At 37.0% G+C, this 72,089-nt stretch overlaps 1 protein-coding gene and 1 pseudogene across 1 annotated transcript; both read right to left on the bottom strand.

The window, feature by feature from the left end:
* Positions 1-35,429: 35,429 nt before the first annotated feature.
* Positions 35,430-38,405, bottom strand: LOC122021917 (annotated as a pseudogene).
* A 7,012-nt stretch (positions 38,406-45,417) lies between these two features.
* LOC122020458 lies at positions 45,418-47,020 on the bottom strand. Its single transcript, XM_042578396.1, has 2 exons — positions 45,873-47,020; positions 45,418-45,607 (listed from the first exon to the last, which is right to left on the bottom strand). Exon 1 carries the CDS (start codon positions 46,817-46,819, stop codon positions 45,905-45,907), a length of 915 nt encoding a protein of 304 aa, XP_042434330.1. The 5' UTR covers positions 46,820-47,020; the 3' UTR covers positions 45,418-45,607; positions 45,873-45,904.
* Positions 47,021-72,089: the final 25,069 nt, after the last annotated feature.

Here is a 72,089-nt window from a genome sequence, read left to right as displayed (position 1 = left end):
GGAATTTGGTTTCCCGTCACAGATTGTAGTGGTGTTTTGTTCCTTTTGGATTGCTTAGGAGAATACCTTTGGTTTTGCACGTTTTCTCATAACAGTGAATTCCGGGTTCTGGTTCTTGATGTCTTAGTTGATTGGTTGAAGCTCTGTTTCCTTCAAATGGCCATGGAGGTCGTGGTAGATTGTGATGGCTTTGTTTACCTATTGTAATGAAATATTGGACTGATGAGGTAGATAGGAGGTTGATTCGATGCTGTTCAATTTATAGAATTATCACAGTTTAGTATAGATTCGATTACTGTGATTCTGCCCACTGAATTACAGTGAACTTGGATTCTTTGTGGGAATTTCTTCGATGTTTTTAGTGCATTCCGTGGTGTTTTATTTCCTGTGAGTTCTGAAATTCTAAGTTGGTGTAGTTGTTTGGAGCTGAAAACCACTTCAGCAATACCCATCATTCAAGTTCATTGAAGTGTAGAACATTTATATGAAAAACCTATGGATTTGCACCACGGAGTGTTTATATGAAAAGCTACAGCAAGCATTTAGTTTTTAAGCTTTAAATAAGGTTTAAGTTTCAATCTTGTTCCATGTATCAATTAGCAAGTAGAACAATAAGTCACAATAGTATGAATCACAGTTAGCTAACATAAAGTATTTGTAAACTTCCTAAAGATGTTGACCATCATAGCCAAAAAAAGGAATGTGGAAGAGGTTAGATAGGGTTTTAATGTTTCCCTCTTGGAATGAAAAGGATTTAGAAGAATGCTATGTTTGGAGTTTTCATCTTTTTGTCCAACAACTATGTTGTTATGTATATGAGTAATTTCCTTTGCAGTGCAGTTTTATTTTAGATTAGGCTTAAAGAAATCAAATTCAGTATTTCTTGATTCATATCTATTGTAGCATGCTTAGAGAGCTCAGTTTGCTTCCTTTTGATTTATGTTTATTGTAGCATGTTTAAAGAAGTTTGATTTGTTTTATTTTGCTTGATTCTGTTGATACATTTTTAAAGAAACCTGTTGCTCTATAAAAACTCTAGAATCTACCTGTAGGTGGGAAGAATAAGAGTTTTAATAAATCCTTTAGGGATTTATAAGAAGTTATAAGAAAGAGAGACCAAGGTCTTAATAGGATCCCTAATTTTAATAATTGGGATCAGTAGCATATCAAGTGCTCAAAGAAATGCCAAAGCATTTTATTATAAGAGAATTGAAGAATAACAAGTATAAGGAAGTAATAGTTAAAAAGAAAATAAGTATTTTACTTTTTAATGGCATGTACCGGACACAAGGTCCATTGGGTGGGCTCCTAGATCGCCCCTAGGCACAAGATCGCCTAGAAGTACCTTAGTAGTTTTGGGATTAGCTACCTCGACTCTTATTAAGGATGCGCGTAAATTGGTACAATGTCGGGCCCAAAAGAAGTTTATTATTATTTTGAAGTATTAAAGTATAAGTTTTGAGACAAATGAAACAAGCTTCAAATATGTTTAGAATTAGAAAGTTTAGTTTCTTGTTGTTTGAAGCATTCAGTAGTAGTTTTATTTGTTTCTTGCTATTAGATTATTCAGCATGTTTAGTTTTATTTGCTTTCAGCATGCTGTTATAGTTTTATTCTTATGAGCATGTTTAGCTTTACATGTTTAGTAGTTTTACATGTTTAGTAGTTTTACATGTTTAGTAGCTTTACATGTTTAGTATGCTTCTCTTATTGGTTTATGAGCATATTTAGCTATACAATGATTAGCATTTCAGTTAGCATGATTTCCTTTGTTATATATGAGCATGAGTAGTTTTATATGTTAGCATTCAGTTTTAGCATGTTTTTATTTATTTACATGCATATCGAGTTTTTTTTTGTGAGTAGATAGCGCTCACTAAGCTTTATGCTTATAGACTACATTTCCTCCTACTGCAGATAAAGGGAAAGAAAAGATACAGTGAAGGAAGGCGACAAGGAGATGCAAGAGGAGTGTGTGATGTGTGGACTATGGAGGTCCTTGGGACTTAGCTAAAGAACTCATTTAGTTTAAGAATTTGTTTAGTTTAATTTCTTATTAAGTTGATAAGAAAATTATGCAGTAAGAGGTTATGTTTTCGGTTTTTCATTATCTGCATGATTTGAATTATTAAACTGCGTGGTTGTGGTTAGTTTTCATTTCTTATTAAACTGCGTGGTTGATTGAAATATATTTCCAGCCGCCTGTGGCTGAGTATATTATGCTTGTATTATGGAAAATGGTCATCGGTACAGGGGAGACTCTGCCGAAATTTTTCGGTAGGATTTTCCATGTGATTTTTAATAAACCGGTTAAGTAGAGTTAGTAGATAAGTAACGGTCACTCTTAGAGAGTAGTAGTAGTAGTAAGAAGGGTGGTCGTTACAGTTGGTATCATCTCACTTGGTTACCAGGATTCATAAACTCTAATACTTAAGCCTGGAGGTTTAGAGTTCGAATCCTGGGGGAGGCAAAAATCCACTGCCAGGGGTGGAAAGTCCTAGTGAGTAACGACACGGCCAAAGGTCGTCGGTCGACGACATGAGAGGTCGCCAAATGGGTCGACGACATGAGAGGTCGCCAAATGGGCCGCCAAATGGGCCAAGAGGGTCAGGTCGTTACAATATAAAAGGCGCCTTTTATTGTAACGACCCGGCCCTTTGGCCTCTTGGGTGACTCTTGCGGCGACCCAACTAGCGGCCCTTATGTCGTCGGCCCATTTGGCGACCTCTCATGTCCAGGCTTAAGTATTAGAGTTTATGAATCCTGGTAATCAAGTGAGATCATCTCACTTGATTACCAGGATTCATAAACTCTAATACTTAAGCCTGGAGGTTTAGAGTTCGAATCCTGGGGGAGGCAAAAATCCACTGCTAGGGGTGGAAAGTCCTAGTCAGTAACGGCACGGCCAAAAGGGTCGTCGGTCGACGACATGAGAGGTCGCCAAATGGGCCGACGACATAAGGGCCGCTAGTTGGGTCGCCGCAAGGGTCACCCAAGAGGCCAAAGGGCCGGGTCGTTACATCAACTTACTATTATCCCTATCTGATTGGAAGTCAGAATCTGTGTAACCCACAGGGAGCAAATCATCTGCCTAATAAACCAGCATATAATCTCTAGTCCTTCTCAGGTACTTTAATATATACTTTACGACAGTCCAATATCCCTGTCCTAGATAACTTTGATATCTGCTAACCATACGCACAACAAAATAGATATCTGATCTCGTACATAGCATTGCATACATTAGGCTCCCTACAGCCGAAGCATAAGGAACTACTTTCATGTCTTCTATCTCCCTTGATGTTTTAGGACACATCTCTTTAGATAAAGGTACTCCATGCCGAAAAGGTAGAAAATCTTTCTTAGAGTTTTGCATGCTAAAATGAGCTAAGATAGTATCAATGTATGAATCTTGGGATAAGCACAGCATTCTTTTCTTACGATCCCTTATTACTTTGATCCCAAGAATATGTCCACATTCTCCCAAGTTCTTCATATCAAACTGTTTGGACAACCATACCCTTACGTCTGACAACACTTTGACATTGTTGCCAATGAGCAAAATATCATCTACGTATAGTACAAGAAATACCACCACGTTTCTATCACTCTTCTTGTATATACAAGACTCATCCGGATACTGAATGAATCCATAAGACTGGATCACTTTATTAAACCGGATGTTCCAAGATCTCGAAACTTGCTTTAGTCCGTAAATAGACCGATTGAGTTTACATACAAGATTCTCTTTGCCCTTCGCAATGAATCCTTCTGGTTGCTTCATATGGATGTTTTCTTCAAGACTTCCATTAAGGAAAGTTGTCTTGACATCCATTTGCCAAATCTCATAATCCATATGAGCGGCAATAGATAAAAGAATCCGGATAGAGTTAAGCATGGCTACCGGTGAAAATATTTCCTCATAATCGATTCCCTCTTTCTGAGTATACCCTTTTACAACAAGCCTTGCTTTGAAAGTTCCACCTTCCCATCTATCCCTCTTTTTCTTTTGTAGACTCATTTACACCCAATGGCTTTTACACTATTTAGTGGTTTTACAAGCTCTCAGACCTGATTAGAATACATAGATTCTATTTCAGAGTTCATTGCACTTTGTCAAGATGCTGCATCTTTATCTTGAAGTGCTTCATCATATGTGCAAGGATCAGGTTCATGTTTACCAAGGATCAAGTCCGAAGACTCTCCCAAAAACATGAATCTATCAAGTTGTCGAACAACCCTCCCACTACGATGTGGCACTGCTTGTAATTGTGCATCATTTGTGACACGTGTTGTAGTTTCTTAAGGTATCTTATATTGTACCGTTGGTACTAAGGTAGACGTGTCTTCTCTTATTTCTTCAAGAATAATTTTACTCATGGGCTTATGGTTCATTACATAGTCCTCTTCTAAAAATCGGGCATTGGTGCTAACAATGACCTTCTGATCTTTAGGACTATAAAATAAACCGCCTTTCGTTCCTTTAGGATAACCCACAAACAAGCGAACTTCTGTACGTGATTCCAACTTATCAGTGTCTCCCTTCAGCATATGTGTTGGACTACTGTTACGATTCTGCAAGTGTACGGATTCGTCGTCAGTAATATAAAAGATTTGTCGAATCCATAGGGACTGTTGATTAAGCACTAGAGATATCGCAAAGTAAGTTATCTAGACAAACCTAAGATTGTTGAGAAAGGAGAGTAAGAGAGAGAGAAGAGGAAAATGAGAAGAGAGAGAATCGATCTTGGAGGGAATGAGCTTTGGGATAGGGATTCTAGGATTTCGGTTTCATTATAATACTAGGAAATACTACATTGATTGCTTAGTTTCTATCCTCTATGTCAATACTCTTGCAGGAAGTTAGATTGGCCAGTATCCCTAAGTATCACGTAGAGACGATCCCTGTGAAATTCTGTAACGGTTAACCCCCTGTCACGAGGGTGGCTCGGTAGATCACTGGGATACATATCTAGTAAAGAACAATAAGGATAAGGGTAGAGGTTCGATATGGTTACCTACTTCCTTATGGAGGAATTGCCTCTCCTTTCAAGAGAATGTCCTAGACGTCCGTGAACAGGTTACCCTTGTCACTAGGGCCCCTCGGGTATACGATCTAGAGCACTCTCTTTACGAGAGCAGTAGTTCCTAAGGGATTGTCTCTCCTTTTGAGGGAACGTCTTAGACGTCCGGAAAGGGTTACCCCTGTCACTAGGGTACCATGGTCAATACGCTCTAAGGTATCCCCTTGCGGGATAAACAATCCTCCACATCAATCAATCAAAGAATAGAAATATAAACATCTCACACAAGCATGAACAAGACATTAACAAGTCATCGTATAGAAACAAAGTGAATCTACATAGTTCTACATCTCCATCGCATTACAAATACTCCCTAATCCTAGAAGAGGACGTCTACTCCATTGTGGGGGAAGAACAATCCTAGAACATAAAGAAAAGCATACTTACAACCCTAGGTGTGAGAAGAAATGGAAGAAGAGATGCTTGCCGATGATTCCGATGTCTTGGGGATGCCTCCTTGCTCCGGAGATGGACGGATCGTGAAGGGACGACGGTAGATGAAGCTCTACGGCTTTCCCCGAGGGGAGGGACGAAGTCCCGAACCAAAAGATCCCCAAAAATAGAGTTCTTGACCCCTTTTATAAGCTAGGGTATGGGTGTCGCACGGCCGTGCAAGGTTGGCACGGCCACGCCCATCCTCTCTTCTGGCGAAACCGCACGGTCGTGCGAAGTCACACAGTCGTGTCTTCCTTCTGCACTGGTCCACTGGCATGGGTGTGTGATTCCGCACGACCATGCTCTTCCTCTGCATTGGTCAAGTGGCACGGCCATGCTCTTCCGCTGCTCTGGTTAAGTGGCACAGTCGTGCGATTCCGCACGGCCATGCTCTGCCGCTGCTCTGGTTATGTATCAAGGTTGTGCCTCTTCTTGTAAGACATTTTAGTGTCTCTTAGTGTGGTATTCTTGAGATGTGGTCTTCATAAGAGTTGTAGATCTTGAAGTTATCTACATTTTGATATTTGAAAAGGCTCATAACTCTAACCGAACAAAAAGTTATGATCATTTTACTTTTGGTCTGCAGTACTAGAAATTCCACACAGCCTCACACGCCCCCCACACGGCCTCCACATGGCCGTGTGGGTTCTACACGGCCAGAACATGAAGAAAACTTGGTCTTCGCCTGCCCGTGACACTCTGGAAGCTCTATACTTCATGTAGGCTTCATTTTTACTCTAAATCACGTCCTATCAATCAGAAAACACACAAAAGAGCAGATTTCTGAACAAAAGAGTATTTATGATGAATATGTACTAAAAGAGGTGAACATGCATAGAATATACGTGAATAAAGTGTTGGATCGTGAAACGTCGATAGAGGGGGGGGTGAATATCGATTCGAAAAACAACGAGTATAAACGCAGCGGAATAAGAAAATTGAACACAGTGGATTTACTTCGTTCGGAGCCTGTGACGACTCCTACTCGAAGGCCCGTACTCCGTGAGTACTTTCGTTGGGAAATTCACTAGCAATTCGAAATATAGATTACAAGTTAAGTACAATATTACTAATAAGGAAAAATTACCGACGATAAAAAGACTTAGAACAGAAAGGAAAAACTTGTCGGAGATCGCAGCGCAGCAAGAGCACAAGGAAGCAGATTCTTCGTTCTGAGAGTTGTGTTCTTGAAGCTTGCTCACCCCCTCCTTTTATAGCCCTTTGGAGGGGTCTCCAGAGCTTATCAGATCCCAAAAATTCGGATCATATGAGGAGAGTTCGAATCTGGCTGATCCGAGTCGTCTCCAACTACTTGTTTGACACAGTCATCTTCCGAAGGTCATAACTTTTGACTCCGAACTCGGAATCAAGCTCTGTCAGTTGCTACGCGTGAAAAATTTGAAGCTCTACATTTGTATCTACAAAATAGAGTTATAAAAATATATGTATAGACATTTTATATAGATTTATGAGTTAGGTCCTGTCTTCTCGAGACCAGAACCTAGTCAGGGTCTCACTTTAGGGATCTAAAATGGACTTAAACTGGACCGACGCCTACTGTCCCTTAACTGGGATGCATCCTCACAATCACTCTCCTCCAGTGACTTACCTTTACTTACCTGCCAGACGTTCGGTCAGCCCTTCGACCCGTCTGGACTTTGTGCCAACTATCCGGTCAGCCCGTCGACCTAGCTGGACTTCGTGCCAAGCGTCCAGTCAGCCCGTCGACCTGCTTGGATTTCATGCCAGCTATCTGGTCAGCCCGTCGACCTAGCTGGACTTCTCGCCAAGCGTCCGGTCAGCCCGTCGACCCGCTTGGACTTCGTGCCAGACATCCGGTCAGCCCGTCGACCTGTCTGGACTTAGCCTGCATACTCGATCAAAGCATTAGATAACGACAAACTTAACTTAACCTATTTGTCATTCCATCAAAACCTGGGTTAAATCGTTAGTGTTAACCGCACCAACAATCTCCCCCTTTTTGATGGAATGACAACCTGGTTAAGTTAGTGAAAACATATGCAAGAAAAAACAAATAACAACATGCATTTATGTGGTTTTTAAGTTAGTTTGTATTTTCAGTTTGGTTTAGCTAACTTAACCACCTAACCCTCCCCCTTTGGCATTCGTCAAAAGTAAGCATGGATTAAGTAAGCATAAATACAGACCTCAGATAAAGTAAGAAATAATGTCAAGTTAATCTGGGGGAGTTTAAAACATAGATTATTTTGCTTATATTTCTTAAATCTTTGAAAAAAAAAACTGTCTTGAAAGATAGCTGATTTATAACTTTGTAATTTTGAAAGATAGCTAATTTTTCAAGTATAGTTTTTAAGGTCAAAGTTAAAAATTCAAGTTTTCAAACATAAGTTTTCAAAATCAAAATTCCAAAACTAAGTTTGAAAAATCTATTTTTCAAAATTGATTGAAATTTATTTTTCAACACTAAGTTTGTAAAAGATTCAATTTTCAAAATTAAGGAAAATGATTTTGAGAAGCTTAGTTTATAAACTTAAGTTTTGAAAAATCTAATTTCCACAATTTTCAATAACAAAGCAATTTTTAAAACTAATTTTTGTAAAATTTAACTTTCAAATCAAATTGTCAAAATTAAGTAAAATCAAATTTTAAGAACTAGATTTTTAAATTCAATTTTCAAAACTAAGTAAAATCTAATTTTCAAAATCAATTTCCAATAAAAAGTAAAACCCAATTCTTAAAAACAACTTAGTTTTATAAGAGTTAGTTTTCAAAAATAGGTTTAAGAAATTTTTAAGAAAACATTTTTCAAACACAAATTTTAAAATATTTTAAATAAAGGGAAAATTTTAATTAATTCCTCCCCAACCTGACATAAAATTTTGAAAATATTTGCTAAAAATATTCAAAATAGAAGTTTTTTAAAAAAAAAATTTGAGGTAGAATTTTCTAGAGAGATTTAAAGAGAAGATTAAAAAATAACACTTAAGGAGATAATTAAAAAATAAACCTCCCCCTGAATTTGATACTCCTTTAATTTATTAATCCTCCTTATTTATTACTCCCCCTTAATATAATGCTAAGGTTTGAGTGTGTTAAATTTCAAGCCCTAACACATTTGTCTACCTAAGTGTTCTAGGGGATTTGGTAACACGTATATTATTTACATATTTATCTCTGTATCCTTGATATAATTGTTTATTTGAGTTTGATTAATCAATAATTAATATTAGATTCAGGCGCTTAAGCTTCAGTTTAAGGTTTAATAAGATAAACTTTATTAAATCAAAAACAGTTGGCCATTATCAATAATTTATTGATTAATTTTTACTTGATTTAATAATTTAATACATAATAAAATAATTTAAATTTCATATTAATTGATTGAGTTGGTCAATGAAAGTGTTAGTTATAATTATTTTTTTTTATTTACTTCCTTTTAAGTGGGATTAATTTAGTTTGAAGTTAGCATGAAGTTAAAATTATTAGACACAGTTAAGTAAGGTTTAATTCAAGTCAATTTTAGTTCTCAAATGAAGTCAAACTTAAACAGTTAAGTTCTACTTATTAATTATATAATTAAATTTAAAGTTAAAGTTAACGGAATTTAAGTTTTTAAGTTAGGTGTCTAAGTTTTAAATGAATTTAAAAGAATTATTATTATTATTATTTTTAAGGGATTTCTAACAGGATTTCTAAAACAGTGTGTAAAAGGATTTTAAAATGATTTTTATAATTATTTAATGGAAATTAACATACGTTCAATTCAGTTTTGATTTTAGATTTAAATTAATATCAGTGATTAATTTAGGTTTAAGTTTTAAGTTTAAGTTAAATTTTTAAATTTTAATTGTAATTTCAATATTAAGTTTTAATTTTCAGTTAGGTTAAATTAAGTTTAAAAATAATTTTAAGATTAAAATAATGTTTAAGGTAAAAAAAAGTTTAAAATCCAAATAATAATTTTTAAAGTCTAAACAATCAATAAGAATAATTTTTTTTTAAGTTAACAAAATTTTATTAAAGTGAAAAATAATATTAAGAAGAATTTTTCAAAATGATTTATAAAAGATTTAATTTTTAAAAGACATCTTTTTTTTTAAACTGATTTTTGAAAGAGTTTAAAAGTAATTTTTAAATAATTTTTAAAATGGTTTTTAAAAGAATTTTTAAATAGTTATTAATTGATTTTTAAAAGAGTTTTTAAAAAAAAATTAAAATAATTTTTAAAAGAGTTTTTTTTAATAATTTTTTAAAATAAGTTTTAAAATAATTTTTAAAATGATTTTTAAATAACTTTTAAAAGAATTTTTAAAATAATTTTTAAAAGAGTTTTAAAATAATTTTTAAAAAAATTTTAAAAAATTTTAAAAGAGTTTTTAAATAATTTTTAGAAACAATATTTAAAATAATTTTTAAAAGGATTTTTAAAAGAGTTTTTAAATAATTTTTAAAAGAATTTTTAAATAATTTTTAAGATGATTTTTAAAAGAGTTTTTAAATAATTTTTCAATAATTTCAAAAGAGTTTTTAAAATAATTTTTAAAAAAATTTTAAATAATTTTTAAAAATGATTTTAAAAGTGTTTTTTAAAATAATTTTTAAGAGTTTTTAAAATGATTTTTAAAAAAATTTATTTTTAAAATAATTTTTGAAAGGATTTTTAAAAGTATTTTTTAAAATAATTTTAAAAAGGATTTTTAAAATAGTTTTTTTTAAAATATTTTTAAAATAATTTTTAAATAGTTTTTGAAAGTATTTTTAAAAGGATTTTTAAAATAGTTTTTTTTTAAAGATTTTTAAAATAATTTTTAAAATAGTTTTTAAAAGTATTTTAAAAGGATTTTTAAAATATTTTTTTAAAAAAAAAATATTTTAAAAATAATTTTTTAAAATAGTTTTTAAAAGGATTTTTAAAATAGTTTTTTTTAAAAGATTTTTAAAATAATTTCAAAAATAGTTTTTAAAAGGATTTTTAAAATAGTTTTTTTTAAAAGATTTTTAAAATAATTTCAAAAATAGTTTTTAAAAGGATTTTTAAAAGCATTTTAAAATAATTTTAAAAAGGATTTTTAAAATAATTTTAAAAATAATTTTAAAATATTTTTTAAAATAATTTTTAAAAGGATTTTTAAAATAGTTTTTAAAAGGATTTTTTTTAAAAAAAATAGTTTTTAAAATAGTTTTTTTTCAAAAAGAATTTTTAAAAGATTTTTTAAAAAAAAAATAATTTTTAAAAGGATTTTTTAAATGATTTTTAAAATATTTTTTAAAAGGATTTTTAAAAGGTTTGTAAAATGATTTTTTTTAAAGAAAATAATTTCTTTTAAGTTAATTTTTTTTAAACTAATTTTTTATTAAAAATATTTTTAAAATAATTTTAAATTAATTTTAATTTTAATTTTAATTTTAATTTTAATTTTAATTTTAATTTTACTTTAATTTTAAATTAATTGTAATTTTAATTTAAATTTAATTTTCTCTAATTTTAAGTCCTTAGTCATCTCACCTGATCTAAATTATCAATCAGGGAATTCTATTATTTTGTGAGATGAATTAGATTCCATTTTAGGGTTTGGTTTAACTTTGTGTTAGATTCAGGTTTAGCTTTGGATCTAACAAATATGCATTCTTTGGATAAACTTCTGGACTATGGTGAGTCACTTGGACATCATTAGAGTAATCATTCCTTCGAGGTTTTCCAAATAGTCCTATCCATTGGACTTAGTACAAAACCTTGGTCTAACTGGTTAGGATCCATAAAGGGTAGCTTCGGTCAGTTCCACTTAGCCAAATGCACTAGGTCGAAGTCATATCTTCTTAGACATGCATAGACTAAGCTTCCCTAACGTACTATCATCCAAGACTTCACCAGTACCGTTGGTCAAGTTAAACTATTATCCCTTTTGAACTAGTCCTAATTACCCTGCCAGGTACATTAGTTATTTATTACTCTGTCGGGTAAGTTAGTTTTGGAGGTACCAGCTATTCTGGAGCCTCCCCCTAAATTATTGATTTTCCTTTTAAGATTTTTTTTTGTTTTAGTTTTAATTTGTAATTTAGATTTAAGTTTTTAATTTTGAATTAATTAAATTGGTCAAATTATCCTTCTTTAAGAGAGTGTATTTAATATTTAAATTTTCTTTCAATTTTAATTTTATTAAGTTAATTGAATTATCTTTATTTAATGGATTATATTGAGTTTTTATTAATTTTTAAATTTGAATTAATTAAATTATATTTCTTTAAAGGTTTATCTTTTAATCTTTTATTAACCGTTAATTTTAAATTTTTCAGATTATCTTTGTTTAATATGTTATCTTTAACATTTAATTTTAAATTTGTTAAATTTATTTTTGATTTTATCAGAGTGTTTGAGTTTATCCTTATATTTTCTTTACCTTTTAAGTTGATATAATTAGTGAAATTTATTAGATAAGTTTTATCTTTAATATTTAATTTTTTGTTAATTAGATTATCTCGAGTTTGAATAAGACTTTCTAGATTAATATTGTCTAGATTAAATAATTTATTAATTTTATCTAGATCAATATTGACCTTGTCATCTTTTTTGTTTGAATTTTCAAATTTTTTTAGGTTTAAATTCGAATTTTTAGATTTATTAATTATTTTCATATTTTCTGCATTTTATAAATTAATTATATTTGTTTTATCAGAAAATATCCTAGGGGTATTTTCTGTATTTTCTGAATTAATTATATTTGTTTTATCAGAAAATATCCTAGGGGTATTTTTGCAAGTATTGTCATGTACACTATTTTCACATATACTTTCAAACATATCCAAATTAACATGCACATATTTTAAACTACTACTAGCAAGGGTGTTTTGGTAAATATTACTAACGTTGAGCGCAACCCCTAATTCAGCAGGCTTCTCCGTTGGATCTGACTCGAGTTCGGATTCAATTTTGGCTTGATCGTCTGACTCCAACGGCTTCTCGTGAAGCTTGATCAACTAGGTCCAAAGTTCACACGCATTCTTGCACTTTTCTAGTCTGCATAAAACATTGTTAGGTAAAACACTACAAATAATTTTACTTACATTTTTGTTCAGTTCCGAGTCCTGAGAGGGTTTTCTCAATATTAGCACATAATCAAAATCTAAACTTCCTAAGAAGCATTCCATTAATCGCTTCCAGTAGTTGAAATCTTGATCGTATGGTGGTGGTTCGTGAGGGTTCCGTCCTTCTAGAAGAGTCATTGAATGCTGAAGATGGAAAACTAAAAAGTGGTGCCAAGACTTGGTCTTGGATTAGCAGTGCGGGAAGAAATAAGAGTAAAGAAAAAGAGCTAAATCGGTGTTGCACCAATTTAGTTTTAATTACGAAAAAAATTTCAAAAAGGTAATAATACCAGTTTGAAGTTATGCGAAAAACTGAAAGTCGAAAAAAAATTAAAAGAAATGTTTCTCCCCCTGTCTGATTGATGGTTGCACCAAATCAGAGTGGTACTTGCTCTGATACCACTTGTTGGATCGTGAAACGTCGATAGAGGGGGGGTGAATATCGATTCGAAAAACAACGAGTATAAACACAGTGGAATAAGAAAATTGAACACAGTGGATTTACTTCGTTCGGAGCCTGTGACGACTCCTACTTGAAGGCTCGTACTCCGTGAGTACTTTCGTTGGGCAATTCACTAGCAATTCAAAATATAGATTACAAGTTAAGTACAATATTGCTAATAAGGAAAAATTACCGACAATAAAAAGACTTAGAACAGAAAGGAAAAGCTTGTCGGAGATCGCAGCGCAGCAGGAGCACAAGGAAGCAAATTCTTCGTTCTGAGAGTTGTGTTCTTGAAGCTTGCTCACCCCCTCCTTTTATAGCCCTTTGGAGGGGTCTCTAGAGCTTATTAGATCCCAAAAATTCGGATCATATGAGGAGAGTTCGAATCTGGCTGATCCGAGTCATCTCCAACTACTTGTTTGACACAGTCATCTTCCGAAGGTCATAACTTTTGACTCCAAACTCGGAATCAAGCTCTGTCAGTTACTACACGTGTAGAATTTGAAGCTCTACATTTGTATCTACAAAATAGATTATAAAAATATATGTATAGACATTTTATATAGATTTATGAGTTAGGTCCTGTCTTCCCGAGACCAGAACCTAGTCAGGGTCTCAATTTAGGGATCCAAAATGGACCTAAACTGGACCGACGCCTATTGTCCCTTAACTGGGATGCATCCTCACAGTCACTCTCCTCCAGTGACTTACCTTTACTTACCTGCTAGACGTTCGGTCAGCCCTTCGACCCGTCTGGACTTTGTGTCAGCTATCCGGTCAGCCCGTCGACCTAGCTGGACTTCGTGCCAAGCGTCTGGTCAGCCCGTCGACCCCCTTGGACTTCGTGCCAACTATCTGGTCAGCCCGTTGACCTAGCTGGACTTCTCGCCAAGCGTCCAGTCAGCCCGTCGACCCGCTTGGACTTCGTGCCAGACATCCGGTCAGCCCTTCGACCTGTCTGGACTTAGCCTGCATACTCGATCAAAGCATTAGATAACGACAAATCTAACTTAACCTATTTGTCATTCCATTTCCATCAAAACCTGGGTTAAATCATTAGTGCTAACTGCACCAATATAAAGTAAGTGAATGTGCGTCAAAATATGTATAAATGATCATAAGATATACGCACATCACACCCCCAGACTTAAATCTTTGCTTGTCCTCAAGCAAAACCCGCAATCTAGATTCATGTAGTTAAATAGTGCATCATAATCTCTAGCAAGTCAATCTAATTCTATCAAATGATTTCATTGGTGAGCAAGATACAAAAGTAGTTTGAGTATAACCTAAGTAGTAGTCCTCCGTGCTCAGTGTGAAAGTGGCCTAAATTTATCAAGTTTCAATCCCTAAGTCTAGTCAAGTCGTCATAGAGTTGTGTTCCTTATGCTTCTGGCGATAGACACTTATCTGCCACACACAAGGTTTGTTCCCCTAAAAAAAAATGTTATGCATCATCTACACAAGGTCTCAAAGGAATACTCAGTATCAAGAGAAACATAGCATTCATTTCCCCAGTAACCTAACTCGGTCTCAAAGGGGTGAATTTCTAGTTTCCACTCACGACAATAATTTTTTTATCCCTTATTTTTTTTCAATCAAATTTTTTTTCTTTTTGAATGTTTGCAAAGTACCAAACTTTGAACAAACTTTCATTTTTTTTTTGGATTAATTTTTTTCCAAATGAGCTTACATGATCTGAGTTTATCCAGTAATCAAAATGTAGTTGAGAGGTCACCATAGAAGCACAAGTACTAGTCCAATTCTATGAATCATGACTATTTTAGAGTTATTAACCATCAAAAATAGGCATAGTGTATAGAGATCCTAAAACAAGGCCAATACTTAAACTCTTATAGTAAAAGCATTGCTCATTTCATACTATCAAAGATAGAAAAAGATATATCACTAAACATACTAACACCATAAGTAATACATAAAATCTAGAATAAACGTGCTAGTATTTTGCAATAAGGAACAAGCAATCATGATGTGATGTAAGATGCAAAAAGAAATAAGCAAAAACTAAACTAAACCAAATACATCTAATGCATCCCCCTAGACTTAAACTTTTCATTGTCCCAATGAAAACTAAAAACAATGTGGAGGAGATTTAAAGTAAGAGAAGTTACTAAATGATACGTGCCAAATATCCATGTCTTGAACTTCTCCATCATGTAGTTGCCCTCCTCCTAATATTTGAATCCTATAAAAGAAGATTGCCAAGAAAATTTAAGTAGAGGATACATGTTTATTATAAAGAAAGAACTGAAGATGTAAATAAAATAAGAAAGAACTTGGGTTGCCTCCCAAGAAGCGCTTATTTAAGGTCATTAGCTCGACCACCTCATTAGATTCATCGAAATCTCGCTCTTGGAGGGGTAAGATATTTCATCACCCTCTTACCAAGGGCTCTTATTATGGAGGGAGCTTTCATCAAAAGGCGAAGAATCGCTCTCTCCATCTTCGTCTTCTTGGAAATTCTTTCAGAAGGTCGTAGACAGTTCAGATCGAGCTTCCAATTATAGGTCCCATGAAAATCTGCACACCCAAAAGAAAGGCAAACCTCCCACAAGCATGTAATATTAGAAGAAACTAGAACCGTATTAATATGAACTGAATATGTATCAAAAATTGAATCACATCTAACAAAATCAATTATAGGTACTTCTATGAAATTTTCTAAAAGATCACTAGAAATACTAACCTTGCATTGTTGAAATGTACCTGAAAGTTTTAAACAATGGGATGTGACTTCTTCATAATTAAGAATTGGTTCTGGTTCTGGCCCAGGTGGAAGTGGCTCTAAAAGTAGTGATTCTTGGGGCTTTGCTTCTATTGCACAAGTCCCTACACAATTATCATCAACCAACTCCATTCTTGCAAATTCCATAGTATCGATTGGTTGTGCAACCAAGAGAGGTGATCCTTGGGACATTTCCTCCTTAGTACATGTCTCTACACTTTTATCTACCACATCATCATCATAAGTGGGGAAGAGTCCACCAACACTAATGTCATCAATAGAGGGATCAACAACATTATTATAAATTTGAAATAATATTTGTAAAGATGAGATCCCCCGTTGCACCATTAGCTCTTCAGAAACTTGTGTTGTGGCCTCCATCTGACTTGGAGCAAGGATATTTGTGTGTTGGGAGTCATCTAAATCAATCTGCTCATCTGGTTGTGAATGATGTGGTCTGTCCAGTGAAAAATCATCCTGAAACTCTGAGATGCTTGAAAATAATGATCAACACCTTGCACACTTCTATAATCAAAATTTTGATAATCCCTCCAATCCTGATTGTAGTGCTGAGGTGGGTCAGAGTTTTGGTGTTGGGCAAATGACTACTCACTCTGCTCCAGAATTAATTGAGGTTGAAAGTCCTGAATTTGATAATCTCCTCAGTCATAGTCGTAAGTATCAGGAACCTGCTCATACGTATCTTGAAGTTGAGGTTGGAATAAGTGCTGAAGTTCCGTAAAAGAGTTAGCAGTATTTTGGAAGAAGCGGTATAAGGCAGTTGGATGAGACGTGCTACCACATTCTCCACAAAGAAACTCAAGTTGCACTTCTAGATCATAGCCTTTATCAATGAGAGATATGGGTCTTGCACTCATAGGTGTGAAACATTATCTTGAAGCCCTACTTGACATGTTAGTGCTCAAGATATCTAAAAACAATATATGAGAAGTAAAATGCTATATAAAAAATAAGAGACAAAATGCAGAATTTAAATTGTAAAAAAAATAAATGCAAAATTGAAAGACAAGAAACAAAATGTAGATTTTTTTTTGAAATATGAAAATGGAAAAACAAAACTATTCACAAGTCTAAATTAACTAAATTGCTAATCTACTAATGTTAATGCGAACAGTCCCTGGTAACGCCGCTAAAAACTTGTTACGATTCCGCAAGTGTACGGATTCGTCGTCAGTAATATAAAAGATTTGTCGAATCCACATGGACTATTGATTAAGCACTAGAGATATCGCAAATTAAGTTATCTAGACAAACCTAAGATTGGTGAGAAAGGAGAGTAAGAGAGAGAGAAGAGGAAAGTGAGAAGAGAGAGAATCGATCTTGGAGGGAATGAGCTTTGGGATAGGGATTCTAGGATTTTGGTTTCATTATAATACTAGGAGATATTACATTGATTGCTTAGTTTCTATCCTCTATGTCAATACTCTTGCAGGAAGTTAGATTGGCCAGTATCCCTAAGTATCACGTAGAGACGATCCCTGTGAAATTCTATAACGGTTAACCCCCTGTCACGAGGGTGGCTCGGTAGATCACTGGGATACATATCTCGTAAAGAACAATAAGGATAAGGGTAGAGGTTCGGTACGGTTACCTACTTCCTTATGGAGGAATTGCCTCTCCTTTCAAGAGAATGTCCTAGACGTCCGTGAACGGGTTACCCTTGTCACTAGGGCCCCTCGGGTATACGATCTAGAGCACTCTCTTTATGAGAGCAGTAGTTCCTAAGGGATTGTCTCTCCTTTTGAGGGAACGTCTTAGACGTCCGGAAAGGGTTACCCCTGTCACTAGGGTACCATGGTCAATATGCTCTAAGGTATCCCCTTTGCGGGATCAACAATCCTCCATATCAATCAATCAAAGAATAGAAATATAAACATCTCACACAAGCATGAACAAGGGAATGATCTAAACAACATAGGAAAAATCTAAACAACATGCTAAACCCATTCAAATTTCCTTCTCCTCTTCTTTAACAAACCCATGGCAGCAAAGGTAGATTAACCAGGCAGCAAAAAAAAAATTAACCAACAAAAGAAAATTATCATTGATAACCCAGATTCGAATCTGTTCATGCTCATTAATTGGCAAGGAAAACTAAACAATTTAATTTGAGTATCATAGCAGCAAGGGAAATTACACATGCTCAACTAATTGCTAATGGAAACTACTCAAATTACTTAAAGCTTCTTCTCAACTTCCTATAAGGACTCACGGCAGCAAAAAGGGAATTTGAAGGGTTGATACTGTTCAGTCCACAGCAAAGAGCCAAATACAAACCGAGCATACATTTTAGGGCTACACGGCTTATCAATTCCAAGCTAATCATGTACAAGAAGTAAATCTACTATGTCAGGTTCCAAAATTCTGTACAAAGCAAGGAAAAACTATAGAAAGCTGTTACCCACAGCTTCTGATCCCAATTGTACTATAGACCCGAAACAACCTTGGTAAAGAAAATTCTGCACAACATGATCCTAAACAAGAGGAACCATATCCCTAACACAAGAAATTCGGCACAACCAAATCCGGAAGCAAGGAAGAAAGCCCTAACATGTATTTCTACTCGGCACTGTGAAATCCGGAAGCAAGGAAGAAAATCGAAACTCGGAGCAACTCCTACCACAGGTGAGTAGTACTTACCTAGGGTTTTCCTGCACTTACAACCGAGAAGGAAGGAAGGAGGCTTTTAGGGTTCGGGCGAAGCTTCTCCGCAACTCCTTTGTGCTTCCGAGCTCCTTCCGTTGGGATGATCACGCACGGTGAAGCTTGAAGATCGGCCGGAAGAGTCCTTTCGCCGGCACCAGAGTGGAACCCTAGCGTCGTCGCCTCGGTGTGCTCTCCGCCCGCACAGCCGCCGCACGCGAACGAGAGGAGGAGAGGAATTTCGAGAGGAAATCTTTAGGTTTTTCCCGGAAAATAAAAACCTAAGTTTCTTTTCTTATCCTCGGGTTATAATTATAACTATACCTTAAATATACTTCTCCCCTTCTTAAGTTAACCAAACGCCCGTAGCCCGGTTGGTTGGGTTGTGTCCGGTTGGGTCAATCCGACCCGAGGTCACAAGTTCGAGTCCCACCTTCAACGATTTTTTTTGTCAAAACTTCTTTCTTTTTGTAAACAAACTAAACAACCTCCAAAAATTACGTAAAAATACTCTAAAAATTTCTAAAAATCTCTAGAATATTTTAAAGGCATTTCCAAATATTTTTATGGACATTTGAAACTCGAAATAGGGAAAATTGGGTCGTTACAATCCCCCATACCTTATAAAAAGTTCGTCCTCGAACTTAGAATAGCTCTAGATACTTCTGTCTCATACTGTCCTCCCGCTCCCAAGTGATTTCCTCGTGCTTCTGGTTCTGCCAGACGACCTTCACTAGTGGTACTTCTTTGTTTCTTAATCTCTTGACTGCTCTGTCCACTATCTGTGTAGGTCTGCTCTCATAACTAAGATCCTCTTGGATCTGCACTGACTGAGGCTGAATCACTTGGCTCGGTCATGGAGACACTTCTTTAGCATGGAGACATGAAATACATTATGTATTGCTAACATGTCTTGTGGTAAGTCCAGCCTGTAAGCTACTTTCCCAATCCTCTCTATGATCAGGTAAGGTCCTACATAGCGAGGACTTAATTTGTCCTTCTTGCTAAATCTCATCACTCCCTTCATAAGAGTGACCTTGAGGAAGACTGAATCCCCTACTTGGAATTCCAGTGGCCTACGGCGTGTGTCAGCATAACTCTTCTGTCTGCTTTGGGCAGTTTCAATTCTCTGTCTGATTTTCTGGATCGCCTGAGTAGTCTCATCTATCAGCTCTGTCTGAATGCCCATCTCTACTTCCATTTCTTTTCTCTCACCTGCTTCTTGCCAGCAAAGGGGTGATATGCATTTCCTGCCATACAGTGCCTCATATGGTGCCATCTTGATGGTCGCCTGATAACTATTGTTGTAGGTAAATTCAGTTAAGCACAGATACTTGCACCAACTTCCCTTGAAATCCAGCACACAAGCTCTGAGCATATCTTCTAAAATCTGATTTACTCGCTCTGTCTGTCTGAGGATGGAAAGTTGTGCTGAACTTGAGTTTGGTGCCTAGTGCATTCTGAACGCACTCCCAAAAGTGTGAGGTGAAGCGCCCATCTCTATCAGAAATGATAGATTTAGGAACTCCATGAAGTCTGACTACCTCTTTAACATATAGCTGGGCCAACTGCTCTATGGAATGGGACACCTTGATGGCTAGGAAGTGAGCAGACTTGGTCAATCGATCTACTATTACCCATATCGCATCATATCCATTGGTGGTTCTTGGAAGACCTGTTATGAAGTTCATGGATATGTCATCACATTTCCATTCTGGTATTGGAAGAGGCTGAAGAACTCCTCCTGGTCTCTAGTATTCTGCTTTGACCCTCTGGCATGTCAAGCAGGTACTGACATATTTAGCAACGTCTCTTTTGAGTCCTGACCACCAAAACCTCTGTTTCACATCTTGGTACATCTTGGAAGAACCAGGATGCATGGAGTATGGTGTGCTGTGAGCTTCTTCAAAGATCTTCTTCCTCAGTTCTTCATCATAGGGCACGCAAATGCGACTCCCTTGATAAAGAATTCCGCTATCTGTTACTCTAAACTCTGAGTTGTCTTCTTTCTGTATCCCCTGCTTGATCTTCTGGATGTCCGGATCTTCATTTTGCTTTCTCTGTATCTCCACAAGCAATGTAGCCTCTAAGGTCAATGCAGAGAGCTGTCCTTCGATAATTTCAAGTCCAAAATTTGATAACTCCTGCAGTGGCAGGGCTAATGATGACAAAGACATCAGGGATGCACTAGATTTTCTGCTGAGTGCATCTGCTACTTTGTTAGCTTTGCCTGGGTGGTAGAGGATTTCACAGTCGTAATCTTTGACCAACTCCAGCCACCTGCGCTGTCTCATGTTTAAGTCCTTCTGAGTGAAGAAGTACTTAAGACTCTGATGATCTGTGAAGATTCTACACTGAACTCCATACAAATAATGTCGCCAGAGTTTAAGTGCAAAAACCACAGCTGCTTGCTCAAGATCATGAGTAGGGTAGTTCTTCTCATAATATTTGAGTTGTCTGGAAGCATAAGTTATGACTTTTCCTTCTTGCATGAGTACAGCTCCTAAGCCCATCTTGGAAGCATCACTGTAGATGTCGAAACTCTTGTCGCTCTATGGAACAGTCAGAATGAGAGCACTAATCAATCTCTTCTTTAGCTCTTGGAAGCTCTGCCCACATTTATCTGACCATTCGAATCTCTTGTTCTTTCTGGTGAGGGTTGTTAGTGGAGAAGCTATCCTGGAAAAGTCCTCTACGAATTTCCTGTAATACCCTGCTAAACCAAGGAAGCTTCTGATCTCTCTGACGTTCTTGGGTCTACTCCATTTGTTGACCGCTTCCACTTTGGCTGGATCCACTTGAATGTCTTCTTTAGAAATTATGTGACCCAAAAATGTCACCTGATTTAACCAGAACTCGCACTTAGAGAATTTAGCATAAAGTTGCTTCTGCTGAAGAGTCTGCAGTACTATCCTCAAGTGCGGGTCATGCTCCTCTGGGGTCCTTGAATAGACCAGAATGTCGTCAATGAATACAATGACAAATTTGTCAAGATATTCTCTGAACACTCTGTTCATTAAGTTCATGAAGACCGCAGGTGCATTGGTCACTCCAAAAGGCATAACTACAAACTCGTAGTGTCCATATCTGGTCCTGAACGCCGCTCTGGGTATATCTCTTTCTTTCACCTTCAGCTGATGGTACCCAGAGCGCAGTTCTATCTTCGAGAATACTGTTGCCCCTCTTTACTGATCAAATAAGTCATCGATCTTGGGAAGGGGGGTACTTGTCCTTAACTGCTACGTTGCTCAGCGTTCTGGAATCTATGCACATTAGCACGGATCCGTCTTTCTTCTTAACGAACAACTCTGGAGCTCCCCGGGGTGAATGACTAGGGCGAATGAAGCCTTTGTCAAGTAACTCCTGTAGTTGTTCTTGTAACTCCTTCAGCTCTGCTGGAGACATGCGATACGGAGCTTTTGAAATTGGACCGGTTCTAGGAACCAATTCAATCTCAAATCCACTCATTTATTAAGAGGTAGTCCAGGTAGATCTGCTGGGAATACTTCGGGATATTCACAGACCACCCGAACCCCCTCTTTCTTACCTTCTTTCTGTTCTTCTGCACTTACTTGACTGGGGCTCCGGGCTCCCTACTGTCTTGTCTTCTATCTTGGCTGGCTTGAACTCTATAAACTCCTCGTAGTGCTTGTTGGTAATCTGCAGGTGGAAGAACTCTTCATAGAACTCTGATTGAAAATCTGCCCAGCTCATCTGATCGGCTGCTCTCTTGGTCTTTATCCTCTCCCACCACATACGAGCATCTCCAGACGGGCAGAAAGAGGCGCACTTGACCTTCTCGACTTCTGGCCAGTCAAGAAGCTTCATAGTACTCTCTAGTGTTTTAAACCAAACCTGGGCATCCCAGGGCTCAGTCGTGCCTAAGAAGCTCTCTGGTTTCAGCTTCAGCCACTGTATAAGACAAGCTTCTGGTCTCTGGGGTGCTGTGACGGCTCCCTGGGTAGCTGGTGGAGTCTCAATTACCACTGGAGCCTCTGCAGTGATAGCTGGAGGAGGGGGAGGAACTGCTGGCTGGTTTGCCATCAGATTGGCAATCACTTACTGCTGCTATGCTACTTGTCTCTGGAGTTAGGCAACAACTTCAGAGAGATTGGGCTCAGTTGATCTAAGCTCTTCGTTCTCCTGATCTTGGTTCTCAGTACGAACGGTACGGGGACATCTTTTTTTTTTTAACATCTAATTATGCAAAGAAAAAGACTTGGTATCCTCTCTCTAACCCTTCTAATCATACATAAATATGAATAAAGAAAAGGGAAACTAAATCTTCTATCTTACTTTAGTACTAAAAAAAAATAAGTACTCTATACTGCAGTTAATAATAAGGAAAGCAGAATAAAGAAAGGATTTAAATACTTTCTTACTTGGAGACGGCAAGGATGATGCTGATGTGTGTGTGATGCTGGAGAATGGAACACTGCTCTGATACCAAATGTAACGACCACCCTTCTTACTACTACTATTCTCTAAGGATGACCGTTACTTAACTACTAACTCTACTTAACCGGTATGATTAAAAAAATCACATGAAAACCCTACCGAAAAATTTCGACAGAGTCTCCCCTGTACCGGTGACCAAATCCATAATACAAACAATATATACGCAGCCACAGGCGGTTGGAACACATTTTATTCATAACCACGCAGTAATAAATCAACAGTAAAAGAAAGAAACTACTCTAGTAAGCAACCAACTACATCACTCCACGAATAATACAAGTGAACTACATACAAGTGCGGAATAACTTAAATACAATCTCAACTCAAAATAACACTTAAGGCAATCTAAAAGAATTAAATAGAAGGTCTTAACAGGTTTGTCAGCTAATCCTGGATCTCTCCACAGTCCAAACATCACACACCTTCATCACAACCACCATCCTATCGTCTCCCTTCATATCTTAGCTCTTCCTTTATCTGCGGTAGGAGGAAAAAAAACAAAAGATCTATAAGCGAAAACGCTTAGTAAGTACTAATCTATCTCACAAAAACTCGAAGCGCATAAAAGAAATGCAATAATACTGAAACTGAAATGCTAAAGCAAATCTGCATGTGCTCATGGTATATAGAAAATGAAACTGAATACTAAACATGCTCACTATCTAATAGGATAATAAGAAATGAACACTGTAAGCTTAGAATTAAAGAAACTAACTTTTTATTTATTCTAAGCATAAAACTTATTATATTTTCTTATATCCTTGTAATAGAAATTAATCTTTTAATTTCTATCTTTTACTTTCTTCTTCTTTCTTTCTTTTACTTAACTTTTCTTTTCTTCTTTGGGCCCAGGCTTAGTACCATCTTTGCTTTGCCCGCTCTCTAATAGTGACTGGGGTAGCGAGCCTCCAGCCCTATGAGGATAAAGACCTCGGTCTTACCAGGGCCAAGACCTCGGAATTGGTCACCTGGATTTGTTTAACGACAACCTCGGAAGTCGGATACTAGCCTCTTACTTTAATTTACTTGTTATCTCTTTTTAACTAGACTTTAGTCTTTTTCTTTACTCATGCTTCTTATAATCCTTTGTTAGAGTTTATTAAAATCCTGTAGATATTTCTAACAAGTATAGGATTACAACTAACCAAGCATGCTATATAAAAATAACACAAGGGAAGCAGATTTGAACTCTCTAAGCATGTTATAAAATAAAGAAAAAGAAAGCTAATTTGGATTTCCTAAACATGCTGTAAAATAGAGCAAAAGAAAGCTAACTTGGACTTTCTAAACATGCTGTAAAATAAACCAAAAGAGAGCTTATTTAGATTTCCTAAACATGCTGTGATAAAAGCAAAAGAAAGCTAATCTAACCTTACTAATCATGCTATAGAATAGGGCAAAAGAAACAACTTTGAGCCTTCTAAACATGCTGTAAAATAGGCAACAGAATGTTACTTTAAACTTTCTAAACATGCTATAAGTAAAGCAAAAGAATACAACTTCAGGCTTCTTTAACGTGCTATAAAATAGGCAAAAAGATAGCTAACTCGGACTTACTAAACATGCTGTAAAATAGGGCAAAAGAGAGCTTATTTAGATTTCCTAAACATGCTGTGATAAAAGCAAAAGAAAGCTAATCTAACCTTACTAATCATGCTACAAAATGGAGCAACAGAAAACAAATTTGATCTTGCTTAATTATTAGCAATGGATAATTGCTCATGCTTTACTATTAGCAAACAAAAACTAAACAGCAAGGGAATGATCTAAACAACATAGGAAAAATCTAAACAACATGCTAAACCCATTCAAATTTCCTTCTCCTCTTCTTTAACAAACCCATGGCAGCAAAGGTAGATTAACCAAGCTAGGGCAGCAAAAGAAAAATTAACCAACAAAAGAAAATTATCATTGATAACCCAGATTCGAATCTGTTCATGCTCATTAATTGGCAAGGAAAACTAAACAATTTAATTTGAGTATCATAGCAGCAAGGGAAATTACACATGCTCAACTAATTGCTAATGGAAACTACTCAAATTACTTAAAGCTTCTTCTCAACTTCCTATAAGGACTCACGGCAGCAAAAAGGGAATTTGAAAGGTTGATACTGTTCAGTCCACAGCAAAGAGCCAAATACAAACCGAGCACACATTTTAGGGCTACACGGCTTATCAATTCCAAGCTAATCATGTACAAGAAGTAAATCTACTATGTCAGGTTCCAAAATTCTGTACAAAGCAAGGAAAAACTATAGAAAGCTGTTACCCACAGCTTCTGATCCCAATTGTACTATAGACCCGAAACAACCTTGGTAAAGAAAATTCTGCACAACATGATCCTAAACAAGAGGAACCATATCCCTAACACAAGAAATTCGGCACAACCAAATCCGGAAGCAAGGAAGAAAGCCCTAACATGTATTTCTACTCGGCACTGTGAAATCCGGAAGCAAGGAAGAAAATCGAAACTCGGAGCAACTCCTACCACAGGTGAGTAGTACTTACCTAGGGTTTTCCTGCACTTACAACCGAGAAGGAAGGAAGGAGGCTTTTAGGGTTCGGGCGAAGCTTCTCCGCAACTCCTTTGTGCTTCCGAGCTCCTTCCGTTGGGATGATCACGCACGGTGAAGCTTGAAGATCGGCCGGAAGAGTCCTTTCGCCGGCACCAGAGAGGAACCCTAGCGCCGTCGCCTCGGTGTGCTCTCCGCCCGCACAGCCGCCGCACGCGAACGAGAGGAGGAGAGGAATTTCGAGAGGAAATCTTTAGGTTTTTCCCGGAAAATAAAAACCTAAGTTTCTTTTCTTATCCTCGGGTTATAATTATAACTATACCTTAAATATACTTCTCCCCTTCCTAAGTTAACCAAACGCCCGTAGCCCGGTTGGTTGGGCTGTGTCCGGTTGGGTCAATCCGACCCGAGGTCACAAGTTCGAGTCCCACCTTTAACGATTTTTTTGTCAAAACTTCTTTCTTTTTGTAAACAAACTAAACGACCTCCAAAAATTACGTAAAAATACTCTAAAAATTTCTAAAAATCTCTAGAATATTTTAAAGGCATTTCCAAATATTTTTATGGACATTTGAAACTCGAAATAGGGAAAATTGGGTCGTTACATGAAATCCACCGGAACCACTTCTTCTCCTCCAAGAAATTTCGGCCACCAAGGAATGCCAAAATAGGAAATTTTCTTCTCTTCTTCTTCCTCTCAAGCAACCGGCCACCAAGTGCTCCTTCTTTTCTTTCAAGTTTCGACCACCAAGAAGAGATGGGTGCCAGCGTTAGAAAGAAGAAAGGGAGAGAAGAAACAAGGTGCCACCGGCCTTAGGAAGAGGAAAGCGAGAGAGGTCGGGCACCAAGGAAAAGAGAGGAGAGAAATTGTAGAGATATGTCTGTTTCATAAGGCACCCTCTACCGCTCTTTTATAATCCTTGGTCATGGCAAAAAAATAATAATAATTAAAATATCTCTCTTTTAAATTCCCTATTGTGATGGCTACAAAAGGAAATTTTTAAAATTAATCTCTCTCTTTTAAATAATGTAGAAGGGTACAAAAAATGAATGATTAAAATTAAAACTTTTCTTTTAAATCATGGTTACAAAAAAGGAAAGTTTTGTCAAAATTAAAATATCTCTTTTTAAACATTATAGATAACTACAAAAAAGGAAAGATTAAAATATCTCTTTTAAACCTTTGTAGATAGCTATAAAAGGAAAGATTTTAAAATTTAAAACTCTCTTTTAAAACCATGTGGATGGCTATAAAAAGAAAGATTTAAACAAAAAAATAAAATCTCTCCTTTTAATCATATGTGGTCGGCCCCTTGCTTGGGCACCAAACTTGGTCGGCCACCTCTTGGGCTCCAAGTTAATGCTTGGCCGCCCCCTTGCACCAAGCAAGGATGTGTCCGGCCCATTAGTTGGGTAAGAAGTAGATTTTGTGGATACAAGGCTTTATAGATGCTACAACAGGGACCGAGAGAATGAATTGATTTTTGTCTCCAGATGAACTTGAGCTTCCTGTATTTGACCCGAACACTCAACTCAAGTTCATCAATAATAACTCATATCACTAAAGAATTATTATTGAACTACCGCACCAATCCCATATTACATTATGGGCTCCTTCTTATCATGAGTGCATTAATCTTCCTGTGTTTAAGATATCGAATGTCCATTAATTAAATGAGTTACTGACAACTCACTTAATTAATATCTAACTCCAAGAGTAGTACCACTCAACTTCATTGTCATGTCAGACTAAGTCCACCTGCAGGATTTACATGACAATCCTTATGAGCTCCTCAAGGGGACATCATCAACCTAGATAATTAGGACACAGTTTCCTTCTATAATCAACAACACACCATATAAATAATATTATTTTCCAACTTATCGGACCTATTGATTTAACGAATAAATCTCACCCATTGATAAATTAAAGAAATAAATACTAAGTATATATGCTTGTTATTATATCGGGATTAAGAGTACACATATCCATAATAACAGAGGTTATGTTATTTTATGCAGTCAGTATAAAAAAACAACCTCAAATAGTCCTACTCAATACACACATAGTGTACTAGTATAATTTTATAGTCAAGATAAACTAGTACCAAATTACATTACAACCTTTCCAATGGTTTATCCCAATCCATCTTGGTTGTGAGCTACTATTTATAATTTATAAGGAACTGATAACATGATCTTCTGTGTGACACAACACACCATGTTATCTATAATATAAATTAAATGGACAACTGCATTTTACTAAATGCAGACATTTGACTAATGTGATTCTCATTTCAAAATAAATGTTTATACAAAAAATTAGACTTTTAGTATACATCCTAACAGTTCCATTATGAAGAAGTGCATCAAATTCTGTAACCATTGCACTACGTCAATTTGTATCCCTGTTCGCTTGTGTGAAACAAGTTACTTCAATCGATTTTGAAGAGACCACTAGAGCTCATGGAAAGGGATGTCGAGTTGTCATTAGTGGGCAACGTGCATAGATGTCATCTGAATCACTTGTTGATAGCAACGAGGAACTAGGTTGACATGGTGGTTTAGATGACGGACTTATATTATTTGAAGATCCAGAACTAGAGAGCATATTATCTTTGACTAGCGATACTTCCAAGATTAGAGCAGCAACTTGAGGTGATTCTAATAGTATAGGTGAGTTATTAGAGAGCTCTGGAATAGGACCTAGGATGTCATCACTTCTTACAATGTTAGTTGGCATTAAGAAGGTGCCACCTGTATTTGGAGGAGAGATCGAAAAAGCTGCTGAAAAAGGGAATAGAAACTCATCAAAAGTAACATATCATGAAATATAAATTTGTCCGATTAGTATATGCAAGCAATGATAACCATGATACAAATTGCTATAACCAAGGAAAACACATTGTAGTGAACGAGAGTCAAGTTTGTGTTTAATGTAGGAGTGTAACCATGGATAACATGCACAACCAAAAATTTAAAGAAAAGTGTAATCAAGAGCTTGATTATAAAGTTTTTCAAAAGGACACTTATGATTGAGCAATGGAGTAGGAAATTGATTTAAGAGATATATGGCAGTGTTAACAACTTCATCCTAAAATTTACGTAGAACTGAGGCATGATGAAGTAGAGCTAAAGCAGTTTCAACTATATGTCTATGTTTTCTCTCAACATAGCCATTTTATTTTAGAGTGTGAGGATAAGAAACTCGATGAACAATTCCACAAGAGACAAGATGACGATGGAGAGCTTGATATTTGCCTCCCTAATCAGAATGAAAAGAGAGTATTTTACAATTAAAATATCATTTAACTTGACTTTGAAAATTACAGAATATATTTAATAAATCATATTTCCTTTTCATAGGATAGAGCCAAGTATATTTACTAAAATGATCAATAAAAGTAACATAATATTGGAAACCTTGGTTAGACAAAATAGGTACTAGGCCCCAAACATCTGAATGAATTATTTCAAGTGGAAAACTAGAGACATGATCGGATGAAGAAAAAGGTAGCTTATGACTTTTAGATTCTATGCATGTCCTACATGAATGAGATGGAGAGGAGGAAGTAGGTAAACCATACCTATTGATAATTGACTGGACAATACAAAGAGAACGATGACCAAGTCAAGCATGCCAAGCTTATTTATTTGTTTGTTCACCAACAAAAGTTTTGATTGAAGAACTTTAAAGATAATAGAGACTATTTTTTATTTTTCCATCAAACACAATAGTATTTGTTCCTTTACTTTTATAAGATAATGATTATAATGAAACTCAAAAAAGAGATTGTTATCAAAACCAAATTGACGTGTAGAGAGTATATTTTTAGTAATAGATAAAACATGAAAGACATTGCGCATGTGAAAAGTACTATTGGATAAATGAATATATGTGTTTCCAAGATTAGTAATTTGTAAACTTGAACCATCGCCTACTTGAATAATATCTGAGCTATAATATGACATTATGTCTATATGGATATTATAATCTAATGTGATATAATGAGTTACTCCAGTATCAATATATCAATCAGTAGATGAAAACTCTGGAGCTTATCATAAGTAGGCACAGATGAGAGGACTTTAGGATAGATTTGTGAAGCATTTGGTTGTCTTGAAGCTGCAGGACCACTAATGAAATTAGCTGGCTATTTGTCTTCCAAGATTTCTTATAAGAATAGCATACTCGCCCGCTAGAGGGAGCTATTGGTCATCAGAGCTTTGCCTTTTCAAAGGTCTCGGGCAGGTGCATTCTCCGAAGGTAATCTTTGGAGTCTCTCCACTCGGCCCATATCATCAAGAGGTGTGTAGAACAACATCTGGTGATATGCTATCGGTGATGGGGCATGAGCAGGAGACTGGTCGGATGCACAGGTGCTTGCAGGAAGGCGGTCGGGGGAGGTTGGGTCAGTTGGAACCCTGTCGGGCCTTCCACGAGAACCTAACTCAGCCTGATGGTTAGTTGTAGAAATAGTGGGCTCATTAGGAAGATGACACTCGATCACTACTTGTTGTTGCTGCTGCACCATTCTAGCTGCTCAGGCAGCTATCAACAGTTCTAAATCTTCTTATGATAGGGTCATGGTGGTGAGTCGCCCAGTCTCGTCGATTTTCACGTTTCAAATGTAAGCGATGTTCCCACAGACTGTGTAAAATATGATCCTGTTTGAAATCGATGGAAATGAAGTGATGGATACGTGGCTCTGGTATTGACTAAATGAAGACTCCTCGCTGCCCCAAAAATAACTCTGAAGCACTCCTATGTGTCCAAAAGAGAATTAGTGATTAGGCTAGGGAAGGGGTCCCGGCATAAGTCCTCCGACGCTCAAGTCAATGATCGGTAGAAGATGAGGAACTGTAGCAAGGATAGTTTATGCATAAAATTATGTAGCTTTACATAGTGTGAACATACTTGTTCCTGTAGATGGAAATCCCCTTTTATAGTGTTATTATTTGTCTGTGCATGAATCTCAAAATGTTTAAAAAAAAAGATAGATCATAAAGATGCTTTGACACTTTTCTCAAAATGGACCCGCAATCTCTCCATTTGACAGAGAGAAAGTTTCTAATGTACAGCTTGTATGTAGAATATTCTCTGTCCTCCATGGCATAAGATGTTAAAAAGAAATACGAGGTTGTTGTGTTAAGAGGCCCCCAGTATGCTTACATAGAAAATCGACCGAGCTCCTTCTATGACCTGATCGATAATAACTCTAGTTGATCGGACTTATAGAGTGTTGTTAAGAACTTGTCCCTTGCTCAGCCTATCAGTTTTAGCCAAAGAGTTCGTCAGACCGGGCATCTATTATGTCCGATCAGACTATAGTTCTGATTGGTCGGGGCGACTAGACCAAGCTAATAATCATTCTATCTTCAAATGGCAAAGAGGTTCTATCTCAGGAGAGTACTGACTCGTCTTTATTTCTCAATGCTGAGGAACTCGGTGTCCGATTGGCCCATTGATTAGATCGGATAATCCTTTTGGCCCATCGATCGATTACTTTATCTTCAATGATTGACTTTTCCTTGACTTTGACCGTCATGTCAGCCAGCCTCCTGGACTTTGACCTGACTCAAGGGCCACCTCAATCTCCATATCAATATAGATGAGTAAAATCATTTGAGACAAGTTATTACAAGGTTGTTCAAATTGGGATACTTGTGTCAATTTTTCCAAGAAGGATAAATTAAAGAAAGTAGAAGAGGTTTGAGAGTCAATTCAAAAAGGATCGACAACGGCCTAGTGTTAGACCTGTAACGATCACCCTTCTTACTACTACTACTACTACTTTCTAAGGTGACTGTTACTTAACTACTAACTATACTTAACCGGTATGATCGAAACCACGAAGAGTCTCTACCGAAAATTTTCGTCAGAGTCTCCCCTATACCGGTGACCATAAACTGAGATACAAACATAGTATACATCAGCGCACAGGCGGCTGGAACATTTATCAAACACCCATGCAGTTAAATAAGTATCAAACACATAAATATCTACTTACTAAACTGAAATCATCCTACATGCAACCTAGAACAAGAATAAACTCGAATGGCACGGATTGTAAAGTACAGTCTCAAATGTTTACAATAACTAAAATGCGGAAACTAAAAAAAATAAGGAAAGAAGACTAAAGGAACTCCTTTCTAGTCCCAAGACTTCCATAGTCCTGGCATCACACATCATCCGCGCCACCTTGTCGCCTTCCTTTGCTAAAACTTTTCTTTTCTTGTATCTGCAGTAAGAGGAAATGCAAACTATAAGCAAAATGCTTAGTAAGCGCTATCTAACTCACAAAATCTCGATATGCATGTACATATATCTATAACATGATCTAACTGATTACTTACTGAAGACTACTCATGCTCATCTAATAATAAAGGAATCAAACAGGCTGAAATGCTAAACATGTAAAGCTACTCATGCTTAGAAAATAGCAACGAACAGTAAGCTAATCTAAATAACATGCTAGCATAAAAGAAAACTCAACTTGTTGATTTTAAAACAATGTGAAACTTAATTCATTTGTTCTAAACTTATTCTTTTATCTCACTTGTTTAAAACTTATCCTTTAATACTTTTATACTCATGTGAAACTTATTTTACTTGTTCAAAAACTTATACTTATAATACTTCAAAATAATAATCAACTTTCTTCTTGGGCCCAGGCGTAGTACCATCTTATGCGCGTTCCCTAATAGGTTGGGGTAGCGAGCCACCAATCCTAAAAGAACAGACCTCGGTCTACCAGGGCCAAGACCTCGGAATTGGACACTTGGATTTGTTTAACGACAACCTCGGAAGTCGGGTACTAGCCTCTTAAATAAAGTAAAATATTTACTATCTTAATTACTTCTTCTTTAAATGCCTTGGCATTTTAATAGGCACCTTATGTGCCAAAATCCCTAAAGTCTTGACTTTGGGATCTACTTAAGGCCTTGACCTTCTTCTTTCTTTTCTTTATCTTGCTTATACTTGTTAATACTTCTAATAAAAGAATACTTCCTATAAAAAAAACTGAAATGTTTAAACAACCTCTAACATCGAAATGCTTAAACCATAAATCTGCATACTATGCTAAATAAATTCTGCAATGCTAAACAAATCAAACATTGTAATGCTAAACTATCAAGGATTGTCATGCTAGACAAATTTTAAAATCTGCACTATAAACTTTAAGGAAATCTGCTCTAAAGAAATCTGCATTTTAAGCTCTAAGAAATCTGCATACAAGCTTAATCAAATCTCTGCACTACTAAAGAACCTAGATACTTAATAAATTTACACATTCTGAATTGTTTCCAACCAAGCAAAGCATAAGGAAAAGGTGCTTCTATCAAACTAGAACTCACTGGAATTTTGGATCCTATATAACTCGTTTCGTTTGTTCAGAACTATCACTTCTATTTTCTTGCAATTGCTACTCCCAAAACTAAAGTCGTTCATGTCAATTGCTTAGCACGAACAAAACTAAAAGTAAGCTCCTCTGTTCGTGCCCCTACTGTAACACAAATCAAGCTATAATCTGCTGGAATTTAAAAGAACACCCATGTAAAACTTCTTCAACAATATTTCCTCAACCTGCAATGTTGATTGTGTCTGTGTGTCTCGGCATAGTTGTTCAACCAGTAAATAGCATACAGACATAGCAGGAGTGTAACCTAATTTAAACAAATTATTCAATACCAACAGTGGATCATGCACTATATGATTCTTACTAAGGCACACTAAAAGTTTGTTAATTGTCCCTTCCTTTGGCTTGAGGTTATTCTCCAACACGTTTACCAACCAAACCATGGCTTCTTCAACCTTGCCAACCTTGCAGAACCTATCAACGACAAAATCATGGCAGGATCTCGGTGACAAGAGTCTCTCGTCGGCCGTCGGAGTGCAACCCTAGCCCTCTTCGGCTCGGCTTCGTTTCCACCCGAGCAGAGGCGCCGCGTACGCGAGAGTGGAGGAGAGGGATCGATAAGAAATTAATTCCTCTCTTAACTTAACCTCTTTTTATAACTTAGGGTTATTTTTAGGTTCGGTTATTGCTTAAAATAATTTTGTTTCCCTTCTTATCATGAAACATCCGCCTGAACACTTGGTCATCCGTTCCGCTTAAGTCTCGGGACGACCGGAGATCGCGGGTTCGAAACTCGGTCGAATCATTTTTCCGCAACTCTTTTATCTTGAATATTTCTGTTCCTAAAAACTGCTTAATACTAATTTGGTTCGATTTTCTTTACAAAACACTTGCTGGTCACTTGGTTAGCCTGATGCGCTTAAGGCTTTGCTTAACCAGAGGTCTCCGGTTTGAATTTCGGCTTGGACATTATTTTTGTCGAAACTTCTTTCGTCTAGTAAAAATACCAAACGACCTTCAAAAATTGCATAAAAATACTCTAAAAATCTCTAGAATATTTCTAAATATTTTTAAGAACTTTTAGAACTCCTAATGAAAAAAATCGGGTCGTTACAAGACATGTCAAGTAGCACAAAGGCCAATATTTGTAAAGAAAAGACCTACTTATTTCACTTAAAGTGTCACACCTCATCAGAGTTGGGACCTTATCTTCTTAAAGAGGGCATGACAAGGTAGACACGAGACCACCAAGACCCATTGATAGTTGGTCTTTAAATAACTAACTATTTTGCGGAGAGAATACTTATAAACATTGGACTCCAATGTTATTTTTCAGCAAGCTGGCAGTGTTAGTGTCCATTTACCACTCACAACAATCAAGGTCGACCCAATGGAGTCAAACTCATGTTACAATAATGTCTTGAATATCAATATTGAAAAAAGTGATCGAGGAGCATTTAACACGAGGCCAAGCCATAAAGAGTTTAGCTAAAGGGGAGTATGTTGACAAGCATCATCACTAGAGTTGCTCATTCAAAGAGACAAGGGAGCATGCTGCAATTGTAAAGGTTTGGTATCGAGTGGACTCAGGGAAAGTTAGATGATGTATTGGATGAATTATGAAAAGCGACTTCGGAATCAACTAAGATAAAGTTGGACCTAAATCGGCATCACTTTTGATATCAAGATAAATCATATATTCAAGTTTTTGAATCAATTAATCTTAAAATTTACCAGCTCATTCTATAAATATTTTTCATTGATCATTAAAATAAATCTAAAAATATAAACAGCTCATCGCTCTATAATTAGTATTCCAATATTATTTTTTTATTGGAGAAAATTAATCAACCGTATAGAAATCTATAATTGCTTTTAGATAGAGGAGTCAACTATCTTATTTTTATCACATCGCCTACCTTTAAAAAAATTTTATATATATATATATATATATATATATATATATATATATATATATATATATATATATATATAAATGGTGGAAGTGATTTTTTTTTTTTTTTTGCTTTTCTTAAATTTTAAATCCTTGATGAATAAGAAATCTAAAAATATATTTACTACTATGTTATAATCTGGGAGGCTTTTATTTATTTATTAATCAATCTAGATGAGTCCGATTAATCATATAGATGAAATCTGACTTTATAAAAATTATTTATCAACCATCATAGTACATCTGAAGATATAAGTGATAGTTCATTCTAGCAAAAGGTAAATATGTTCACCCCCAACGTCTCCACCAACTCGTCCCAAGATCAACACGGAGGAGATAAATCACGAACGGCTACTAATCTTTGGAATAGTTACTAGCACATAAGGGAGATATTTATCTCGGCTTTGTCAAAATTCGAACCTCATATCTCATTGTGACAACACTTTATATGTTAGCCACTGGATTCATCCGAGAGGACTATAAGTGATAGTTCATATAAACACAGAAGGTGGAATTTCCACTCTTCATAAATAAATGCAGGAAGTAGGTTTTTTTTTTTTTTTTTCCTTTTTCTTCTTGAATTTTAAATCTGGATGCATAGGAAGTTCCAAAATATATTTGCTCTAATGTAAATTGTTAAAATAAAAGATAACATGGTTGAGTTGATTATAATTTGTAAAATTAAATAAAGATCTAATCCAATAAAGGCTGAAGATTTTTTTCCGAAGTAAAATAAAGCATAACATATTTTTAGAAATTAAGATGAATTTATTAGTCAAGAACAACTATAAAGCTTTTAAAAAGTAGGAAAAGCTGAAAAGTTCATGAGAGAATCTAACGATGAAGAATACGAAGATGTGACTACGGCAATGTCGTAATTCTCTGGGTTTTCTTTTTTCCTCTTATTTCTTTTCTTTTCACATCTTCACCGGCAGCTTCTACGTGCCTCCTTTCTCATGCTGGAAAGGCTCGGGCGTCACTTGCGTCGGCGGCGTGCCAGTTACGTCGGAAACCTCCGACACTTGGTCTGCCGGATCAGGCGCGTAGCCGCTGGAATTGTAGCGCTGTATCACTAGCACCGACGGCGTGCACGAGAATTCCGACGAGGCGAGATAGCTCCCCACCGGGCCTAGCTCCTGGCAGTCACTCGTTTCAACAAGTGCCACTGCCGGGGGTGACCGGCCCACGAGGTACAGTGTGGTTCGCACGCCCAAATTCTTAATTGCAGCTGCGATCCCATCCCTGTCGGAGGCAGGAGTTTCCTCGTAATTGAGCGACCCCTTCGCGGCGGTGGACAAATTGGCCCTGAAGTTTGAGATTAGCATCTCGTCCTCATTGTAGTTCTCTAGGTTCGCCGTCGGCGGCGGGAGGAAGCGGAGAACCGTGAGAACGATGCCCGGGTGCTCTGCCATGACCGCGCCGTAGCAGAGGGCCTCGCGGTCGTCGGGGCCGCCGAAGAAAAGAACTGCGACATGGTAGGAGACCTCGTTTGGGGCAACCTGGGTGGTGCCGCCGAGGCCTCGGTCGATGAGGATGGCCACGGAGCAGGGCGCATGGCGTAGGACGCGCTGGTTGATGAGGCGGTAGGCGTGGCCGATGGACTCGAGGGCGCCGTCGAGACGCTGCATCTTGTGAAACGGAAGGAGGAGGAGAGCCACACGCTTCTGCTCGGCGCTGGACACGATGTCCTCATGGATGGTGTCGAGGTCCGAGATGGCCGTCATGGGGCGGACGCTGACGGAGCTGAGCCGGCGGTAGGCTTCGAAGGCAACCACCATTCGGTCGGCGTTGTCGCGCTTGTTCCAGAAGGGAAGGCCGTTGCGCCGGACTTTATTGACCATGTAGATGGCCGACGGGCGCTCCGAGAACTCCATGAGGTGCATAGCGTACAGGATGAGTCTCCGGCAGCTGGTGCCGCGGGATGTCTCGACCACGTTGATCAAGGTGGGGATGTTGCGGCTGCCATGGAAGCATGCCATGATGCGGAACTCGTTGTTCATGTCCTTCCTCTCGACATTCCTGCAACTGTAAGATGCGGCTCTCCGCGCCGGCTTGTAGATGCTCATGACAATCGGAGTGGTGATGAAGGTGGTGAACAGAGCCATCAACACCATGATCGCGAAGGTCTCATCGTTCAGCACCTGCATTGCGCGCGCTATTACTCATTGTGGAGCAAACGATCAAACAGTTGGAGAGCAGAGCAGGAGTAGAAACAGAGACGAAAAAGGAAAGGCCAACCTTGCGATCTCTTCCAATGTTGAGGACGATGAGCTCTACGAGTCCCTTGGTGTTCATAAGGAAGCCGAGTGTGACGGCCTCTCGTAGAGGGATCTTGACGGCGACGGAAGCGACGATGGTGCCGGCGATTTTGCCGATGCAGGCGTTGGTGATGACCAGTACGAGAAGGCCCCAAGATTGAGCGCCATGGATGGTAGCGATGTTGGTCTTGAGTCCGCTGGAGACGACGAAGTAGATGGAGGCCGGAGACGAGATCCTCAATCTTCTCGATGAGGACTCCGGCGAATGGGCCGTCCTTAGGTACGAAGATGCCGACCAGAAAAGCACCGAAGAGGGCGTGGATGCCGATTGCGTCGGTGGCGAAGCCGGCTGCGAGGACGATGGCGAGGGTGGCGCAGACGTAGGACTCCTTCACAGAGTCTCCCTCGAGGGAGCGGCGTGCTATCCAGGCGAGGACGGGTCGGAGGAAGATGGCGACGCCAGTGACAAAGGCGATGCCGGTGAGGAGGACCCAGAGGGAGACGAGCGCAGAACCGGAGCCGGAGAGGGATATAGCGAGGGCGAGGAGAATCCACGCGGCCACATCATTGACGGCGGCCGCGGACATGGCCATGCGGCCGAGGTCGGTGGTGAGGAGCTTGAGCTCTGCCAGGATGCGGGCGAGGACGGGGAAGGCGGTGATCGAGAGGGCGACGCCCATGAAGACAAGGAAGGGGGCACGGCGGGCGCCATCGACGATGGTTGCGCGGAGGACGAAGGAAGTGCCGATGCCGATGACGAAAGGGAAGGAGATGCCGACAAGAGCGATGGCAAGGGCCCCCTTTCCGGTGCGGCGGATGGAGCGAAGGTCCAGCTCCAGGCCGACGAGGAAGAGGAAGAAGAGCAGGCCGATGTTGGCCAGGGTGTCGAGCACCGTCATGCTCTGCTTCGGGAACACGTTGTCCATAAACCGCTTGCTGCGGCCCAGTGCCGACGGCCCGAGAAGAATACCGCCCTGCAAACACAAAGATGCAGCAATCACTGCAACTCGACTCTCTGTCGCGAGAAGAGGAGCGGGGAGACAGGGAAAACTAGGGCTTACGATGATCTCAGCGATGACGCGGGGCTGGCGGAGAGGGCGGAGGAGGAAGGCGATGGAGCGGGTGACGACGAGGACGAGGCAGATCTGGAGGATGATGAGCGGAAGCGAGTGGTGCAGCGGGTCGTCGCCGTTCCATGCTCCATTCGACGTCGCCGACATCGGTGCAGGGCAAGCGCTCGCCGCCGCCATTGGCCGGAGTTGCTGCTTTCTCTTCTGCTTCCGTTGACCGGAAAACAATCATCGACGCTGGGCAGTCGGCGGCGGCGCGGATTGGAGCCGCTTGGTTTATTTTACTTGGGGGAAACCTTCGTTTATACGGTACTGCATTCTTCGATCGTGCTTCCACGACACGTGTACAACTGACCACGGCTTCTCAATCTTGAGAGAGGCCTCACTCCGCCCTATATCCAAGTTTCAAAAAAAAAATTCAAACGTGATTACGCTCGAAGACACCAAAATAACTATAACAGAATATTAGTCAATTAAATAATTATTAATCTATTGTTATAGTAATATAATAACCCATGAATTAGCAGATACACATTTTTAGACATCATTAAATTAGTGGATACAATCAATTAATGACTATTAATTAGTGGATCATTAAATTAATAGGACAGTCGTGAGGAGCGACTGGCGGTATCACATTTTATAATAATTTTATAGTGAATTTGATTATGTTAAGTAATTTTGATTAAATTTGAATAATTTTGATAAAACATTAGAAATATATCAGACACCTTTTCACTTTTTATGGGGAAAAAAAACGTTTTAGTAATTTTGATAACTAATTGTTCCCCTATAACCTAATGATTGCTCAAATCACATGCTCATCCTCGATAGTCTCGTCGATAGTATTACTTGAGTGTTTGTCCTCAAGAATATGGTACAATATTAAGATATTTAAATTGTTATTTAGATATTTACGATTCGATCATTAACTATGACGTATTTATAAAAATTTATCCTCCTAATAAAAGACTCGACTAATCGATATTATCAATTTTTTCTTTTTGTTAAATGTTAATTGATAAGATTCATGTTCTTACCAGTTGAAGTTACTCAACCTTTAAGAAGGCATCTTGATGATGCAAGAAAGATGTAAAAACGTGGAATGTTTTAGGGTTATATGTTTTAAGATTTTAATTCATTAAAAATAAAAAATTTGAGAAAAAGAGACCTCGAGTTTAATTTTTTTTAAATAACCCAAGTATCCGGTACTTTAAATTGACTAATCTTAGAGATAAACGACTGACCTTATAAAAATGTTCATAAATCATCAAGATAAATCAAGAAATATTCACGTAGATCCATCTAAAAGTTGACATTCCAATAAAAACAAATCCCTATAACATACTAAGATTGAGATTTAACCCTTAGATATTTGATTAACCGCTTGAAAGATTTAATCGTAAATACTATTACTTAGGAATTTATGTTCTTAGTTTCGCCTAAGCCATTCAATTGTTGTAATAAAACTATTACATAAACCTAAAACTAAAGAAATGTTAAAATAAATAGTTTTAATGCTCTCTCTAACATTTTTTTCTTTAAATTTATTTAGCAATTAAAATGTATTTCAAAACTATTATATGAATTTAAATTGACCAAGCTTTAAAAATGGCCTCTTTGTTTGGTTCACTTAACGCATCAAGTCATTCTATGATTTTCACTTACATCATTTGAGTCATAAGAGCCCATCTATAAAATTTGCGACTTTTTACCAAATGACATAAAGTTTTTAAAATTAACAAATCATATAAGGTTGTTTCAAAAATATTAAATCACATACTCATTTCCTATTTTAACGCTATTAGTCGACTGGTTATTTTATTTTAACGCTATTAGTGGTTATTTTGATCAGTCAAATCAATTTTATCCTATGCTAAAAAGTTAAAATTTTATGCTAAAAAAGTTAAAATTTCAAGTAAATCAGTCGACTGGTTTTTTTAAATCAATCAACCGATTTACATTTTTTTTTTTTTTTATCCATATCGATTTTAGATCAAATCAATTGATAGAACAAATGATCTCGAATTGATACGACCTCAAATTGGTATTTAAAGGCATGAAAATAATCAGTTAATTTTATCTAAAATCAATTAATGGACCAAATGACTTCAGATTAACATAAAATTAATTTATATGTGTTAATCTACCTCTCCTAATTATATACATATCTTTAAATATCAATTTGATTCAATATATTAAGAATAATAATTTTTAAAAAACAAATATATTTTAAAAAAAATTAATTCGTGTTAAAACAATTATCGCTCTCAGTATATTGGATCAAATTAATCTTTGAGAATATTATCAAAAGAAGTGGACGAACACATAATAACTAATTTAATGTCAATCCGAACTTGTTTGATCTACCAACTGATTTTACCTAAAACCGACTAATGGACCCAATGACCTCAAATTGGTATGAAAATAATTTTTATGTGTTCGACTAATTCTCTTAATTATATTCATTCTCTCAAATACCAATTTAACCCAATATATTAAGAGTAATGTTTTTTAATACGAATTAAAATTTTTAAATATATTCGTATTCAAAAAATCATTACTCTTAATATATTAAATCAAATTGATATTTAAATACATAAATATAATCAAGAGAGATAACGAAATATATAAAAATTAATTTCATATCAATCAAAAATTGTTTGATATATCAACTGATTTTATCTAAAATTAATTTTGATGATAAAAAAAAATTAATGGACTGATTTAAAAATCTCGACATTTCACATAACAAAATCAATTCAACTAATAACATGATTTAGTAACTTTGAAACTTACCGTATATGATTTGATAATATTAGAAACTTAACTACGTGAGCCATAAAATTTTATCAAAAGTAGTATGTGAACCCTAAAAAAAAAGAAAATCATTTACCTATCATTAAAAAAAATATATCAGTCTAAAATGAAGAAGTCAATGAGTTTTGTCCTTCCCGAATAAATATAATATTTGAGTACCCATTACTTTAATTCATATATTGTTAATAAAGTTTTTTTAACTTATATTTTATGATAAAGAGGGCAGTTTGACTTATCTACAAGTGACTAGATAAGCAAACTGCACTTTATCTGGCAAGCATGATCCAAACATTACGCTTTAGTATTAATTTATTGTCAACCATAATTGCGTTTATTAAAACATTATCTTTTACTAGAATTAAATGCATATATAAGCTTTGAGGATTTCTTTAATTGACTAGACATTGACATTGTAATTATATCAAAATAACATTATAAAATAAATAATTAATTGTTGTTATTTTATTCATGTACTATTTCTACATATAAAAATAAAAAACATAGAGCATTTTAAACTAATTTAAATATAAAAATGAGTATTTCCTCAACTCAATACCCACAAAAGCAAAATAATAAAATGAAAATTAAGCAAAAGTGAAGGAAGAACTTTATATTGTATAATACAAAGTTAGAAATATACAATGGCCGCGCCGTAATGGCCTTAATGCAAGCACTTGGCCTTTGAAACTCAAGCACCACCCTTTGTCGTTCCAAAAGCCAATTAAGGAGATCATTGTGAACCACTTAATCCTTATTCCTTGACATTATTAGACTAAAGACCAACTCCACAAGCATAAGAAAATGAAAACTTTTGGCCGAATCTATCTCAAGTAAAATGCAAAATAATTAAACTGTTTTTTTCATTGTTAGGAGCCTACTCCATCTGGATTTCAAATTTAAGTAAATTTTGTTTTTGTTGTAATGAATTATTTGAAAGGGTTGAAGGGTTAGGGAACTCACCGTAGCAGGTAAATAAAGAACCCAAGTTTAAATTCACCATACACTCGCACTTTGATCAACCACATCATCACTACTGGCCCAGGCTCGAGCCTTGCTGCAGCACAGTCGGTCGATTACGCATAGAGAATAGAGTTCATTTGTAAGAGAAATTCACTGATGTTCACTGCTAGCAACATCAACTTTTATGAATGTGAAACTAAAAATACAATCTGCAAAAGTATGAACAAGAAATACCGTTTAAGCAGGGATACCTGATGGGGCCATCTGATGAGCTTTCTGCTGTCCATTCGCAGCTAAATCTTGCAGTTGAACATCTACCTCACAACTTATCTATTCAGTTTGTCAGCCAGTCAAAAAAAAAACTTACACTAATACTATGTTTACTTGGGAGAACGGAAAAACTAAGGAAAAAAATTTCGTTGTTTACTTCATTAAAATTTTAAAAGGGAAGAGAAACACAATACATTAGCGGATGATTTTATAACAAAAATTAATCACCTCAAAATTGAACGGAAAGCAACGGATAGGAAAAAAAAATGACGCATGTACCTGTTGTCATTTACAAAATTACATCATATATATATATATATATATATATATAATGACCATTGAACCTTTTTCAAGTCACAAAATTATACCATATACCCAAAAAATAATGCATGTATCCCTTTTTAATTATAAAAATTTCACCGCATGTACCCCACCTTTCTTAATCAAGGTAAACAAACATGCAGAAGAAGATATTTCTTTCCCTTTTCATTCTCTTCTCATGCCCTTAGATTTATTTCATCCATCTATCGTCCACTCCATATAAACGGAGCATAAGAGACAGTCATTTGACGTGCAAACTGATTGAAATATTACAGAAACATATGATCCAAGGTCTAGCACAAGTACATCTTTTGCTCACTTTGTATCCGTGTGACCATGAAATAAAACCAAACCATTATTTCCACAATTATAAAAGGAGAAAACAATCCATATACCTGCAAGCATACTTTCATGGTCCTTATTCTTCATATATAAAACTCAGAGATAAGTTAAGCACTTTACAGTGCAACCAATGAAACACAAGATGTTGTAAATGTCTCCAAAAAAGTCAAATCCATCGGGTTTACAAGTGTAATGTGAATCATGTAGGTGAAAAACAAAATTCACCCAAGTGATGCTGCCAGCAACTAGATCAGACCAATCTACTATGTTTATAGTACGACCATTGCAAATGCATAAATGCCCACAATTGAAGAAATGGCTGACAGAGATAATCCGTGAACCTTTCTTACAAAAAGAAATTCAAATAAATCAACCGCAACAGCAACATACAATTTTTACCAAAATTAAATTTCTTCAAGCATCTAAAATTATAATACCTATAATTACGTTCTCTATGCTAGAGGCGTTATTATGACAATTTCACTGTAATGCATTCTTTTAACTGGTCACTTATTTTGCCAAATCAACTAGTAATCCACTGAGTTCAAGTTATATTAATGTACGCAATAGCACAAGTAAAGCTTCTACCTTGTTTTGAGGCTTGATCAGTGAGTACAAACCAGGTATGACAATCACATCATGTATCATAAGATGGCTACGGTAAAATTAAATGACTTATTTCTTTATTTCCCCAAATCTGGTTAAATTACTCTTTGTCCCACAAAGTTCCAAAATGTAGAGCATGGTCATTTGAGTGTTGAATCATTACTAATAGATAGTTATTAAAGTTACTAGCTCGTGTGCTAAGGGCTCATTCTATATGACTTTAACTTTTGAATATCATGCTTTAGCTATTTTTATGGTCTCGCTTGATGAACACAGTAAAATGGTTTCCCATTAAACTAAAATTTTGGTGGATTGATGACTGCAAAGGTAGTGGTAAATGAAGTTATTTAGCCTACTCATTTGTTCCCTATTGTCTGCTTGTGATGCATCCAAATTGATTACAAGCAAGATGTTACAAATCCTTTGTCAACTACACAATCCCGTGACAAAACCGAAGCTATGAATTAAACTTGATCCAAGTTGCCTCCTGTATTGCCAAATTGTAACAATTCTTCAACACAATATGGGTGAATCGTCATCTATAACATCAATTGATACACATCCCCACTTAGATTCACAATATCCTCCCCCAAACTTTTTGAGGATGGGAATTTATTCCACAAATCATATGTGCAAGTAAGCCAAGTAGAATACACCAGTTACCTATACAGATCAGAAGAAAACCAAAAAAATGGGAAAAATCAAATGCTCATGGATAGAAATTTCCCATAAGAAAAGATGTGGTTAGAGCATTTATTTTTCAGCAATATTTCATAAAAAAAGATACAAGTGATATGGATCAAGCCAACTGCATAGCACATATGCATTGCAAAAGCAAATGTCAAAAAAAAAGACCCCGCCATGCGGGGTCCCGAGGAAGGATTCATTGTACGCAGCCTTACCCTGCTTTTTGCAAGAGGCTGTTTTCAGGATTCGAACCGTGACCTTTTAGTCATATGACAATAACTTTACCGTTGCGCCAAGACTCCCCTTCACATAATGTAAAGTAAATGTCTTGCAAAAGCAAATGTCAGTATTAAATAATATTTAGATTTATAAAAATGACCGACAAACATAATGTAAAGTATATTTATCCAATTCACATTTCTATACCGTGTTTATGGAACAGTATGAGTTTATTGTTTGCAAAACAGATTGTGTGTGTGTGCGCGCCCTAAGGAGGATGCATTTATTACTTGCCTAACAGCAACACTTACAAGTTTCAAGCTATCAACTGACAATAGTTACTTCAGAATCCACCTAGATAATTCACATATGCGGCCTCAATGAATCTTCTAAACACATGATTTCCATATCTATCATCATAGTGCATCCTCTCTGCATTTTGCCTAAGTTGATGCATCACTAAATTAATTTTCATTATCACCTTCTAACATTCATTCATCTTTTGTGAGCATGACCTCAGCTGCAATAAACTTGTCACTTCATCTTTGATAACCTCAAAATCTTGTTGTAAGCTTTAGGTGGGGTTAAGCAAGTAATTCCTCTCAAGAAGATTATACTTTTGAAGATCCTATCAACTCAAATTCTCTCTTCAAGATCATCACCAATTTCAATCACAACCACAATAATGTCTTCATCATCTTTACTGATTGTCTTTCATTTTTTTTATCTTCTATTTTATGTAGCAAGCTAGACATAGATGATAACTATGAAGCAAAAAGGTGATTTCGCTCACCCAAGCACCCCTCATCACCGGCCCCATAGATGATAACTATGTTCCAGTGGAAAGGAAGAGATGTTACAGTTTGATATTCTAGTATTTATTAAAAAAAAATATTACCAGAAAATTATTGCAGAAATTAGAGAATCTAAAGGGCAAAAACAGATTCTATAAAGCAAAGAAAAACATGTAGAAGCAAGATCTCAAACTATGAAATTTATTTAGGCATTAAAAATCACAAAGTTAAGAGTTAGATAAAAATAAGTAAAAAATAAAGGTAAAACAAAAACTTTAGCAAGTGCTAGGCAGCTTAAAAGTACACATATAATGAAGATGCAATAGACCAAATAAAAAAGATGCAGTAGATCAAATAAAGGCATTTCATTAAACAGAAATTAGGAGTACATAATGCACCTAACAATTTCCAATGACTGCAAGCAAACATTGACCGTGCTATCTAAAGTACACAACGCACCAATCAACTCCAAACTGCATAATAGGGGTACTAAGTAACTAGCTTTGACAGCTTCATAATCTTTGTCCCACATGTATCTGCACCAGTTCACAACAATTCAATGTCAAGCATTTCAAGGAAGCAACATAAGTATCCTTCTTATAGATGCAAAATCCTCAAAGTTCCAATACTTCAGACCAATAACTATGAGCCTTATAGAACGAGCATTGCTCTAAAGAAATGATTTCATCAAAGTTAGAAACTATTAAGACTATAAAAAAATATTATTATTTAGAAACTTAAATTATATTAGGTACCATAATAATCTAATACATTAAAGCATAGAAACTCTAAGATCCTCACCTTGAGTTGATTCAGGAATCCTAGGAACACTATCAGCAAGTACCAACAACTACGTCATCCTTAACATGTCCACCTTGAGAACCTTTGAGGGCTCCTCTTTCATCCCTCTCCCCTTGACCCACAGCTTTCGGAGCATGTGAGATGGCAATCAACCTACGCTCTGTCTCAACGTTCTGTGCATGGCTCTGCATCCCTACCATAGAATCCACCTTGTTCTTACCTTCTGCATTGACCTGGACTTGCTTCTGGGCCACCCTGATCGGCTCCTGAAACCTCATCCATCGATCCCTCTCCCTGTTCTGAACCTTCTGTCCCACCATGGCTGCTACCGCACTGTTTAACTTTGGCATCTTTTTCTTATGATCCACAACTTCAGGCTTAGAACTCAATGAAACATTTGGATGGGCTTCACTTTTCTTCTTCTCCTTCTCAGCCTTGGAAAGTAAAATAACCCTCTCGAGTGCTTCCCTCGCTCTCTTCGTTGCAATTGCAGCTTCCTTGACCTTTCTATCAGAATCTGCCCTGGAAGATGACGCCGCCCGGCTCATCGATGCGGCGGCCAACTGGGCAGCAGCCAGAAGAACTTTAGCCGACTTGAGATCCACCGATTTTTCCGCACCAAGAGGGAAATAGGTGGCGGAACTACCGGCATCGGAGCAGCTAGAGCAGAAGAAGGGGCCAGCGGGGTCGGGAAGGCAGGCCGCGTGGGAGACGGAAGGGCATCGAGAGCAACGGACGACGGGGCAGGCGCCCCCGTCGAGGAGGAGATCGAAGCAGGAAGCGCAGAAGCAGCCAGGGTGGTAGCGAAGGACGCAATTAGTGCAAAGGCGGCAGAAAACGGTTCGGTGACGAACGTGGTGGAGCAGCCAGGTGTCGCGAACGCCGCAGCCGTCACCGCCGCACCCGGCAGGCCGGTTGTCCCTCTTCGTCTCCGCCGGCGTCGTCATGGCCGCCGTGGCATCACGGTCGACGATCTCGAAGCCCTAAAGCACGAGAGGGTACGACGGATCGGGTGCGAGGGCAAGAGCTAGGGTTTATTCTCCCCCAAAATCGAAAAGGCAGGGATGAGGGATGTCCGCGAACGTTTGGGGACCTCTCTTTTTCATTGACGCTCGTTTTTCGACTCTAATTTAGGGTTTGGGCTCAGCTTCAAACGTCTCTCTGGCCCAAGCCGTTTGACCTTTCAAAGTGCTTTATTTTAAAAATAAAAAAAAAGGGTATTTTGTAATTTTATTAAAAAAAACAATTTTTATTAGTGACTTATTAAATACATCCTCTCCTCGTGTTTTCCTTCGTCTCCCCCTTCATGGACCACGGAATCCCCTCTACCTCCTCTATGCGTGTTGCATCTTCTTTCTCATCAGCCACAACATGCCATCTCATCCTCCTTCAAATATTAGTTGAGATCAATCATAGCCTCCTTCGAGCCATTGGCCGTGCGGTAACTCCTTTACGCCGCCTTCTTCCTCATCAATTGTGATATTCCTTCCTCGACTTTTACACCCTCGATCATGTTCATTTCACTTTTGTTTTTTTATTGTTTTTTTGGTTGGTTGGTTGGTTATGTCATTAAAATTTTATCTTTAAAATATAGTGATTAGATTATAGTTTTAATAAAAAAATTAAAATAAAAAAAATTGAGATGAACACGAGATGTACGGGATATTAAAATTATATATAAATATATATTTTACATTGCACACACATAGTGAACAATCCTCACATGGAATATGATCAGGATGCCTAGAAGTAATCTGAGCGCTTTAACCAATATATATATGAATTTTACCATGCACATCCACAGTGGGTGACCCTCACATAGAAAATGATCAGGGCACCCGGAAGTAATCTGAGTGCTCTAACTTATATCCTCCACACCCTTACTCTGCACATCCATAGGCAACTGAGTACGAATCGAGCTCTCGGAAGCCCTTTTAGGCACTTCAATCCTTAAAAGTGAACTGAAACGTACGGATCACACTCAATCGCCCATAAGTATGTAGGATAAGAGTATGCAGGGTAAAGTTCATAATATATATATATATATATATATATATATATACACACACCACGCCCTTACTCTACACATCCATAGGCAACTGGGTGCAAACCGGGCTCTTGGAAGCCCTTCTAGTAGGGATGGCAATTTCATCCAAATCCGATGGATAATCCGACATCCGACCCGAATGGAGGAGGATATAGAGAGAATTTTTATACCCGATTATAGTAAATGGGTATTCGGGTATGGATATTTCGGGTATGGGTATGGAGGCGGATGTGGTAAAATCCTACCCATACCCTACTCGATACCCGATATATATATTAATTTATTTATTTATAAGCCTCATTTTTTATTAGGAAAGAAAAAACTTTAGCCCGTTTTCCGTCTTAGAAAAAAAACTTAGTTTGTCGCTTTATCCTGTTATCAACACGCATCTCATCTTCTTTTCCACGAAAAATGTGTAGTAATTGTAATAGAACTAATTACACTAATGCAGTAATCTATAATTGCACCAATAAATGACAAGCATGCAATAAACGTTAATAACATTAAGGGTTAAGAAATTGTGTATCTCCGGTCGAAGCGGCGGGCGTGCCAACTATCTTTAGAGAATTGATTGCCGCCCACGGTGCAGAGGTTCTCCGGTAAAATCCTCCCAAGATCCGACAACCGCTCGCGTCGCTCGTAGGTGCACTCGAAAACGAGCGCCGCACTCGGACTCAACCTCAGATCGCGAACCAAGCCTCAGAACTCAGAAAGAAGGAAGAAGAAGTAGAAAGCAAGGGAGAAGGAATGCTTTGCTTTCTAGAGTGAGTTGAGAAGGAAGTGAGGAAGTGTATTTATACACTTGAAGCAGTGCAGAGGAAGGGACGCACACTTTGCTTCTGCTTCCTCTTCTCACGCGCGGATGCGTTGTTTCGCATCCTCACGCGACGCGGACAGAACCGAAGCGCTGCTTCGCTTCCTCACGCGGACCAAAACCGAAGTCCGCTTCCTCACACGCGGAACCAAACTCTGGTTTGGTTTTGGTTCAGATCGAACCGGTTCGGTTTGGTTCAGACTGAACCAAACCAGCAAAAATAGAACAGACCGGGCCGCCCGTGAGCGCAAGGCCCACGGGCTGGGGATTTGCACCCCCCCTGCGCGCGTTAATCGCGCACGTGACGCCCGGTTTATGGATTTCCGGCTCGAACCCCCCAAATCCACTCGATTTGGGCTTGGCCCGCACATGCGTGTAGGTCCTCTTATCATTGCTAAGCAAGGATGGAAGGGCTTCCTATATAAGCCCTTCCAAGCTTCTCCACTTAGCAATGTGGGACTAAAAACACTACAAAAAAAAATGCTTTGAATTTAAAACAAAATTCAACAAAATGTTCATCCGATTAAAGGAGCGCGAGACGAGGAAGAGCTGACAAGTATATTAAAATATTTTTTTTAAATGAAAATGGTAGGGAATAATAAGATTATGGGTAGGATATGAGTACCCGAAACTCCAACGGGTATGGGGATGGGTATGAAAGTTAAATAGCCGATGGGTATGGGAATGGATATGGGTATAAATATAATAAATAGGGATGGGTACGGAGGATATGAAATCCTACCCAAATCCTACCCATTGTCATCCCTACCTTCTAGGCACCCCAATCCTTAAAAGTGAATTGAAACGCCCAGATCACACTCAATCACCCATGAGTGTATAGGACAAGAATGTGCAGGGTAAAGGTCATAATATATATATATATATATATATATATAGCACACCTCACTTCTGTGACTGTGTTGCACGACTGAGTGAGTTGGGGGTGCCCGGAAGTCATCTCGACGCCCCGAGTGAGTACAAATTATGGTGCCCCAAGTCAATTCCAGGAAAGGGTGTCAATTTGGGCAGGTTCATGGGTTCGGGTCAGATTGAAGATCGATTTTCAAAAAAAAAAAAAAAATCCTGACCTAGACCTGAAAATCCTAAACCCGAATCTGAACCTGAATAACTCGAATAACCTGCCCAGTCCACCCCCGAAAACCCTTTTTTTAATTATGTCCCTATATTTTTTTACTTTCATCTCAATATTTCATGATTATTATACTACATTCTATTATTTATATATACAAAACATCTTAATTTTTATAATAAAATTTGATTTAACCTAAAAATTTTTTAAAATCCTAAATTTAGATTAACCTCAACCCAAACATGATTTTTTACATGTCAACTTAGTTTGGGTTGGCGGGTCATGTTTATTTTGACACCCCTACTTCCAAGCGCCTCGACTTATTCAATCTCACAACATCATCACGAAAGTGAGGTGCACAGTGTATCATATCTCTCTATATATACGAAAATATTATGTTGCATACCTATCCGTGAGCACTCAGTATTTTTTTAGATTTAGGATATAGTATTTAGGCTAAAGGCGGTGAAATTTTTTTATAAAAATAATATGGAGTACTCACCAATGGGTGTGTATATATATACACACACACATTTTATTGGTGCACATAACTGAGAGCTTAAAAAATATATATAAAAAAATCAGCATGGACGATGTTGTAAGTGTAACCCATGGTTGGGCGCCCAAGAAATCATATACTTTGAAAAATATTAATAAAATTAATAAGAAATAAAGAAATAAAAGTAACCATATATATGATTTTATTAGAATTTTTAGAATTCTAAATAATTTTTTATATATTTTAAAAGAATAAATTGATTAGGATTTAGCCATTTTAAAATTGATTGAAGTTATTACCATAAGATTTTAATTAGAAACGGAAGTTCTAAATTAACAACCTCATCTCCTTCCTCATGCGCACTCGTGGTGTCGTCGCTGTAGCTTCCACCTCGCACCTGACCTCGATGCAGCCCTGACCGACCCTCCCCTCTCTACCCTCCTCCCTCAACATTGACCCCAAGCAGAAGCCCAACCTACTCGTCCATTTCCCGCACCACGAATCGACCAAGTTCCCACTGTCAAACTCACATGCAACCACCAATACAACGGCATCAGAAGACGTTGTGCATCGCTGCAGTCTCCACCTCCGACGTCGTGCATCCTATTGCCACCTGTTGAGCAAAAGAATGTTCATATATCTCTACAATGATATGATATTGTCCACTTTGGGCCAAGACCTTCATGACTTTGCTCTTAGCTCTCCCCAAAATGTCTCATGCCAATAAAAATCATATATCCTTTTTTAACTCATGATTTTTATCAAATCTTTCCAATGTGGGACTTTGATTGAATCCCAACAATCCTCCCCTCAAATGAAGGATCACATTTACTCTCATGGTTCGGGCCTCCCCGCAAGCATCCGATCACCTTGATTTACTTTGGGCCTCCTTGTAAGTATCTGCATCTGGTCATCTTGACCTGCTCTGGGCCTTCCCACAAGCATTCAGTCATCCTGATATGTTCCGGGCCTTCTCCACGAGTTCTGGTCACCTTGACCTGCTTCGAGCCTCCTCGCGAGGATCCATTCACCCTAACCTACTCGCCTCCCCACAAGAATCCGGTCACCCTGACCTACTCCAGGCCTCCCCACAAGCATCCAGTCATCCTGATCTACCCCAGACCCACCCTCAACTTCCTTCAAGGCCACTCCACATGGCATCTGGTCCGGACCATGACTCTGATACTATTTGTTATGCAAAATTATGTTCACATATCTCCACAATGACATGATATTATCCGCTTTGGGCCTAGGCCCTTATGACTTTACTCTTGGGCTCTCCCCAAAAGGTCTCATGCCAATAGAGATATCCTATATCTTTTTTAAACCCATGATTTTTACCAAAAATTTCCAATGTAGGCATGTAGCATTTTAATTGAATCCCAACACCGCCACATGCTTCTAGTTAGACCACTAGATTGCCCCCGGGGCTATGGTACAGTGGCAAGGTATCCAGGTTGTCACCCAGACACCCGTGGTTCGAGCCCCAGTTATGGTGAATTTATAGGAATTTTTCTTTCAAATGGGGCACGCAACTAAAAGATGTTGGGCTTCTGGGCTGCCCGCTGTGAGCGCTTCCCGATTTACCCTGGTGCCCGGTGAGAAACTTTCATGAGACCAGATCGATCATCCCAGATTCAACGTTACCCAACTTGATTAATCATTTTTTTTAGTTAGACCACTACATCGGCGGTCCAATGTGGTAGTGCTAAATCGTTGCGACGTAGTGGATGACGTCAAGCTCCTATGGATCCATCATTACCATCACTTAATGAGCAACGCCATCGTCATTCTTGACCTCCCCTCCGTAAATTGTCGGCCATCGCTCCTGTTCTCCTTTGCCAATGGAGAGGGTAACAAGCAAAATGTAGTTCAATTGACCGTAATTAGATTGATTAATTATGCCATCCTATGTTAATTAGTATTATTAGTTTATTTAAGTTGATAATTGATTAGGGTATAGTAATTTAATTGATTGATTACTTCAATTAAGTGATTGATTAATCGATAGAATAATTGGGTTTAATTATATGATTAGAATTTGTTTGATTAATGTAGATTAAACTATTTAGTTAATTAAGCAAAAATGATATTTGATTTATTTATGTAGTATTGATGATCTAGAGTTTATCCTATCATGTGTGTATAGTCTATGTACTTATATTTAACTTTTTACATATGTATGGAGCTGGTACTAAGAGGACTGCTAAGATAACGGATGTTTTAATAACCTAAGGAATTATAATTTACAAAAATTAAATGTTATCTAGTTGGGCAAATAATTATTAATTATAACGAGGCTTTCTCAATTATATATGTTATCTGAAATATCTCATATTTCTACTATTTTTAATTTCCTTTTACTTTTGGTAGAGAAATTAATTAACTGATCTAATTATTTCTTTATAAATGTAACCCACCTGTATCAAATTTGAAGACTTAATTTAGTGATTGCCTCCGTAGGGTAAGTCAATTCTAAAATACATCTTAAAATCTTATCTCATGAGAAAAACAACCTTGTTATTGTAATGAGTAGACACCCTCAGTAGGGATGACATAATCAAAATGTCTCAAGGCGCTACTAAAAACTCATGATGTTATTTTAACGGTGGAGACCAAAGGTCATATTATCCGCTCCCACTCATTATTTTGCAAATGTGTATTAAATTTATAAAATAACTTTTATTTTATAACCTTCCTTAGTGAATTCAGACATTTTGAACCATAATTAAGATCTTTATAATTTGTAAACAATTTAAAATTATAAATGAAATGAATTTAGCGATTAAATTTATAATATTCACATTTGACCCATTATTTTACAAAATCCAATTGCAAACACTCATTAAATTTTACAATAAGACTCTTAAATTGACATGCTGAAAGTGCATATAATTGTACGTTGTAAAATTAAACACTCACTATTCTATCTTCAACATATTCCATAACAACGTAATCATTATCAACATAATAAAACACGCAATAAGAAAATGAAAAACTTGGTCGGACATTATGGATTAAAATACGATAAAAGAAATTTATCAATAAAACCATGTCATGGTGCATAAAAAATTGTTATGAATAACTTTTATTCAATAATAATAATATTAATATTCTAGGTCTAAAGAATTGAAAAGAGATATAATTTATCTTATTTAGAAAATGATCTAATGCCCCCAGAGCGTAACATAAACGGTGAGCGTATAGTATCTATGATGTAATGGTCAGGGGTCGATTCTCAGGAATTGACGATTGAAGTTTATCCCGCCATGCGCATATGACATGTGTACCTACATGAACCTCTCTCCATATCTGTGAGACCAGCACTAGGGGGACGCTAAGGTAACGAATCTATTTTTTTTTTAGAAAATGATCTAATTGTAAAACAAACATGAATGACTAATATAATCCCATACAAATATACAATCAAATGACAATGAATTCATTTGCACATCATGTCACATTCATCATCATGGATAGACTGTGAAAAATATATATCATGCAGAAGTTGTTATTAAAAACATTAATCAATATAGTGTATTAACCAAAGCTATGACATCAATTATTAATCGCTTAAGTTGTATCGCATATTTTAATAATTTAAAATTATTCTATAATCTCTAGTACAGGATGTTTGACATTGTAGTTCTTCCATACCTACTCTCCAGTACCAATAAACGGACGTATGGTCGTTTAACTATTTGATCTTCCTTGTCACTCAAAAGGATTGATTTCATTATTGTAATCTTCTTATTTATTATTTTTCTTAACTCCTGCCAAGAAAGAAAATATATTTTAATTGATATGATTATTAAAAATTTATAATTCTTAAAATCATAATATATCCCATCTTTCCGTATCATTAATATAAATCATATATATATGAATGTGTTGAACGTGTGATATTGTAGAATATATGATATCTATATATTAATTATATCCAACAATTTACCTTTCTTTTTCTTATTTTATTATAAGACACTAATTGTTATCATATATAATTCGGAGATGGTATGGAAAACTATGGCCTTTAATCTAAGGTTCAATAATATTGATTAAATTAAACTCTTTTATTAATAAGTCAATGTTATTAATTCTAAAGTTATTCTACTATACATTTGGAATTGTATTCTTAAAATTATATATATATATATATATAATTATTCAAGAGTAATGAATAATCATACATTCATATAGTCATTACATATAAATTGATCCTACATTAAACAGCCATACCAAAGATAAGTAATTTCTATTAACCTCTTTAATTATATCTTTTTCCTTAAGTCTCATTGATTGTCTAATGAATAATATATTTTTGATCTAATCATAAATTAAGTGCTCTTAGTATTCAAATATCAAATTAACACTTAAGTGAACCGTTTAGGAAGTAATAGATTTCATCTTTTATATTAATATTCCCGACTATTTATTTTATTGTATTTCGAATATTATCAAGAATATTTAATATTACCTCATTTATGTCATTACTTGATAAGTCAAAAAATATAATATTATAAATAAGAATTTATTAATTTGTCAAAATTGAGAGCAATTCATATATGATCATCGTTGATTAATAATAAATATTCTATTTATCACGGAATTGACTAGAAATTTAAAATTAATCATGTCTAGTCTTATCCAATAGAATAAAATTATTTCATTCAAAATGTAATGCTAGTAATTTTAAATTAAAGATCTTAACTTTAGTTTCTAATTACGGATAAATTTAGATTATTATATTTAAATATTTATATAACACTTTATATACAATATTTAAAGTCACATAATAATAATAATCTAGCGATTTTTCATATTGATAAAGCATCTATATAACATGCATATAAAAAATTATTATTGAAAATTTTCTCAAATAAAATTAGAATTTTTTTTACATGCACATATCCCATCAAATAAATCATATAAACTATTCATACATATCACTGTCTCTATTGACATAGTTAATATCTACATAAATATTTACTGTAATAGATCTTGAAATCAAATTTTAGCGGATACGAAAATATCTCATTAGATTTTTGACCTCCCCCATATAAAGAGCTATTGTACTAGGACAAATGCTCCCTAAAATTTACTCTCTTGTAGAGTGTATGAGGTAATCCTGATGGTTTTTTATGTGTACAAAATTTGTATACAGTTTATGAGCTGAATTAAAATGTCACCTGATTTTTTTTTAAAAATTTCCGACGGAATTAAAATTCCGTCGGTAAATATCAAAACTATTTCCCCACGGAATTATAAATTCCTTCGATAATTACTGACGAAATTTATAATTCCTTCGATAATTACTGACGGAATTTATAATTCCGTCGGTAATTTCTAAATTCAATTATGGTTGATTAAGAAAGTTTTCCAACGGAATACCTATTCCATCGATATATATATATATAATGACGGAAACAGATATTCCGTCGGTAATATATCGACGGACTATGTATTATGTCGTAGTATACTTTTCCGACGAATTTTACACCGACCCCATCAGTTTCCGTCGGTAAGTGCCTCTACCGACGGAACTACAACGAAATAATCTGTCGGTAATGCTATTTTTTTAGTGTAATTAAATTAAATTAGATGATTAATCAGTTTGAGTAAAGTATTAATCGGTTTACTAATTAGATAATTAATTGGTTAATTAATCATGCTAATGGATAATTAATTAGCATTAATAATTCATAAAAAATGATAATCTTAGTTAGCCTCATTGACTATTCTTGGGGTGACGACCCGGTCTCATGGAATTTTTCCACTGGCCACTAGGGTAAATCGGGAAGTGTGCGTCGAGCAGCCTAGAAGCCCAGTATCCTTTAGTTGCGCACCCGATTTGGAGGAAAAATTTCTACAAATATGCTATAGCTGGGGATCAAACTGCGAGTATCTGGGAGACAACTTGGATGCCCTATCACAGAACCATAGTCCCGAGGACAAAGCATTAATAATTAATAAGATGAATTAATAGATTAACCTAAGAATTAATCAATAGGTTGATAAATTGATTTTATTTTGGTTACTAGGATTACTCTAGTACTTAGATTGATTTCATATCCTATACTTGTAGGATTTGAACTAAAAGCAGATCCTCTAACATGAAGACAGTTAGGATATTCAATAGTTAAGTTAGGTAGTTCTTCCATGACCTCTATAGTCTTTTACCTCAGTGCATGATTACTTTTATTATATATTGATTAGACAATAGTTACTTGCTTATCTTATTTCCACTCTATATTGTTTTTGTGATTGATCTTTTATTACTTTATCTTATTTTAGTCTATTTTGATATCTATACAATCTTAATTGTTATTTATATTTTGGTTAGTTATATATGTATGGTATTATCATATTATAGTGTAGTTATAGACTTATTCTCGAGCATTTATACTATAGTATAGTTATATATACTTAGGCTCGTGCCTATATGTTAGTGATACCATACCGTAGAATAGTTGTATAATTATGCTAGTACTTATCTGTTAGTGATATTATACCTTAGTATTGTTATACATGTATGTTTGGGCATGTACATTATAGATATCATACCATAGCAAAGTGGTAGAGTATGCTGCTAAATTATCTTCTTCGAACTAACATCTGGGATTACTTTATTTTGACCCTATTGTTTTTACTATACTTATAATTATACTATAGAGTAAGTTGAGATATTATGATTAAATGGCTAGTATTCTCTTGATTGAGATTGCCACTATTTTACTTGATGTTGATATACTTATATACATCTTGACTTCTCATGAGACTCATTCATGGTAGTGAATCACGTGATTTTGAAAAACAAATCTTTTTCATTTTTAAAATAACCTGCGCAACGAAAAAACACAAAAATTAAATAGAGTAATAAAGAAGATGGAAATAGGCACGGTAAGTTTTACTTGGTTCGGAGCCTTGGGCGACTTCTACTCCAAGACCCATGTCCCACAGACCTATCGATGAATAATTCACTAAAATACCTCTTTCGATACCTCCGGAAGAGGGAATCGAGTACAAAGAAATTTGGAACAGGTGCAACACATTGCACTTATACTTTTACAGTAATTAAGACACAAATAAAAGATTACCAAACACTCTTTCGAAGATAGTCAGCTTGAGCTCGATGTTTGGGCGACTTCTTAGCAGTAGACGAGTGTAGCAGTGTCACAGCAGAGTTGTAGCAGGAAGTCGCAACATTTGGAAGTCCGATCGGAAGTGCAGATGTTCGTATGAGTGAGTTGCACCATGACTTGGGCGAGCACTCCCTTTATTGAGCATGGAAGGTGTCTTCAAAGGCCTTGAAAGTGCCTCTAATGCGGTAAGTTTGATCCCAAATAGCCTAGTTCTTATCTTTTGAGGAAATCTAAACTTTATCCTGTGGAAGGAGCCTTTCATGCATTGAAGGCGACTTCTATAAACAGTGCCAAGGCACCTTCATTGGTTGAAGGCGCCTTCCATCCCTTGGAAGGTGCCTCGGGTACAGTTCACCAAAGACTTTTTGTGCCCTTCTTACCTCGCAAAGTGTGTTAGTCTAATAAAGCAAATAATAACCTACAAGACACGTGTTAGCACAATAATACTGAGTAATAATTAGACTCTGTCTCCTTAAGACCAGGACCTAGTCAAGATCTCAATTTAGGGATCCAAAATAGACTTAAACTGGACCAATGCCTACTGTCCCTTAACTGAAACGTATCCTCATCGAGTCACTCTCTTCCAGTGACTTATCTTTACTTATCAACTTACAGTTGGTTGACTAGCCTCTTGACCCACCAGGTCTTCATGCTAGTTGTCAGGTCCGCAAACCTAATTGGACTTCTGCTGGCTGTCAGGTCCTACGGACCCAATTAGACTTTCTGCCAGATATTATGTCAGCACGTTAACCTATCTAGACTTCACACCAGATATGCAGTCGGGCCTAGCTGAATTTCAGTCTAGCGTCCGATCATTCAGACCCATCAATTCCTACATACTTGGTAAAGTACTTAGATCACAAAGTTACCTAACTTAACTCACTTGTCATTCATCAAAACTTGAGTTAGATTGTTAGTGCAAACTGCACCAGCAATCTCTCCCTTTTTGATGAAATGACAACCTGGGTTAAAGTTAGAAAAAATATGCAAAAATTTATAAAATGACTTAAGAGAAGTTTAAAGTAAGGTAGTTAGTTTTGTTTTCTTGATTATTTTAAGGGCTAAGTTCTTTGATTTTCTTGAATTTCTAACTTAAACCCTAACATTTTCCCTTTGATATTCATCAAAAATTATGCAGAGAGAGAGAGAGAGAGAGAAAATGTAGTAAGTTTTGTACGGTAAGCTTGGAAAGTTTTTGGCAAAGTGAATACAAAATTTTCAGGTTTATTAAGGGAAGAAGTACAAAAAATTGTACTTAAATTTTAAAGAGGTATACAAATTTTTTTTTCACAAGCTGTGAAAGTTTAGTTTTTTTCCAAATAATAGTCAAGGTTTTAAAGTAGCTTTTCTGATATTTTCAAAATATTGGTTAAAATAATTGTTTGGGTTTTAAAAGTAATCCAAGTTATCAAAATTATCAAAATTATGTATTTTCAAGGTAAATAATAATAATAATAATAAAAATAAAAATAAAAATACTTTTTCAATAGTCTTAACTTTAAAACATGAATTGTAGGTACAAATTTTGAACTATGAAATAATTGTAAAATATTTTTGACTTTAGAAAAAGTAATTTTGAGTAGGAATTTGTAAATTAGAAATATTTTTAAAAGCTTTAAATAAGAATATAAAAAAATTATATTTCAAAACAGTTTTCAAACACAGTTTTCAATTTAAAAAAACATTTTTTTAAAAAATTATGCAATTTTAAAATTATGCTTTAATTGAACTTGACATTATTTTAGAAAGATATTCAAAGATCGCAGGTTTTTCAAAAAATGCTTGTAAGTTAATAACACAGAAATATTTTTGGAAGTATTCTCTCCCTAAACCTGATTTATTTTAAGGAAAATAAATATCTAGAAATTGTTCTTAATATCTAACCGTTAGTTACTAATTGACTATCATAAGATAGCAGTATTCACTTGGTTAGTTAAGTTAAGTGCATGTATCCAGTTAATGTTTGACTAAGATGGATTACCTAACTTGATCACTGTAGTTTTGGTATTTTTCGTCCAAACTTGTGTATTTATCTACACATCTCACATCGTTCTAAGTTTTTAAATACATAATAAAGGGAGACCTAGTGTGTTTATGAGATGCTCAAGTCCTAGGTGTAGGACCGAAAAGAATTTAGATATCTCCACAATTGCATGATATGCAACCCCAACAATCCCCCCCTCAAACAAAGGACCATAGGCTTTCCACGTCCTATCCTCGACCCACCAGGTCTTCCTGCCCCTCGGTCCACCCGACCTACTAGGACTTCCTTGCCTAGTCGCAACTAGGACTTCCTGCCTGGTGTCTGGTCCTCTTGATCCGAACATAGGAGCCCCCACTTTCTTTGTTCGAGGTCAATATTGTACCCACATGACGACCATAGCTCTTGTGCACAGTCGGCGGTCAAACCTTCTGGCAGTCCGGGCTCTGATACCAATTATAGGATCGGAAAGAATTTAGATATCTCCACAATTGCATGATATTTGTCCACTTTGGGCCTAAGCCCTCATGATTTTGCTCTTGGGCTCTCCCCAAAAGGCCTCATACCAATGGGGATATCTTTTCTCTTATAAACCCATGATCTTTCGCATGTGTTTCCAATATGGAACTATGTTTGCAAACTTGCAACCCCAACACTAGGTCTATAGAATCATGCTTTCTATATATTTGATTTAGACTAAGGCTAGAATTAATTTTTAAAAATCTAAGGAATTGGAAAAATTTTTGAAACTAAGAAGTTTTCCCTAGAATTTACAAATTATTTGGAAAATATTTTGAAAATAGCAGACCTAGTTTATGAAACACATTCCTAATTGTCGACGTAAATTACTAAATTCATTTTCAGAGAGTGGTTTGGTAAATATGTCGGCTAAGTTTGATTTAGACTCAATATAATTGAATTCAATATCTCCTTTAGTGATATGATCCCTGATAAAGTGGTGCTTAATTTCGATATGTTTAGTTCTTGAATGATGCACTGAATTTTTTGTTAAGTTGATTGAGCTAATATTATCAATTAACACTTTTATGTTTTAAAGTTCAGATTGAAGTCTTTTAGGGTGTGCATTATCTATAGTAGTTGTGCAACATATTCTCCTGTTGCTCTATACTCTGCCTCAGTAGTACATAGCACAACACAGTGCTACTTTCTATAACCGACATAATCTGAGTCAGAGTACCCTATAAGTTCAAAACTGGTTATTCTAGGGTACCACATTCCTATGTTGGACATACCTTTTAAGTATCTAAAGATTCTTTTAACATTCGCCAAGTGTGATTCCTTGGCATAAGTTTGGTATCTAGCGCACATACTGACTGCAAATAGAATATCAGGTTGACTGACTATTATGTATAGTAGGCTTCCTATGGCACTTCTGTAGTATTTGAGGTCTATAGATTTTCTATTTGGGTCACTATCTATGGTTACATTGGTGGCCATTGGAGTTTTAATATCTTTGAAAATTTTCATTCCAAATTTCTTGAGTAATTCAAGTGTATATTTTTGTTGATAAACATAGTTTTCTTCATTTGTTTATTTAATTTGTAAACCTAGGAAGAATGTTAATTATCTGACTAAATTCATTTCAAATTCTTGTTTCATCAACGTTATAAATTCTTGTAGAAGTTTTGAGTTAGTTGACCCTAATATTATATCATCTACATAGACTTGGGCCATAAAGAAATTTGATCAATTATTTTTACGAAGAGAGTTGGATCTACTTGACCTTGTTTGAAGCTTTTTGTGATCAAGTATATGGTTAACCTTTCGTACCAAGCTCTAGGAGCTTATTTTAATCATACAGGGCATGATTAGGGTGTTCTAAGCTTTCAAATCCTGGGGGTTGATTTACATATACCTCTTCTTTAATTAATCCATTGAGAAAGACTGACTTTACATCCATTTGATATAATTTGAAACCCTTATGAGCCATATAGCTTAACATTCTAATTGATTCGAATGTGGCAACGGGGGCATAGGTTTCATCGTAGTCAAGTCTCTATTTGAATTCTTTTTATACTAATCTAGCCTTGTTTCTAACAACTCCCCCCTTTTCATTTAATTTGTTTCTAAAGACCCATTTCATTTCTATTACATTTTTTATGTTCTGGTAATGGAACTAGGTCCTATACTTCATTTCTTTCAAATTGAGCTAGTTCCTCTTACATGGCTAAGATCTAATCTGGGTCACTTAGTGATTCTTCTATTGTCTTGGGTTTAATGTTAGAAATTGGGGTAATTTGGCTTAGGTTTCTTGAGACTGATCTAGTTTAGACTTTTAGGTCTGGGTCATCAATTATTTGTTCAACTGGATAGTTTGAGTTAACCCTTATGGTCCTAGTTGGTTCATTTTCTTGTGGTTGATGTTCTTCTTTGTGTTCTTGACTCAGGTTTTCACTTGCTCCCCCTTGACTACTACTACCTTTAATAAGATTAATTGGTTGAATCTAAGTTTGTTCTAAATTAAGTGTAGATTCTTCAAACTTTACATTTGTGGTTTCTTTAATTCTTAGTATATTTTTGTTATATACTCTGTAACCTTGATGTGCATAGATTATATACACTTTTAGGCATACTTTTGTTAGTTAGAGCCCTAGAGCCAATCATATGATGATTGTTGTATGGACTCATTGTATCATATTCCTATGTATATATAAAGGTATTTGTTTTGGTTATTATACTTACTTGTATTGGTGTTAAATAACTAAGTATAATAGCGTCCTTGAGTAGAATGTTCTTATCTATATCAATCGACTGGTTGAATCGATAGTGAGATGATATAGAGAACACTACTCTTAATCATTCCTAGTCAAGTATTAACATTCAAGGATAATGTTAATGCGACGAGACAAGCATGTAGGTCAACTCGATGACTTGATCTCACAAGTCATGGATATAGAGATATCAAGTTGACACATGGGTATGCATTGGAGAATGTATACTGAATGACCCGCCATGAGAAAGTATCATGGATCGTTATATGAGTGTCATATACTTTCTCATGTGGCTATTAGTATGACTATTAGTCCTTGGACCTGAAGTCACCATGGTTCCCTACATAAGGAGTTGCATACTTTGACTTCGTCAAACACCACCCATAACTGGGTGGACTATAAAGGCAATTACTGGGTATGTAACAAATTATGCGGAGGGATGTGAGTGATGTAGATGGGATCTATCCCTCCTATATAACGGGAGTGACATCGTTATTCTTGATAGAGTGAGACCACTAAGTGCATGTCCATGCCCAAGTGAGTCAATATGAGATATTGAGCTCATTTGATTAGAGTGAGTCTACTTGGAGTTCAAGATTTAGATTGATTAGAGAATGACACGGTCTATGCCTCACATTGATCAATCTAGATGTCAAGGATAGAAGGACACTTGTCATATATTGTGAAGAGTCACAATTAGTAGTCACAAGGTGATGTGGATCTTAACATTCTTGTAACTTGGGTAGTAATGATGTGTTGCTAGATACCGCTCATTACTTATGTTTCTAAATGGGTTTATGAGCATTGCCAACGTTACAAGAACCTATAGGGTCACACACAAAAGGTAATTAGGTGGAGATTAGGTTCATTTGATGTACCTAGAGGATTAAGTTCATGTGATGAACCAAATTGGATTAAGAGTAATCCAAATTAAACTAATTGAGTTGGACTCGATTTGATTCATGTGTTCAATGGATCTATTTAGATTATGTTTTATTGAATCAATTTAATTAATGAATAGAGATTCATTATATTAAATTGAATTAAATCAAATGGTTAGATTTGATCAACCATGAGAGAGAAGTGGTCAAGTTTGACTTGACTCATGAGGGAAGATGAAAGGTCAAGTTTGACTTGACCATTGCCGCCTCATTTGTGAGTTGGCATTAAGTGGACCAATGATGATGTTCCACATCATCAAGGTTGGTTTATGTGTGTGCCATATCATGAGGGAGATCAAGAGTTGTGACTCTTGATATCCCATGGAGGTATATAGCCTCTTTCTAAGGTGGCCGACCACTTAACTCTTGGAGTTACAATTGTGTAAACTCATTCAAGTCATCTTCTTTCTCCTTGCTTCTTCTTCTCTCCCTCTCCTCCACCTTGGCCGAAACCTTCAAGGGTGCTAGCACACTCTAAGGTTTCTTCTCCACCTTTTGTTCATGTGGATACACATAGAGGGGTGTTCACTTGACACCCTTGAGATCTGGCGAACCTTGGACGAGCAGGATAAGCGAAGGGCTTCACATCAAAGGTATAAACCCTTCTTCTTGTAGATCTAGTGTAGATCTAGGTTTAGAGAAACTTGTACATGTAAATTTTAATATTCCCACGGATCCGGTGGCTTAGGATTTCGGGGTTTCCGCAACGCAAAAAGCGATTTTTGCGACTCGAAAATCCCAACAGTGGTATCAGAGCCACGTGCGAACATGTACTTGTTTTTATTTTAATTTTTATAAAAAATTAAAGTTCTGTAAGTTTCTGTGATTTTATGATTTTTATGAGTATTTTTCTCGTAGAAGCGAAGCAACGAGTGCTAGGACACTTGTAGGCTTCGACTACCGAGAAATTTTTTTCGAAACGACAAGTTCTCGCCCAAAATGTTTTGGGACAGTAGCTTAGGTCACTGTAAGATCGTCGTGGGATACTCGTGAGACTCATTTCACGAGAAGGGGTGCTGCCCCTAACCCCGCAAGGGGCATTGTCCCGCGATCGCGCCCGAAAATCGCTAAACAGGATCGTCTGGAAATTGTTACTCATAAAATTGTAAAAAATAGCAGTAAAATTACTAAAATTTATATAAAATACATAATTTAGAATTATGTATGATATTGTGATGGTCATGGCCCAAAGAACCCAATTTTATTGGAAGTATGTGTTGTAATTCATAATATGACATGCGTGCCATTTTGTGTGTTTGTGGGTGTTGTATATGATCACGACCTGCGCATCCTGCCTTCCTTTATTTTATATTCCTGTTGTAAATAGTTTAGACTCGAATGTAACTCAAGTTTCAAATGTGTAATGTACAAAATTTGGAGCGGTGGAAGGTCCACTCGAGGAGGAGTTACGAGGAAGGTGCGAGCAACACATGACGGTCAAAGGGAGGAGCTTGGAGAAGCTGTTGACCATTCGATCTTTTCATTGGCTTGAGAAGATCATAGTAGGGCCATGACTAATCACAATTTAATTAATTACTTGTGTGTGTGTATGTGATGCATGCTAGAGTAGAGTAATTAATTAGTGCTTTAACGATTAGATTAGATCTAAATCGCGTATATGATGCACCACAATTAGATTAGATCTAAATCGAGTATATGATACACATCAACGATTAGATTAGATCTAAATTGCGTCAACTCAAAATGCCTACCATGCCGTGATGCCTATCACTACCTCGATCACATGTTGTTGTTGAATCTGCCAAAGCAGAGCAACACATATTATCTTGGTAGGGTGCGGAGGGACAATCTTGGTCCCGCCTATCAACGCATGGGTGAGTACAAACTCAATTAGATTGAGTAAAACTAGTTAAACTCAATTGGATCGAGTTTAACTATAGATATTTTCCAATGGTTGGTAGATAGGTCAAAATCACATTTATATTAATTCTTGGGTGATTTAGCCAAATCTAACTCAAGTTTTAATATATATGCGGATCTTGATCCTATAAACAAGAGTTACATAGAGATATAATTGGTAATTAGTTACCTACCGATCGTACTAAGTCTTGGGCGATTTAGCCAAAGCTAACTCAAGGCGTAGTATGATGTGAATCTTGTCTCACATGAATTATAGCTAGTTGGTTAGAATCTAATGAGTGTGGTTTGACCACATCCATGACTCGATTCTACAAAAGTTCTATAATTCAGTGGGAGCATCGTTTAATTAAAAACCTAATTAAATGATTAGTGGAATATGATATTTATTTTCTGCATTTTCTGTTGTAGATTGCCATGTCGTTAAACACGAACACCTTCTCCCTGCGTTCTGTCCTTGATAAGGACAAGCTCAATGGAGCTAACTTCCTGGACTGGTACAGGAACCTGAGAATTGTTCTCACTTAGGAAAGGAAACTGTACGTCCTGGAGACACCCATTCCCGAGGCACCTCCTGCCACTGCCACACGAGCTGACAGTGATGCTTATAAGAAGCATCAAGATAACGCATTAGATGTGTCCTGTCTCATGCTCGCGACCATGAACTCTGAGCTTCAGAAGCAACACGAGTTGATGGGTGCTTATGATATGGTTGAACATCTTCGTCAACTATATCAAGGACAAGCTAGGCACGAGAGATTTGAGATCTCTAAAGCACTGTTTCAGTGCAAGATGCAAGACGGGACTCCCGTAGGTCCATATGCACTCAAGATGATTGGGTACATAGAAAACCTACGGAGGTTGGGATTCCCCCCTTGGCCAAGAGCTGGCCACTGATTTGGTCTTGCAATCCTTGCCAGAGAGCTACAGTCAATTCGTCATGAACTACAACATGAATGAAATTGACAAGCCACTACCTGAGCTTCTGAGTATGTTGAGAACTGCTGAGATCAACCTTAGGAAGGTTAAGCCCAACTCCATTTTGATGGTGCAAAAGGGCAAAGGCAAGGGCAAGCCTAAAGGTAAGGGAAAGTCCCAAGCCAAAAGCAAAGGCAAGGCACTGAAACCCAAAGGAGGGGTCGCCAAGGATGCTACCTGCTTCCACTGCGGTCAGACTGGGCATTGGAAGAGGAACTATAAAGCCTACCTGGAAGATCTTAAGAAGAAGAGAAGTGAGACTTCTACTTCAGGTATATATGTTATCAAAGTCAATCTATCTATTTCTTCATCATGGGTATTAGATACCGGATGTGCTTCTCACATTTGTACTAATGTGCAGGCATTGAGAAATAGTAGGGCATTGACAAGGGCGAGGTGGACCTACGAGTAGGCAATGGAGCACGGGTTGCTGCTGTTGCTGTAGGGACTTACTTTCTATCTTTGCTCTCTGGCTTGTACTAGAATTAGATAAATGTTGTTATGTGCCTGCTCTTACTAAGAACATAATTTCAGTTTCTTGTTTGGACAAGAAAGGTTTTTCATTTATAATAAAGGACAAATGTTGTTCAGTTTATTTAAATGATATGTTCTATTGTAGTGCACCTCTGATGAACGGACTCTACATTCTAGACTTAGAGAACCTCATCTATAACATAAATACCAAGAGGTTCAAATCAAATGAAATGAACCAAACCTATCTCTGGCACTATCGCTTAGGTCATATAAATGACAAACACTTATCCCAGCTCCATAAAGATGGTTTACTGGACTCATTTGATTTTGAATCATATGAGACATGCGAGTCATGCCTACTAGGAAAGATGACCAAGACTCCCTTTAGTGGACACGACGAGAGAGCGACTGACTTGTTAGGACTTATACATAGTGATGTATGTGGCCCTATCAATGTCGCTGCTAGAGGTGGTTATAGGTACTTCATTACATTTACTGATGACTTTAGTAGATATGGTTATGTGTATTTGATGACACATAAGTCAGAATCCTTTGAAAAGTTCAAAACATTCAAGAATGAAATACAAACTCAGCTTGACAAGAGTATTAAGATACTTCGATCAGATCGAGGTGGAGAATACCTTAGCCATGAGTTTCGTGACTATCTAGCTGAGTGTGGGATTATATCCCAACTCACTCCTCCTAGAACCCCACAGTGGAATGATGTATCCGAAAGGAGGAATCGTACCCTATTAGATATGGTACGGTCTATGATGAGTCACACAGATCTTCCTACATCTCTTTGGGGCTATGCTCTGGACATAACAGCGTTCATACTCAACCGTGTTCCATCCAAGGCTGTGATAAAGACACCATATAGGATATGGACTGGGAGAGATGCCCAGGTATATTTTATGAGGATTTGAGGTTGTGAGGCTTACATTCGACGTCAAGTCTCGGACAAATTGGGACCCAAATCCGATAAGTGCTATTTTATTGGATATCCCAAGGAAACGAAGGGTTATTACTTCTACATTCCTAGTCAACACAAAGTAGTTGTGGCTAAGACTAGGGTTTTTCTAGAAAGGGACTTTGTTTCTAGAAAAACTAGTGGGAGTACGTTCAATCTTGAAGAAGTTCAGGATATGGACCATAGCACTGAAGCCTTGATGGAAGTTGAACTAGAACCACAAAGTGTTGTGGATGATGAGATTGTTCCACAAGGAGTTGAGGAACAACAACTAGTTCAAGTAGACATACCTCTTCGTAGGTCTGATAGGGTACGTCGTCAGCCTAAGAGATACTCATTTCTCTTGTCTGACCATGATGACGCTATGCTCATTGAGAATGAGCCTACCTCTTATCAGGAAGCTGTAATGAGACCAGATTATGAGAAATGGCTAGAGGCCATGAGATCCGAAATGGAATCCATGTACACCAACCAAGTATGGACTTTGGTTGATCCACCTGAAGGGGTAAAACCCATTGGGTGTAAGTGGGTCTTTAAGAGAAAGACTGACATGGATGGACTGATATATAAGGGTCGTTTGGTAGCTAAAGGTTTCAAGCAAATTCATGGTATTGACTATGATGAAACCTTTTCTCCAATAGCGATGTTTAAGTCCATTAGGATCATGCTTGCTATTGCAACATACCATGATTATGAGATCTGGCAGATGGATGTCAAAACCGCGTTTCTGAATGGAAAACTGCTCGAGGATGTGTACATGACACAACCTGAGGGTTTTGTAGATCCACAGCATACTGGCAGAGTATGCAAGCTACATAAGTCCATTTATGGACTAAAGCAAGCTTCTCGGAGCTGGAATCTTCGATTCGATGATGCAATCAAACAGTTTGGTTTCATCAAGAATGAAGATGAACCTTGTGTCTACAAGAAGGTTGTAGGGAACACAGTTGTCTTCCTTGTATTGTATGTGGATGACATACTACTCATTGGGAACGACATCCCTTTGCTGCAGTCTGTAAAGACTTGTCTAGGGAATTGTTTCTCAATGAAGGACTTAGGTGAAGCAACCCGTATTCTAGGCATACAGATCTATAGAGATAGATCTAAGAGATTGCTTGGCCTAAGTCAGAGTACATATATTGACAAGGTATTACTACGGTTTACCATGCAGAACTCCAAGAAGGGATTTTTGTCGATGTCACATGGTGTGAGTCTTTCGAAGACTCAAAGTCTCTCTTCTAGAGAGGAGAGAGACCGCATGGATCAGATCCCTTATGCTTCAGCCATAGGATCTATCATGTACGCCATGCTATGTACTCGTCCTGATGTCTCGTATGCTTTGAGCATGACGAGTAAATACCAGTCAAATCCAGGTAAAAGTCACTGGATAGCAGTCAAGAATATTCTTAAGTACTTAAGAAGGACTAAAGAATATTTCTTGATATATGGAGGCGATGATGAGCTAGCTGTAAAGGGTTACAGTGATGTCAGCTTCCAAACTGACCAGGATGATTATCGATCGCAGTTTGAGTACGTGTTTTGCATAAATGGTGGTGCTGTGAGCTGGAAGAGTTCGAAGCAGGACACAATTGCCGATTCTACGGCAGAGGCTGAGTATATTACTGCATCAGAAGCAGCAAAGGAGGCAGTTTGGATCCGTAAGTTCATTACTGAGCTTGGGGTAGTTCCTAGCATAGCCGATCCGATAGAGCTCTATTGTGACAACAATGGAGCAATTACACAGGCTAAGGAACCTCGCTCACACCAGCGGACTAAACACATACTACGACGCTTCCATGTCATTCGAGAGATCATCGATAGAGGAGATGTGAAGATTTACAGAGTACCTACAGAGGCTAACATCGCTGATCCCTTGACCAAGCCTTTGGCACAAAGAAAGCATGATGGTCACACTAGGTCATTGGGCCTTAGAGCCTACATTGATTGACACTAGTGCTAGTAGGAGATTGTTAGTTAGAGCCCTAGAGCCAATCATATGATGATTATTGTATGGACTCATTGTATCATATTCCTATATATATATATAAAGGCATTTGTTTTGGTTATTATACTTACTTGTATTGGTGCCAAATAACTAAGTATAATAGTGTCCTTGAGTAGAAGGTTCTTATCTATATCAATCGATTGGATGAATCGATAGTGAGATGATATAGAGAACACTACTCTTAATCATTCCTAGTCAAGTATTAACATTCAAGGACAATGTTAATGCGACGAGACTAGCATGTAGGTCAACTCGATGACTTGATCTCACAAGTCATGGATATAGAGATATCAAGTTGACACATGGGTATGCATTGGAGAATGTATACTGAATGACTCGCCATGAGAAAGTATCATGGATCGCTATATGAGTGTCATATACTTTCTCATGTGGCTATTAGTATGACTATTAGTCCTTGGACCTGAAGTCACCATGGTTCCCTACATAAGGAGTTGCATACTTTGACTTCGTCAAACATCACCCGTAACTGGGTGGACTATAAAGGCGATTACTGGGTATGTAACAAATTATGCGGAGGGATGTGAGTGATGTAGATGGGATCTATCCCTCCTATATAACGAGAGTGACATCGTTATTCTTGATAGAGTGAGACCACTAAGTGCATGTCCATGCCCAAGTGAGTCAATATGAGATATTGAGCTCATTTGATTAGAGTGAGTCTACTTGGAGTTCAAGATTTAGATTTATTAGAGGATGACACGGTCTATGCCTCACATTGATTAATCTAGATGTCAAGGATAGAAGGACACTTGTTATATATTGTGAAGAGTCACAATTAGTAGTCACAAGGTGATGTTGGATCTCAACATTCTTGTAACTTGGGTAGTAATGATATGTTGCTAGATACCGCTCATTACTTATGTTTCTAAATGGGTTTATGAGCATTGTCAACGTTACAAGAACCTATAGGGTCACACACAAAAGGTAATTAGATGGAGATTAGGTTCATTTGATGTACCTAGAGGATTAGGTTCATGTGATGAACCAAATTGGATTAAGAGTAATCCAAATTAAACTAATTGAGTTGGACTCGATTTGATTAATGTGTTCAATGGATCTAATTTAGATTATGTTTCATTGAATCAATTTAATCAATGAATAGAGATTCATTATATTAAATTGATTTGAATCAAATGGTTAGATTTGATCAACCATGAGAGAGAAGTGGTCAAGTTTGACTTGACTCATGAGGGAAGATGAAAGGTCAAGTTTGACTTGACCATTGTCACCTCATTTGTGAGTTGGCATTAAGTGGACCAATGATGATGTTCCACATCATCAAGGTTGGCTTATGTGTGTGCCACATCATGAGGGAGATCAAGAGTTGTGACTCTTGATATCCCATGGAGGTATATAACCTCTTTCTAAGGTGGCCGACCACTTAACTCTTGGAGTTACAATTGTGTAAACTCATTCAAGTCATCTTCTTCCTCCTTGCTTCTTCTTCTCTCCCTCTCCTCCACCTTGGCCGAAACCTTCAAGGGTGCTAGCACACTCTAAGGTTTCTTCTCCACCTTTTGTTCGTGTGGATACACATAGAGGGGTGTTCACTTGACACCCTTGAGATCCGGCGAACCTTGGACGAGCGGGATAAACGAAGGGCTTCGCATCAAAGGTATAAACCCTTCTTCTTGTAGATCTAGGTTTAGAGAAACTTGTACATGTAAATTTTAATATTCACACGGATTCGGTGGCATGAGATTTCGGGGTTTCCGCAACGCAAAAAGCGATTTTTGCGGCTCGAAAATCCTAACAACTTTGACACACATCTACTTGTATTTCATTAGCATAATCTATGTTTATTGCATCCTATTTCATTATAATATCATACTTCCATTATATTCTATTCGGAGATCTACTCTTTGCATATTTTAATTGACAGGACACATATTGGAGCGAAAATGGAGTAAAAACGCACACGGGAGCAACTTTAGAAGAAATCAAGCTTGGGCTGTGTAGGCCACATGGCCGTGTGGCCATCCTGAAGTAAATCTTGCCATGACCATGTGACCCACACGACCATGCCAATCTCCCCGTGGCCAGGCAGCACACAGCCGTGCCAAATGGCACGACCATGCCAACAAACCAGAGGCAAAGTAGTGCCAAATGGCACGACCGTGCCATTTCTCCAGAGGTCGTGTCATCCCAAGCTCAGGTCGTGTGTGTCACACGACCGTGCAAGGTTTCTAGAAGCCAAGAATGGTCTGGCCGTGTGAGCCACACGGTTGTGTAGGCCAACCAGAGATGCATCAAAACACGACCGTGTAGATCTACACGGTCGTGTCATCTTGTTGAGAACAAAACTTATGAAGCCGTGTGAGAGCCACACGACCACGTCACCTTGGTCGAGAACAAAACTTGTGAGGCCGTGTGAGAGCCACACGGCCGTGGCACGACCGTGTGGTGCCCCTGCCCTACTCTATATAAGGGGGTTTTCTCCATTTTTTTCATGAATCTTTGGCTTGGGGCTCACCCCCATTCCTTGGAGGAGGGTTCTCCATCTTGGAAGAACCCTAGAAATCACATCTTCGCTGATCTGTCCACCTTCGGAGAAAGGAACGCCTCCAAGGATGCTACGCTTCAATGATAATCACTCTCCTCTCTCTACTTCTTTGTATTGGGTTGTAGTTTGCTTCTTTCTTCATCTT

This window comes from Zingiber officinale, chromosome 9A, assembly GCF_018446385.1.
Source record: "Zingiber officinale cultivar Zhangliang chromosome 9A, Zo_v1.1, whole genome shotgun sequence".
NCBI lineage: Eukaryota > Viridiplantae > Streptophyta > Magnoliopsida > Zingiberales > Zingiberaceae > Zingiber > Zingiber officinale.
Note: the sequence above shows the minus strand (reverse complement) of the source record. Positions and strands in the feature narration are given on the sequence as shown.

What these genes read in the sequence shown, in the direction of transcription:
- LOC122020458 (XM_042578396.1), bottom strand. Translation starts at nt 46,819, where the DNA reads ATGACGACGCCGGCGGAGACGAAGAGGGACAACCGGCCTGCCGGGTGC.